The 60,948-nt window shown below is 39.5% G+C and overlaps 4 protein-coding genes across 9 annotated transcripts in view; all 4 read right to left on the reverse strand.

Annotated features, from left to right (window-relative positions):
* LOC121951759 (RNA-binding Raly-like protein) overlaps positions 1-2,211 on the reverse strand; it is a 62,601-nt gene extending 60,390 nt beyond the window's left edge. For 2 of the 5 annotated variants that reach the window (XM_088085717.1, XM_042498216.2), the window contains exon 1: positions 1,892-2,209. The gene's annotated coding sequence lies outside the window, so the exon portion shown is untranslated. Of the gene's footprint in view, positions 1-1,437; positions 1,528-1,891 lie in introns of all 5 variants that reach the window. The other 3 variants (XM_088085716.1, XR_015778199.1, XM_042498218.2) reach the window with 3 other exon arrangements.
* A 30,718-nt stretch (positions 2,212-32,929) lies between these two features.
* On the reverse strand, positions 32,930-48,067 carry and2 (actinodin2). 2 transcript variants are annotated; one of them, XM_088085246.1, is made up of 7 exons: positions 47,504-48,067; positions 40,869-41,140; positions 40,232-40,323; positions 37,734-37,778; positions 36,447-36,601; positions 34,727-35,629; positions 32,930-34,517 (listed from the first exon to the last, which is right to left on the reverse strand). In XM_088085246.1, exons 3-7 carry the CDS (start codon positions 40,314-40,316, stop codon positions 34,122-34,124), a joined length of 1,584 nt encoding a protein of 527 aa, XP_087941372.1. In that variant the 5' UTR covers positions 40,317-40,323; positions 40,869-41,140; positions 47,504-48,067; the 3' UTR covers positions 32,930-34,121. The 2 variants fall into 2 exon arrangements, with proteins under 2 accessions (XP_087941372.1, XP_087941373.1); XM_088085247.1 differs by lacking the exon at positions 47,504-48,067 and having other exon boundaries at positions 40,869-41,910.
* A 163-nt stretch (positions 48,068-48,230) lies between these two features.
* LOC148188121 (COP9 signalosome complex subunit 9) lies at positions 48,231-56,172 on the reverse strand. Its single transcript, XM_088085719.1, has 3 exons — positions 55,962-56,172; positions 54,489-54,561; positions 48,231-48,834 (listed from the first exon to the last, which is right to left on the reverse strand). Exons 1-3 carry the CDS (start codon positions 56,058-56,060, stop codon positions 48,797-48,799), a joined length of 210 nt encoding a protein of 69 aa, XP_087941845.1. The 5' UTR covers positions 56,061-56,172; the 3' UTR covers positions 48,231-48,796.
* A 660-nt stretch (positions 56,173-56,832) lies between these two features.
* Positions 56,833-59,961, reverse strand: apoda.1 (apolipoprotein Da, duplicate 1). The gene is made up of 5 exons (XM_042498308.2): positions 59,844-59,961; positions 59,365-59,503; positions 57,935-58,056; positions 57,734-57,819; positions 56,833-57,560 (listed from the first exon to the last, which is right to left on the reverse strand). Exons 2-5 carry the CDS (start codon positions 59,479-59,481, stop codon positions 57,325-57,327), a joined length of 561 nt encoding a protein of 186 aa, XP_042354242.1. The 5' UTR covers positions 59,482-59,503; positions 59,844-59,961; the 3' UTR covers positions 56,833-57,324.
* Between the last annotated feature and the right edge of the window lie 987 nt (positions 59,962-60,948).

Here is a 60,948-nt window from a genome sequence, read left to right on the forward strand (position 1 = left end):
AAAATGCTACCCAAATTGACACATTCTTCGGATACTAGATATCACATCTTTCAAGTGGTACTGAGATCGCTGATCCCTCAGTGATATTCCGTATCTTTCTTTTTGTTTGTCTGACATCTGTTTTTGTCTTTGGTTTTCTCTCACACGTAGGGATATAAAAAGAGACAGCCCCAAATCTGTTCTTTGACCTATAGTCGGAAAGCCGGAGCAGCTCAAAAATGTTTTTATCTGAAAGAAGATGGGCTCTGTGGTGCATGGCTTTGAGGCAGCCCACATGCTACACCTGCTAAGGGTCAATGATCATCCGGGCCCACGGGTGCAGAAAGACAGGCCTCGACTGGACGGAGACAGATTACTGACCGCTCCAGAAATGCCGGGCAAAACTTTCTTCCTTCCTTCCTCCTCTCTTAGTGATTCAGTGCATGGCTATTCCAGAGCCAGCCTCCCACCTCATCCCTAGTGAGAGATAAGTATTGTTTGCGTAGCAGCACATTTCATGCTTGGCTTCCCCCACCTGTTCCCTGACCTGCAAAGTGTGAAGGCTGGAAAAGCTGTCAAACGCCTTCACCCGTATCTCTCCACAATGATTGAAAGGAGGTTTTGTCTTATGAATTTGTTTGAAAGCATTTCTTTTTTGCACAAAAACAAACTTTGCTCAAGGATTTTTAAAGAGGTGAAAGCAGCGGTCACTTCTCTCTTTTGCCAGTTAATTGCAGGAAAATTTGTGTGTTTTTTAATTTGTCGCCTGCAGGTTTGTGCATGAGTTCTGGCTACATGTCAAGGTCAAATTATTAATCAAATCTATCGGCCCCGATTTGCATAATGAACTGCTGCAAAATTTGAGGACCCCCCTCCAACCCTCTCCTCCTCCTCTCTGCTCTCCATCGGCTCATTCAGACAGTTTAAGTTTCCAGGCTGCTCTGTGTGTTGCCTGATGTGTGTGTTCAGTTATCACTCCCAAATGCTGCACGGTTTGTGTGTGTAGCAAGAGAAACAGGGCGGAGGAGCACAGCTGTGTCTGGTTCAATTGGCAGGAATCTGTTGTTGCTTCTGTTTTGTTTAGCACAGCAGTGATTTGCATTCAGAGTTTGATTTTTGGCAAATTGAGAGGCAACTTTGAAGGGCAAAAATCCTGCAGCCTGTGACAGTTTTTATCACTTCTCATCAGTCATCCAAGAAACATGAATATGGGTTTAAAATTTTAAAAAATGTCTTTAATTATTCATTTGTTTTGCTCATTTTGAAGACACATCTGGTTCATTTTAAAAAAAAATCTAAAACTATTTGATTATTTAACACTATTTAATTATTTTAATACAAATCCAGCTCTGTCCAAGACATCCGTTTTGCAAAACAAAAAAAGTTCCCATTTGCTTGTTAAGGCAGCACCAAAGAAAGAAAACACAAAACAAACTCCAGCAAAGTGAAATTTCTCACCTATTTCAAGAGCAAAATCCTCAAAGATGAAAATCAAAACTGTTATTTTTGCGCCCTCGGAGACGCACAGCCTCCAACACCAGAGAAACACTGCAAGATCACAGGAAAGCAGCAAAACCAAAATCACACCAAAACAAGCCATGATGACAGAAGGGGGTTAAAAAAAGCCTCAAAATAAGAAAAAGGTGTGGATTTATAACAAGTGAGCTCCTAAAGAAGCTGCTGAAGAGGAAGAGAGAGGAAGAGGAGGAAAAAAAAATATCAAGAGCGTCCGCAAAGCACGTAGGGCTATTTCTCAGTGGATGTCGCCGGAGCAACAACACTCAGCATCCAAGATTTAAATCAGTGCATGCAGAAAACGAGAAAACATTTTCTCCCCGGGTCGGAACACCAAGACAAGAAAGCAAGAAAAAGAGGACAAAAATAAGAAAAAGGCAGTGGAAAATGTACTCACCGAGCGGGAGTAAAAGGGTTCAATTAAAAAGAAATAGGGCGGATAGCGGCGGAGGGCTGGCGGTGTGCAGGCTTGTGTACACCGAGGCTCTGCGTCCCTTTTGCGCTCCGTATCGCTGCCGGTGGTGGAGTCATGTGACTCGGGATTGGCCAGAGTTTTTGAATCCGTCCGAGCTTTTTTCTCTTGTAGCTTAACACACAGTGCTGTAACTGAGATGAGCTTTTCTGGTAATTTCATTGATTTTTACGCCTCGTGCTGTTGTGAGTTTCTCAAAATAGGGTCCGGGTGCTACGAGGGGTCAGTGACGGTGTCACAGGAGGGTTCCTAGGGGTTAATATTAGCATGTGATTCATTTTTCCCCTCGTTTTTAAAGTGAATAAATTCAAATGGTCTCGTTATTTTTATGAATTAAGCAACACTCATCTATGACAGTAAACATCTCCATGATGATGTTGGCTAAGGGACTGTTATATTTATGAGAAGGGGGGGGGGGTGCAAAAAGGAAGAGGCGTGTCAAATATTTTTTAAGAACTTTGAAGGGACCTATATATATATTTATTGTTGGCTTAGGGGAGGGGCATACAACTTTAAATTATTTTTTTTAACTGCTGATTATTCTTTTTTAAGAAAATATAAAACTTGATTTTTTAGGTGCATATTTTATCTAAATGTAAAGCACTTTCTGTTTTTTAGAAAGTGCTATATAAATGATAATAATATTATCAGTATTATTATGACATACTGATCCGTATCAGACACAGATGCCAAAAGCCACCCTTTGTGTCAGTATGATACACAGTTAGTCCAAACCTGTCCAGGCAGTGGTTTGAAATGCCACCAGTTGAAGACATAATATAAGGAGCTGGAAAGTCCTTATAGAGTGTGTGGGGCGTTGGATGGGTCCAGCAAACCTCTGACTTTCACCCAGGACCCTGTTGTTCTCACCAGCATGAATGTTATGCCATGTGACAAATAAATCTACCTTGCACCTTGCAAACCGTGATGGTTTTTCCGAGACTTAACCACATGCTTGTGTTGCACAAAGAAATAAGCATAAAAATAAGGTGTTTTACCCACATTGTAAGATTATTTTGAAAAACACTGTATGCATCTAATGAGCAGAAACTGTATATTTCCTTTAAAGATGGAGGTGTATTTTGAAATGCCCCATAAATATAACAAGTGTAAGTTGACACACCTTCGCAAATCCTCAACAACAGATGCAGGAGGCAATAAAATATAGAAATATGATAAAGAATACATATTTACAATAAAAGAGTAAAGCGATAAGATATCAAAGGTAAAATAAATTGCTAAAATATTTTAAAATTTTAAAATAAAAATCATCATTATCATACCATGTGGATATGAATGGCACTGACCAAGTGACAATATTTGACAAGCTGGGATGAAAACGTGTTGAATCATCTTACTGCTTATGTTTCTTTTTAGTCACCACATTTCTGTATCTCAGTTAGCAGTTTACTAGGTGAGATCAATGATATCACAAGTAAATTATGGCCAAATGGCAAAAATTAGACCCAAATTTTACATTTAATAAAGTAGATTTATCTTTTATGCCACATTTACAGCATTAAAGGCAATATCTCTTCGCAATTAAGTCCATCGGCATTCTTCATGTTATCACTCCTTGTAGCTCATTATGTTATTTACATAAATTAATAAACTAATAAACCAATTATCATCATGGCTGAAGGCTGTTATCGTCCACTGAGCGGTCGAAAAAGGTTTCCATACATCATCAGAACTCCGACCTCTCGCTGCTCTCTCATTAAAAACTACTTAATGGATTAATCAACTGAGTTTATATTGAGCCTCATAAGATTATTGATCATCAATGAGGGTGTCAGCACTCAGGGCATTTCTTAACGGAATTTAAAGCTCAGTTAATGTCGGGTAATGAGTTCCCATTCAGCCGAGAGGTGAGGAGAATATTGACTCCTAAAACATTAAGGTAACTCCAGGACATAAAAGATGCAGCGTATTCTGGGAAACTTAAGACTCCAGCTCCGCTTCATCATGTTTCATTTGATCCCTCTATGCACGGTTGACAGCTCCGGGGTTGATACTTACTTTTGACGGAAACACGAGTGGTCATGCCGTCAGGGAGGAACAGAAGTCTTTGTTGCAGTTGCAGCGTCTGCCGGTCATATGAGCAAAGGGTCTGTATGGATCAATGGCTTCTCAAGGGGCTGATGGGCAGAGACAGACAGATGTAAGGGCAGCGCGCTTCCTTCTATGTCTCTTTGCTTTCTTCTTACAGGATGAATTGCTTGATAGATTTTGGCAAACAGTACAGGAGCGCGGCATCTATGACATGTTTTTGTGATTTTGTGAGTTTATGACGTATGATTTAAGATGTCAGTTTAACTATGAAATTAGCAGTTCACCCCAAAATTAAAAATGCATGTTTCTCTTTTTACCTGTAGTGCTATTTATTACTATAAATTGTTTTGGTGTGAGTTGCCGAGTGTTGGAGACATCAGCCATAGAGATGTCTGTCCTCTGGCCAAGCTTGTGGTGCTCGAAGAGCCCAGAGATACATTTGAAAAACTCAACAGTAATGTGTTTTTCCAGAAATCATGATCTGGTTACCCAAGATAATCCACAGACCTTACTGTGAGCAATTTCAAGTTGGAACTATTTTCTCAACTACACCCACCAACTGACTCACTGCGCAGAAGGAAGCGTCAAGCCTACATATTACGCTCCAGGTATCCTTCTCCATCTGCCGTTGATGTTCTGGGATGTCGCTACTGTGATGTCAACAAATGCACATGTGGGATTACATTACAAAAGCACGTGGTTATGTTTGGGCAAAAAAAGCACATGGCAACCAACGCCAGGATGTCAACAAGTGTACATCCTTTGGATTAGGCAGCAAAGGCACAGATGGTAAGGTTTAGGCAAAAGGGCACATGGTAAGGTGTAGGGAAAATATCACATTCAGATGGGAACACCTGACACCTACATTAAAGTCCAGGGTTTGTTGAATCCATCAGCCTGCCCTATAGGGGCCTCTGTGCTCCTTATATTATGTTGAAATCGGCAGCATTTCTACCTGACGAGTCCAGCAGTGTATCATGCGGACATGACATGTTCCGCCTGGCTCCACCGGATGACTAGACTACATTCGATTTTAGAGTTAAGTTAAGTGTGCCACATTTCATCAACACATACTACCCACATTGTTATGATACAAAGCTAGTTAAAAATCAGTGAAGAATCCCTTTAATGGTGCACAAGCTTGAGTAAATCACTCGATTAAAACTGCTTACTACTGATGGATAAACAACAGCTGGAGCAACTCAATCTAGCCAAAAACAAGCCCCAAATAAATGATACTGATTTCAGCTTTGCATGGTGGCATCTTTGGCTCCGTTATGGGAAAATGTTGCCTGCAATTCCTCCAGCAACACATGAGAATATTCTGGGAATTCACTTCAGCAAATATAAAAACTAAAAAAGAGTCACACCACCGCTCGTCTCTTCCCAGTGTCACACACAAGTCTCTGAGCAGCTGGCACTCCAGCACAGTGTGACCGAGGATTTCAGTATCTGTTCATCTCTATCCACCTTCCTCCACCCGAGTACACATGGTGAGATTTCTGGCCGGGATCCCGAGCTCTGTGTGGATAGTCCAACACTATCTGGCGTGTAGCTCATCTTACTCTGACAGACACTCCCCACTCTGATCCATGCAGGCCGTCGCAGACAAGGTGTATGTTTATGAGCGTGAGTTGTAGCCTCTACCTCGTAACACCTGATAGGCTGGATTTGTTTCAAGCCTCATGTGCAGTCAGCTGTAATTATAGTGCAGGACAGGACATGTAATGCAACGTTAATGGCAAAGGGACTGATGCTTCGCCCACAATGTCCCCTTTTCAACCAGGAATAGTGCATTAGCAGCAGGCATTCACTATCCCGACTCAGATTGGAGCTATTAAATACAATTTAGAAAAGAGAAGTGAAAGCGGGTGGCTGAGTGGTGTATATATGTAAACCAAATAAGCTTTGTCTTGGTTTAATGCTGCCAGTGCTACTCAAGGTCCTCTTGGGCAAAAAAACCCCACACTTTAATGGTGTGTAAGTTACAGCTCTGAGGGAATTTTGAGTGCTTGTCCTGTCTTAGCTCTCTTCTGGTTCAGCTCTGCATCATTTTTCAGGCGTTTCTTTGTATATGCTGCCGTTTCTCACAGAAATAACCACACAAAGAAAAGCTTTTTGTCTGTGAGATTCATGAAAACGCCATTTGTGCTGCTTACTTAAAAATAATGATTAGACAAAAGGTCATTTACTGATGCGTTAAGTGTGTGTGTTTTGCTCGAATGTCTGAGAGATTCTGCATGTGAACATCATGTGTCTGTCCGTGTGTTTGCCCGCATGCACGCGACTGATGAAGCATAACCTTTTAATGTGTTTACACATTGACATTTCCTGAGATCTGTTGTATTCCTCTGTGAAACTAAAACCCTTGACATTCTTGAAGCTCACATTTCCCTGAGCTGCTTGTCCTGTCAGCTCTCATATCGTGCAAAGCCGGCATCAACAACATAATTACATCAGCTTCACTACATCATCTTTATCTCAGCTTTAAAACAAAATGTTCCACCGGCTGTTTGCGTGTGTCGTATGTTGGACATTTCGTTCTCTTGCTCTGTGGACATGGCTTGAATATTTAAAAAATGAAATGTGTTACATTTAGGGTAATTTGGTGGTGAATTACAGATTGCAACCAGCTAAAATTTCTCCCTGTTAGAATTCCCTCAGTGTTCATTGTTCAGGAAGTTTTCACCGGGAGCCAATTTATCAGTAGAGGTGTCTTCCTCTTCAAGACAAATAAGTAGCTTAAAATATACGCAAATGTGTAACAATGTTTGTTTACATTTTGATTGTGTGTGTTTCTCTCCCTCCATTTATGCTCACTAGCTGAAATTATGTTTGATTAGAGTTTTAATCCATCCATTAAAAGTCATGGGAAAATTACATTTTGTCCATAAAAAGGGCCAGTTCTAAAGCAAGGAAAACACATTATCAGGTGATTATACACTTACACATATAATATACTATTACATTACATTCAATTTTTGCTAACATATCTCCCTAAATTCTACACGTTAGACCTTTAATGTCTCAGTCATCATGTTAGCTCATTACTACGTAAAGCACTTATGAAGCACTATAGATTTCACAAGACACAGCAGCTATATGTTTATTTGAAGTCGTTCTACACAAACTTTATGCTTCACTTTCTCTGTGTCCATCAAACTTCACCTGCTGCATCTCACCAAAATTAAGAACCAACACTGACTATTTTAAAATCAAACACCCATGTTGATGACGCTGACTCTTAAATGAGCCCTGACACCTAATGACCACGAGGGTTTTTGTCCATCTGTTCATTTGGCTTCCCGATATGGCCACCCATATGTTGTTGGTCTCGGCATCATACTGTGAGTTAACCTGGCAAATGCGGAGTTCACCTCATGATGATTTTGAAGCTGGACTCATGCTTTTATATTAACAATGAATCAGTTATAATCAGAATAAGATATATCACCAAGTAGGTTTTCACTTTCAAGGACTTTGCTTTGGTGTTTGATGTGTACATAAAACATACAATAAACATGAAGAGGAATTATAAAACAGTGCACACAGTGCAGGTGTTCTGAGACGTTAATTAGACATACATTAACAGTCGGTGGTTAACTAACAATACAGTAGATTGCAGCAATATTTGGAGTCCCGTCTGAGCAGTAATATCTCTTGAAAACTGCCTGAGCAGAATTTCGCCTGATGGAAAAGCCCTCGACCTGCAGCCCAGGAGACTATCAGCTGCGACGGACAGCTTTTGGTATGCCGCCGTTCCCTGGGAGCTGGGCTGGATTATTGAATGGGCCTTGTGGGCATGTGCCTGGGGCCCATGGCACTTGGGGGCCGATGCAAACCGCACCAAAAAAAAGCATCTATATTTGTTTTACATTCAGGTCATGATGCAATACAGTAGTAGTCTGTGTCTCTATTTACCCTATTCGCTTCCTCTCCACTGTATCGGTGAGTCATCTTTCCAAAATTGACTGTCAGCAAGTAGCCAGGCGGACTGCCTGCAGCCACAGGAGTTTGGAAAGTGAGTGAAACGTGTTAGGCTTTGGGAATCAGAACTATATTGTATATGCCCTGTATGCTGTATCTAATTTATTAAAGAAAGATTTTTAAAAAACTTGACCACCACGCCAAGTTGGCGAAGGGCCCATTAAACATTTTTGCCCAAGGGCCCTTAATGATCTGATATGGGCCTGCCTGTGAGTAAAACAGCTGTCAACAAAGTGTTTTTGTAATTTGTGGACTGAGATATTTTGTAAAATGAAGGTCGTGAGGACAGTTTTTTTTTTTCATAGAAGGGGAAAATATCTGTAAATGAGCAGAAAGGATCCCTTAGTGTCTTTCAGGTCATTGTTTTGTTTTGCAGCAACCTGGTTTCACACTACAATCATCAACCTCTTTTCCAGATGCAGCAGGCAGCTGTTTTCAGTGAAAAAGCTCTAAATACACCACCTGCTCGCCAAAAACATTACATTTTGAGTTTAAAAGAGAGTATTTTAAAAGAGTATTTTGCCACAATCTTGCCTTCAAAAATCAATTTTTTAATTTAGTTTTTTTGGCTTTTCCCTTCTCAGAGATAGGAAAGCTTAAATGTGAAAGGGGCAGAGAAAGGGGAAGAAACACAGCAAAGTGCTGAGGCCAGAATCAAACCAGCAGCTGCAGTGAGGACATAGACTCTGTACATGGGACGCCTGCTCTACCAACTGAGCTACGGGGCCCAAAAGACAGAAATCAAACTAAAAAAGCGTCCACATGCTGACACACGAGTCTCCTCACTATGGCTTTGGCCTTATCAAAATAAAACACCTTAAATTATCCCTGAAGCACATGACACAGTATATTTAAAGTGACCAAGGAATGAGCCGGAAAAGTAGCCAAGTCAGCCGTCTTCCACGGCGTTCAATCCAAATGTCAGTGTTTACCTTCCCAGCTGTCTGTTTGCCAAGCAACGTGTCCCTTGTGTTTCCAATTTGGAAAACATGCTTACTTTCATTTGGACCCCAGTGCTCCTGTCAATGTAAATCAGGTAGGACTCTGGGGCCGATCGATGCAGACGTGAGAAAGGATTCACTCTGTACACCCCGGGGACTCATCAATGACAGGAGTCTATTACTCCAGAGAGCGAGCAGGCGTGTGGGGGGAGCTGTTATGAATTGCAAATGCGAAACTACAGACTTGCCTGCTATGCAAACTCCATGATGTATTATAGCACGCTTGGGAATACGTGCCTATTGCACAAAGCAAGGTCTTCCTGCAAGATGAGTACTCGTACCCTGAAAATGCCCATTCAGTGAGAACAGACTCAAAACACTGCATGTGCTCTAAAAGCAGACGTGATCTGCAGACCCGGAGGAGTCATCGTGACGCTCGCTCCTGTGGAAATCAGCACCTTTAACCCCACAGCGAGCTCATATCTTTATATCCCACCGAGAATTCAGCCTGAACTTCCACTCTGCTTTGTAAAGGGTAATGGGTACACAGTGTTATTTTTGTCCCCTCGCTCCTTGTTTTTCTGAGGTGTTTAAAGTTCAATTAGGGACACCCCGTGCTCCGACATGGAGTCATTAGACGCGATGCTAGGCCGCTCTGTGAAGAGTACTCTCAGACTCCTGATTAATTCAGCTGATGGAGAAGTTAGATGCTCTCGCTCATTTCCCGGCTCTCTTGGTTTGAGCTCAAGGGGTGATTATTAAGCCTACTGTGGGGATTTAAAATGCTCACAAGTTGTCAAAACCTTTCAGTGCGTCCTTTTGCTCACTGGGAGCACTCATCGTTGCCAGCAAAAGTTCTGACTTTGTGTGTTTGGAGAGTTTCCTCAGCAGTAATTCGAGGATGCTTGACACAACACTCACACACTTAGATCTGTAAATGCAACAACAGCAAGTGAATTAAAGGAATAGTTTGACATTTTGGGAGTGATGCTTCTGTAGTGGTAGGAGAAAAACGTAAACAAACGTGAATCGAGCCCTAGCTATAGTGGCATTTATGTGTCAAAAAAAGTCTGCAGAAGAGGAGGAGGATAATGTGGACATGGTTGCGGCTGGGGAAAAGAGGCCAACTTAGCACGCCAATTTTGCAACTTGAAGTACGTTCACATCTACTAGCATTTAGCATTCACTCGCACTTAACGTTAGTGTCTACTGATCAGTGTGTCCCTTTGTAGTGTATTATGCTCAGTTTCTTAAAGTTCCTAATTTGGTCAGGCAAAGAGGCCTCGAAGTTAGTGGTCTAGGGATGTTTAGGCCTGGAAGACAAATGTGTAGAATACTGGCGCCAGGCTAGAAGTAATATGGAATAAGGCTCCTTCCAAATAAGGAGATACTTGTGGTGTTTTGTGATTGATCACAGCAGGTAAAGAGTTGCTTTACGGACAAATGTATTGATGCCTGTACGTATATAAGAGACTTGCATGAGCTGAAAGAGAGAGATTCATATTGGTCCTGAATCCTCTCCCAGGCAGACCATGGGGCCTGGTGGATGCTGAACTTTGCTGCAATAAATTGATTATTATGCAACCGAGTCGGTGTCCGCGGAGGTTTCTTCATCTTCCACACATCATTGCTACTTAAAGAGAAACAACTACACCTTCATGCTGCATTTCTATTGGCTGGTAAACAGACAGAGGTCATAACAGCAGTCACACAGTGAGACGGTCTTCCCAAATTTTTCACACTGTCAGAATTTCATCCCAGGCTATCTTTGGTCGCATCCTTGAACCTCCCTCACTGTGCGACGTAGGACTGCCGCTTTAGAGCCACAACCAAAGATATCATGTTTCTTTCAAGATAGTCATCTTTTGTCTGAGACAACACATAATCGCACAGTGTACACCAGGCTTTAAAAATGGAACGAACCTACAGAATGTCATCACACTGCACACAGGCTTCCATCGCAAGCTTTACAGCCTTGTTGTGGTGGCGGCATTTAGTCATGGGACCATGGTGTAGTTTGTTAATAGCCAAACCTTAATTTTTTGCTTTTGGCAATTACATTTAGGCTTCAAAAAATCATAAAAATTGTGTTAGTTAATGAATATTATATTGCTGAACAAAATGTGTAAGTGACATAAACATTTGTTTGATTTTTTTTCTGCAACAATCCAAAAGCCAATGGAAAAACTCCATAGGCTTTTTGACGAGGGAAGCTAACGAAGCTAACTTCCAGGTTGGCCTGCAAAAAAGTAATCCGTGCAGCACTCTATTCGCTGCACACACGAGCGGTATCAATCTTCTTGTCTAACTATGTAAGAAAACAAATAAGCATATTTTCCAAATCTGTCCTTTAAATATTGCGGCATTATATAAACGTTAAATAAGTATTAAGGTGCCATCATAACCCTAGATATCTGGTGTACATGTTCCTCAGTTCCACAGCACTTAATTTATCTCTCTCTGCTCCTGTCAGGTCATTTGGGTTCATTACCCGTCGGCAGCTGATGATGAGCTGCGAGTGTCTGGCTGCAGTTTAGTGTCATGTGCTTCCTCATTGTGTGTGACATGTGGGCCCGAGCCCTCGAGTCCACTGCTTGAATTATTGAACAGGTTCTGTTGGACTGACCCGACGGTGACCCAGAGCAGCAGCAGAGTGTGAGAGGTAGACAGAGTGTGACTGAATCTTTTCTCCCTGCAGACTGCATGGTACAGGGCATGTTTGGAAGGTATTAGTGAGAGCATATCAATAAATCATCAGTTACAACCAGTAGCAGAGCAAGGTTGGCTGAGGATAAGAATGGAGAGTGATTTGCGGGCATATTTATTGCATGTATGGTGTGCTCAAGAGGCGCACGTTTCAATGGCTGCAACTCGTTTCCTATTCTGATTGTTACTGCAGCTGATTATCAAGGAAAGCAATTCCCTGTGTGTGTGTGTGTGTGTGTGTGTGTGTGTGTGTGTGTGTGTGTGTGTGTGTGTGTGTGTGTGTGTAGGGGTTTGAGGGTTGCGTGGCAAGCATCAGGTGGGTAATTTCGCAGTATCGTGCACACTCCTGCCTTTCCATAACAAAAGACACAGCCTTGTTAATTTTCAGAAAGTCGGTTTGCTCAATGTCAAGCAACACAACAACAAAAGAAAAAAACAAATAAAAACTACAACAATCCAACCTACAAAAAGACACCATGTGGGAATGTAATGGAGAAATGAGCTCTGAGGACCAGTTTGTGCATGCAAGGATAGCTGGGAGATAATGGTAGTCCTTGCACTAATGGGAGGGCTGTTCTGCTGAGAAGTTGTTACTGTCAAAGATGAAAAAGTAGCTGAAGCCTCCCCTGTGTCTCTATGGTGCCATAAATCTCAAAACGTCACTCACAGCATCCGCCCAAAGAGATAGTTTACACCAAACACATGAAACCGTTTCCATGATTACACTGAGCTCAGACCCCTACCTTTTTCTTTAATAAAAGTGGCACAAATCAGTAATGCATGCAATTATGCTCCATGTGTGTCAAATGTTTTGAAACAGAGCAGCAGGATGAGTAAAACTTCCCTGAAATAAGCCCACATGGTTTCCTCGTACCGCACTGACAGCTACAGACAAGATATCTACCTTTTCTTTATTCCCTGTTGGTGCTTCTTTCCCACATGTTGCCCGTGAAAAGATGAGAGCTGTTTTATTTTTTTTATATACATGTTTTAAAAGGCAGCAGGTCTCCATCTTCAGTTGAATCTTGAAAATGATCATCTTCTTAGCTGGCAGCTGCCTTCAGTCTAAAGCTGAGAGAGCAGTGTCATCTCAATTCATGACGTGTACTTTGTCTCTGCTCTCTTGAGACCTGGGTTTGTCTTTTTCAACCCAGCGTCAAAATGCAAAAGTAAAATGGAGAAATTTGATTGAAAACACTTGCATAGAGTTTTATATGCCTTCCTAAGGCTTAATTACGCTCAGAATTAGATAGAGAGATGGACAGGGCCTTATGTCAGTACTTAAGGTTCATTTTATCCATATTTGTGCATGCTATAGGACTTACATATACTACATTTAAGTACACAAGTTAAAGTCATCACATATCGCTGCTTTATCAGTGGAATTACACATCTACATATTACGCTCTAGGTATCCACCTGTGTCTGCTGATGTTCCAGGATGCTGCCACCAATGGCGAGACGTCAACAAAAGCACATGGCAACCAACTGTGGTTACACAACAAAGGCATGGTGGTCAGGTTTAGAATAAAAACATTATGGTTTGGCTCTGCATTTATACGAGAAGCAGACACTGAGCTACCAGGTGAAAGTTTGGGGTTTGTTGGACCCATCCACCACCTCCTCCACACACCCTGTAATGACCCTCATGCTCCTTATATTAAGTCATTACCGGCAGTGTTTCAACCTGACAGCGTCCAGCAGTGTGTCATACAGCCACGACAGGATCCGTCTGGCCGTGTTATTAGCCAACGTCGCCTGTATGCATATCATACTGTTGCACCAGGTGCCATCTATCTTACCAGCAGCAAATCATGACACCACGAAGGTTTCTGTCCGGCTGCATTTCTAACTGATGCCACCCAGGGTCATATTATACTGCCGTGAAAGGTGGCTTTTGGCGTCTGTATCTTACTACAAAATCACTGACACAGCCGCAGTATTAAACAGCTGAGACAGTGGTGGTCTGTGAGGCCATTAAATACATGGCAACATGTGGATTCGTCCATATCCTTAAGTTTTCATAAAATGTGTACAAATATGAAATAAAATTAATTCAGATTACAGACATAAGGTCCTGTCTGTCTCCTTATACATACCTACTGTTGAGCATAAATGAGCCCTTACAAGATATGACTGACAGACATTTAAAAAATGGTGACATGGAATAATCAGTAATATAGTGAAAAGAATTCTCTGTCCACATGTTGCAATTTATTGAACGGCCTCACAGCGAAACTTTTCACACCGCCATTTAATGCCATCTGTTGGCTGTATCTATGCTATCATGAAGGATGCATAGAAGTGAGAGCAGTGACATTTACAATGTTTGAAACAGACATGTGAGTATAAAAAAAGCCCTCAGGTGTAAATTCATTCCCAAAATCTACCTGGAGATATACACCCCGTCTAAAACACAATTCTTCCACTTCCACAGGCTACAGCTGAAAGGCATGTTCTCAACAAGCCTGTTAAACAGAAAGTGAATTCCTCCAAGCACGTTTTAACCTTGACATCTGCCGAGCATCTGTTTTGTTACGTCCGCCTCCGAGCTGCAGACTGGTCAGCTCCGTTCGCTTCAGAGACAGACGAAATTAAAAGCACATAAACTCCAAGATAAAAAGCCCTACTGCCGTGATAATGATCAGTTCTGCAATTTTCCAGGGTTTCTCACATCGCTGTATACCCCGAGACTCAGCAGTGCATTGATTTTTTAAAAAGTAAATAAGCAACCAAGAAAGAGATAAAAATGAGTGTTTGAGAGAAAAGAAAGTGTACAACAGTGTTCAAGACTACATCACTGTCAAGGTGTTTCTCTGCAGCAGAGTAATGGAGAATTTTCATGTCATCTTCAGTGTTCAGCAGTGGATTATTAAAGGAACCGATCAGAAGAGTGATAGCACTTTGATATCTGTTTGTTCAATATAACCGTTACAGCAGCCACTCTTCTGTTAGCTTAGCTGACCATAAAGACTGAAGAAAACAGCGGTGGTCTAAGTCTGTCCAACAGGAACAAAATACACCTTAACTGATTTGTTGAATTGATCAATTTGCTGTTTTAAAGTGAGCTTTAGAGGTTTTGTTACCTTTTAACAGAGCCGGGCTAATTTTTTCTCTGTTTCCAGTTTTATGCTATATAATGCAAAATGGCTGCTAGCTGATGGATATATTTTAAGGAATAACATTACTTATTTAAGGAATAAGATGCATTGTTGCTGAGAGTTGCTGTACAAGAAGATTATCACTTTCACTTCTGTCTGTTAAAGAAACTACAGTCAGCCAGTTTATTTAGCTTAGCATGAAGACTGCAAACCGTGGGAAACAGCTAGCCCGTCTTTGTCTGAAGGTAACAAAATCTACTTACCCCTAAAGCTCACAGACTAACACTGTAATCTGTCTTTTTTTACCAGTAAGGAAATGAATTGTGAAGCCTCCATTTGTGGTTTAATTTTATTTTGCATGTTCAGACACACTAACGGACAGAGAGCTAGTGGCGATGAAGGCCGATTGTTGGGTCGTTGCCTGTGTCTCGGCCATTAAGTTGCACTTGAACACACAAACGGCCAGCTAGCTCACACTTTCTACGCATGTGTGAGAGGAAATAACTCCTCATAGCAGGAGACAGCGGTAGTCTGTATTTGTCATTGAAAAAGGGAAACTGGAAGACCACCAGGACTAATTTAAGATGTTAGTTTGCCAGTTAGCACATTACCACACAACACAATGTTGAAAGAACAAGGACAGTTACCACAAAGTAGGGAATGACAAAAATTACAAACTGTTTCTGCGACATAGAGCCAATGGCCAAAAAATCTTACCCTTTATAACAACTTTGTATTTATTTCACACGCTTGTGACTTTAGTCGTTTCTTTGCTTTCCTCTTGTTCTCTGACTTCATTCACTGACGCCAATGTTGACTGAGAACCCGGTGGTATGTAACGCTTGGGACACATCAGTTTTAGTTGCAGAAGGCAATAACCAAATACTGCCATGTTCTCAGTGGATGTTGGCGTCAGACACGAACCCATCGAGGTGCTTCTTTGCATCAATGCCCAACGCCGACATCACTGACAAAGCAGCCATATTAAATGAGTTGGAAGTGAGAATGGGCTAAAAAAAATAGGCACCAAGGGCTGACATGAACTAGCTAATGCCAACAGTACACGAAATACTGCAGAAAATAATATGATTGATGCTCACTGACGGCCCAACAATGACCAATGGGTCGAACATCAGCTTGATATGTTGGGGCTCTAACTCTTGCCAAGTAAGCAAATAAACATGTCTCCCAAAAATGTCAAACTATTCTTTAAGGCTCAGACACGCTCACCATTGACAAAAAAGCTATTTAGTAGTTTTGTCTTCTTTCTTGCATCTAAAAAATATTTGATGAGTCCCAAGTGAGAGAAGAAAACACTGTATGTATTATTGATGACTGTATTGACGTAACAGTGAAAAACTTTTATCAGCGAAGAACAAAAAGCAAGATACGTGATGTGGACGTACCTCGGGGACGTCCAGCTGTGAGTGAAACAGAGGGTAAAAAAAAAACAGTCCATTCTCCTAAAAATTCTGACAGAGAAATGAAGATGGCAATACAAGCTGACTGTACGAGTTATCCTCGACTCACTAAGAAGATGTGTTGCTTTCCACAGCGACTATTGAGCACCAGCGAATGTGTTGTGGACTTCAAGGACATCATGAGACGACAGTATGTGAGTCTACACTCGAGCCTCTCCAAGTCACAATCCTACAGAGAGAGCACGCAAGCCCCTTTTCTTTTGCTTTTTTTTTCTCTTCTTACAAAAGCAACATTCAGGGCAAATGTGACTGTCTTTATATGAGGTATGTTGCTTCCAGTTGAAAGCCCTAAAGATGGATTCACTAGACAAATCCATGTTCAGCATAAATGTGCAGCGTGTTTGACAGCAATCTGAGAGTATTTGGGTCAAAGCGATGTAGAGAGTCTGACCTGTGAAGTCTACTTCCATCTGACATCAAGAGCGCGCAAGTAAAAGATGCAGCAACTATAAGAAATTCATACTGACAGGAATATTCTGGGCAGCAGATGCTTCAAAGGAAGTGCTCTGTGTGTGTGTGTGTGTGTGTGTGTGTGTGTGTGTGTGTGTGTGTGTGTGTGTGTGTGTGTGAGTGTGAGAGAGAGAGAGAGAGAGAGAGAGAGAGAGAGAGTACTGCTCTAACATCCATACTATGGTCAAAACCAATGAACTTCACTGGGCTCCTCACATGCTTTCAAAATGCTTCATGCGCAAAAATAAAAATCTTAAAAATATTTCTATTGCATCTATCCATGTTAAGTCTCAATCAGCACCATTTTCTGTTAATCTGTCCACGCATATTCTGTACTAAACATTATCTTTTCTTCAGTCATCTGTCTGTCCTGATTGAAATTTTATTGCAGTTGAACCTTGCTCAGACAATATGTCTTCGTGTGCCACTGAGCAACTCTCACAGTTTCCAACCGGATATTAGGAACTGTAACTTCCTTTGATTCAACCCAACTTGGCTACAACCTGGACAGTGTCGTTCAGCCAGTTAAATCCTTTTCTTTATGTCAGTGTGACAGAGCAGAGGACTCTGGAGAGAAAATGAAAGGAGGCTTGTGCTTTAAAGCTTGAACATACTTTCTGCATCAGACGTTTATGAACAGCCGTCAAGCGGACAAAAACACGGTTTTACTTATGGTACGATTTAGAATAATAATAACAATAACAGTGATGATTAAAAAATAAATAAATAAAAATAAAAGCAATAATGTGGTGAGGTTGCTGCAGCTGTTTCGACAGCAGTGTTCTGGACTAGACTGAAGTGCGGATCAACAGGCTGGAGCATGTCCAGTCCGGGCGACCCAAAAATGGGCTGCACACATATGTGTGCATAAGGGCCGAGTGGACCCCTCCAGATATGGGTGGGGGATGACATTTGTGACACATGGACCAACGAGGACCCATGAGCATACGTGAATGCAGACACTGCGTGGCCTTTACTGTGGGTAAGGACTGGTGTGATGGTGGGAATGTGAGGCGCTGTCCTGTTCCTGCTGTGGATTACTGCTATATGCCTTACAGAGGTCGCTGTAGAGCGGAGTTGCAGCACATATGGCTGTCCATTCGGGGTCGGGACGTGTGGACAGTTAAATCCTTTCATGACTAGAAGCCTTGGATTACCAGAACCATCTGAACACATGGACAATTAAAAAGCAACAAAGTAAGAAGACGCAAAAAACGATAAAATGCAAATTATAGGAGCTGATGGGATCATATTTTAATGGAGTTGTACCTTGTATTATTTCATATGACAAATAAATAATTGATTGATTGCTGCTAAATAGCTGGTCTGCAGAGGGAGAGTTTACAAACTGATGAGTTGACTCTCAGCCACTAAGACTTGCAAAAGGAACATAAGAGCCTAAATTTAGCAAAAACTAACACAAATTTCAGCAAAGCTGACAGAGCAGCAACTGGAAGCATCGAAGCCAATTAAGAGATAATTTGAAGTGGATTGTAGGAAATAAACTATACATTTTTAGATCAGATTTTGGGGTGAATGAGCTTTATAAAGCTTATTTTAAGGCTAGTTCTCCCTTTTTCCTTTTTGTGCCTGACACATTTTGAGAGTATGTGAGATGCCCTGTGAAGTTCAATGGTTTGACAGTTAAAGGCACATTATTAATCAGCAGCCATCAATGTAAGAGGATGCAAATAAACAACTTAATTACAGTGCAGAAGTTAAAGGAGATGTTGAATCACATTTCACTGAAATTGTACCTCGCATAACTTTCATGTGAAAAGTAAATGATTTATTGATGTTTTAAAGAATTCCCTCTATGCGTTTTAAGGTATGTGGCCTCTTTTTCTTTTAAAGTGGCATCAGAATGGTTGTGATGAAACCCAGTCCTGCTCTTTTGTATAGAAAATAAATAAAAATAAAGAGTAGGAAAATTGTAAATTATAAATAAACCCCGAGGCAGAGAAGCACTTTGACAGCATTACTGCCTTTGAACACAGAACACATTTGTATCCAAAGGACAAAAAAAAAAATAAAGGAACATCCACAAACTTGAAAGAAGTGTGTCATATTTCCATTAAATGTTTCAAAGATGCCATCTGATATTTCTCTTTACTTTGTTTTAATTTTTAAAGCACCAGCTTGATGTCTTTGTGCTGCTGAGAGAATATTTCAAACTAATTCTTGACAGCAGCCCTCCTGAGGCTGGAAACACTCCTGACTTCTTCTTTTTGCTTTAAAATACGTGAATTCAGTTGCATACGATAAGAGAAACTTTGTGATTTTAAAAGCTGCGGCACATCTACTTTTTCCAATTCAAAGTCTGCCACAAACAAGCCCTCTGTTATTGACTGTGGCTCACTCGACAAGCGGCACATCAAATGCAACAGTAATACACAGCAGAGTCTGTTTGCTGTCTGTGGTGAACGAATTCATGTTTGCAGATTTTATCTGTTGGGATTCATGTTTAAACAGTGTAAAAATGTCGCCATTTCGCTAAGTTACATAGAGACGATGAATATTTGCAGCAGAGCTCGTACCGACGCTTTTCATTTTAAACTTTTGATGAACAGACTTCAGACGGCCTCCGTGTGCTGAATCCAAAATGTGGCGGGCAGTGTAACAGTGTGGCACAGAGTGTAATGAATGTACAGAGGAGCTAATTTCAGTTAGCTCGTGTTTTTTTTTGTCCTCATTGCCATTCATAGACTGCAGGTTTGATTGGAGGTAATGATATTCGCCCGCTCTCTGGAGGTACGAGCTGTTGAGGCCTCGCTGTCAGCACAAACCTCGCCTCGTGCTGACTCAAGCAGCCAAGAGAAAACTCCCACAGCGCCCGGGTCTCCCTCGCAAGCTCCGAGGCCAAGACATAGCGAGGAGGTGTGTTTGTAGCAAAGTCAGCTAAATCGTTGTCCACAGGACCCAGAGGACTGCCAGCTGAATAACAATAATGGAGTTCAGTGGGGTTTTTTTGATCATCACTATCCACTAACGCCCCGGGGCTGTATGTGACTCCTTCACCCGCCTCACTCCCACAGTTTGTCCGTCTGTACATCTGTCACTTTCCTTTCCACTCCTTTCTCTAAGTCTCCATCTGTCCGTTTGTGTTTGTCTGTCTCCTCTCTCTCTGCCCGCTGTATCTCCATGCAAATATCCAGTTTAAACCACAGCTTTTCCCCTGGTTCTCAATCCGTCTCCTCCTCCGTCCTCGTTCGTCGTGGTGTGAGTCAACGGTGACGATTTACCCGTGGGTCTGACTTCTGCTGGCAGAGCCGGCGAGCTGCGACAGATCGATGACAAAGCCTGTCAGGGCGGCTCACTGTTATTCAAGGCTAGATTGCATCTGAAAGAGCGTGCGCCACGCGGTTAATGAATTAAAGAGATGGCCAGCCAACATTGATTAGATCAGCTGACAACCATCAATATCTTTCTTTTTGATGGAGGTTTATGGGAGGAAGGAGTGATTGTTGAGGGATGTAACCAGTGACTCTGCTGCTCCGCTCACTATTTATTTATTTTATGGCAATCAGCTCCAGAGCTGAGAAACAGTGACAATAACTCAAAGAGAGACAATACAAGGTCCATCTTATTTCTGAATCAACCATATCTCCTTTTTTTAATGTTGCTCAGCTGTCGAGAAAAATGATGACTTCTTCCTTACTTCCGTGTTGACAATTTGTCTGTTGGCCAACTTTGCTGAACAGCAACTTTAGTGGCTATAAGAGGTAGAAGTGCCAGAATGATGGTACCTCTCTTTATTTCCCAGACTGATAATAAAATCCCACACTGAGAACCTCGGTCATCACACGTCACCACCCAGGTTAAAAAAAAGCACAGAAACGGCTCTACTTCCTACTGAAACTTAGAAAGGCTAAATTCCAGAGCAAGATCCTGGTTAACTTCTACAGAGGAGCAATAGAAAGCGTACTGACTGGAAACATCACAAATTGGCGTGGTTCGTGCACGGCCCAGGACAGGAAGGCTCTACAGTGGGTGATTAAAACTGCCCAGAACATCACTGGTACCTGTCTGCAGAGCATCAGTGACCTCGGTGACGTGAGGAGTCTGCACAGAGCTCCAAGGATCCTGAAAGACAGCAGACACACCAGCCAGTCTGTTCACCCTGCTGCCATCTGGAAAAAGATACAGAAGTATCCGCTGCCGAGGCACCAGACTAAGGAGCAGCGTCTTTCCCCAGACTGTGAGACTTGGACTTTGTAAACGGACCAGGAATAATAACAAAATGTAAAACTAATAAAATTTTTTGTGTGTGTGTGAAATTTATACTAATTAACTAACCATGGTGAAGTAAATCAGCATGGAGCTTTCATAGTTAAATTTTTGACACACCAATTTACATCATAGACCTTCAAACATCCACTTTTATGTATTAATGTATGTATTTTATGTATTGAGACATAGTTTGCAGTTGAGACAAGAACTGTGTCCACTTAACAGGCATTGGAAAATACACTGCACTGTTCCTTTTTAAATCAATGCAAGACATCAATCACGTCCTGCAACAAACATTTTGCACAAAACTGTTAGACTGAGGACAATTCAAACAAAGTCTAGCAAATATTGGCAGGGACATGTCCCCACTGTCCATATGCAAACCTGCTCCCTTGGAATTGTGGGGCATTGTGGGTCTGGGCTGAGGGGAGGATAGCATATATAGCTGTTTTAGCCGTCATTATCCATCAGCTAGTTATCTCTCATCTGTCAACTGTTCAGCATCAGAAATGTATTTGTAAGCACCAAGGACAAATTTCCAAAAAGGAGTAAAATATTACAAAAGTTAAGTTAGTTAATGATATTACAGACCTCCACAGTTTGCATACCGTAAAATCATTGATGTCTATCTGATGTTTTGGCTTTAGCGCCTACATATCAGAATCATTTAACCCTTCGAGGCCCATGTCCAATCAACAAACAGGTGGGTACACAACCTTCAGATAAACAAGCCACATGACAACAATAATCTGGACAAGATGAGCAAGCTTGTGCCAAATGAAAAACAAAACGGATTTTCAAACAGCTCTGTGTCATCGCAGCGTGGTCAGATGAACGATGTTTGGCTTCGCTCTGTGTTACAACTGCCCAGAACTCTCTACTCTTTTAATCAGCAGATTTGATGAGTGGTAAGCTCCAAGCACTCCAAGAGACTAACTAAACCTGCATGTCATTTCAAAGAGGACTCAGTAAACTTCTATAAAAGGCTCATCAAAGCTACAGTAGCTCTTCCAGAAAAATACATTTTCATGATATTTGCTAAAACTCACTGCATCCACACAGGAAAAGGAGACAGATAATCTGTAAAAAAAAAAATAAATAGATAAAAAAATTTAAAAATCAGGTTCCTCCTCCCATTCATTGTGCTTCTAATCTACTGCAGCTGAATAAAAACAACCAATCAGAGCTGAGGGGAGTCTTTAAAGCAGCTGTCAATCACTGCTGTGACCTGCTGTCAAACTGTGAAACCAGGCAGAGCTGATAAAATAAGGATCAAGTTTCGGTCACTGCTTTGGCTATTTGTAGCCTCAAATGTTTTCAGAAACATATTTTAGTGTACTGTATAGCTGTAAAATGAAAAAGTTGATCCGGCTGGTGGATGGTGGGCGGTACGTCGCTCTACTGTTTCCAACATGATGGCCAGGTCTGATTTTATAGCAAAACAGTACACTAAAATATGACATTTGACAGTTTGGCAGCAGTTCACAAGATAGACGTGATTGACAGCTGCATCAGCAGCTCCTCTTCTCTGATTGGTTGTTTTTGTTTATGTGCAGTTAACCCATTAAAAGCCCTATGAGGCAATAAAGTAGGCAGAAGAGTACACTTTTTTCACAGATTATCCGTCTTATGTGGACATAGTACCAGTTTAAGTAATTAACACAAAAAGTCTTCTTTTTTTAAATGAAAGCTACCAACTACATCTTTAAGGTGTCATTTAAAAAGAACAAGACATAAAATCCTAATAATGTGCTGATACATAATGAAAACACACCAGAAAAATTCCTTTGTATGTGTTGAACTGAGCAACAGTGCATTTTATTGCTTGTAAATTTAACTTTTCATTTGGCAGAGGGAGATTTTCTTCTTTCATCTTTCACTGGTTATGTATACAGTCTCATTAAAATGGGCCAAACCAGATTTAGGCTAATTAAAGTTCAATTGTAGATGGCAGTCAATAAAAACTCTGTCTAAACATGGTACAGTAGCCGAAAACTTTTCTTTTGTTTACCCCACTGATTCTTCTGATCCCACAAACATGGCAAACCAAAGCAGCAACCGCATGAAGAGCAATAAACTTAAATTACCCTGACGAAACAACAGAATTACTTTATAATATAAAAATAAAACAGGCTCATGCAGCCTTTTGGCAGAGGAAGGATGCTCTTAAAATGTCTTAGTGCAATTACTCCCCTACAAAGCTGCAGGCTTTTTTTCCTGGTTGAAATATAGAAGGCTGGATTTATTAGAGGAACTGTTTGTGCAGGGAAACAGATTTTAGGAACAGAAGCAGCACTGTTCGATCTCTGTGGGGTTTCTCTCCATGTTTGGGGTCTTGCTGTGACTTGCCGCTGACTTGAAACACAATGAATGTTGAGAGGACAACAAGGTGATAATGGAGGTGCAACTAATGGCTTTGTGTTCAATAACAGCGCTGCAGCAAAACACCGTCATTACGACCACATAACAATTATCAATTAAAGTAAGTACGTGTGAATGAAATGTGGTAAATGTTCCTCCATCTGCGGGGTTCCCACACATTTATGGACAAAATTTCAAATACTTTTCCATGACTTTTTAAGGACCTGTAATACATTTTTTGCCCTGCTTGCCTGATGTCTTTCAGACATGTCAGGTTTAACCCATAATCAAACACAACTTCAGCTCATTGTTTTCTCTGGTCATGTAGCACCAGTTACAAAAGTATTTGCATCTTTCTCCTGCACGGACCAGTGAGTCCCAACTAGTCATGCCACTGGGTCCAGATTTCTCCTTAGCCATTAGTTTCAGGTCTACACATTAAATAAATTATCACATATTCAATTTTATCAACAAAATGTAAAAAACACATTGGTTTAAAACACAAAGAAATAAAACATACTGCAAGAATAAACAGAAACAGCACCTCAAAATAAAAGCTCTGTGCTGTAAATTCACCATACACTTAAAATAAAATGTGGTTTTTACAAACATATTTACAAGTCCCTTGCGGTCCATTCAGAATGGAACCGCAACCCACTTTTGGACCACAACCCACCAGTTGGTAACCACTTGCACAAGACAGCCTAGTGTTATTAAAAGACAAGCTTCTCAAAAACTATTATCAGGTCATTTTACCAAAATGTTCAGAAAATTACATAAATTAAGCAAACAAGACAATTTCTAAGACAACTAAGTAAACCCAGAGCCACCTCTGTTCTCAGCCAGTTCCAGCTGAAAACACATTTATATGCAAAAAGTTCATTATATCACTTAATTCAAAAACACACTGAGAGCTTACACAGTGCTGACCTTTTCAAATGACTCACTCTCTCTCTGCCTGTCACACTCATTTTCCTCACACACAACTTTTAGTCTCCCACTCTGCTAATCATTTGCATTTTCCATCATCTCTGTGAAACAGTAAAAATAATAACACAGAGAGCACAGACCGGTCTACAAAACCTAATTATCATTTGTACCACAAGTGCATGGGTCCCTACAGATTGCTAGATACAAGCTTCTGTCAATTTATGGCTATAAGGTACCTTTTCACTGTAATGCCTCGCTCATATAAAAAGCATTACTGAGGACAAGGCAGAGAAAATGAAATCTAATTCTTCATATTGCTACTTTAGACTCTGGTGGAGAGTTTTTGCTCGACTCCAAAGGCCACGGACCTCAACCAGCTGCCAGCAGAGAAAACCACATTCGGGGATCCATTTCTGCAGGACTCAGAAGTGTATTTCTCAGTGAGTTATTAATACTTGTCGTGTCCATTAGTTTTGCCAGCCATGCCTCTATATATAAAAGATGAATTCAGGATATAAATGGTTCGCGCAGAGGACAAACTGTATGCTTGTTTATGACGAGAAAAACCTCTGCTGGAGCTCTTTTTCTATCAAGCTGATGTCCCCCAAAAACGAGAGTTAAGCATGGGCCCTTCATGCATGATACATACATGTAGGTCGGCTGATATAAATGTTCTGATGTGAATAATTCAGGGGAAAGATGACAGGGGAATATAGGTGCATATGGTTAAAGCCATACTGGGATATTTGCATCAGGGTAAAATCTGAAAGTCAGAACTAAAACTCCATCACCCTCATCAGTCTATACTGAACAAAAAATTAAACACAACAGATGTTTTTGCTCCCATTTTACACAATTTTAAGTTAAACATATAAGACTTTTCCATGCTTTCAATAGATAATGTTCCCAGTCAGTGAGCATTTTCCTTTTTCCAAGATAAGTCATCCACCTGACAGGTGTGGCATATCAACATGATAAAACTGATAAAACTGCATTTCGATCACACAACACAAAAACACGGACGTCACAACTTTCGAGGGAGCGTGCCATTAGCCTGCTGACTGCAGGAATGTCCACCTGAGCTGACTCCCGTGAACTGAGTGTTCATTTCTCTACTCGTCCCTCAGAATGTGGTAATACATCCAACCAGCGCCACAATGGTAGACCACATGTAACCACACCAGCTCAGGACCTCCACATCCAACACACCAACTCAAAAATCCCAACAAATTTTGGCACTTGGTCAATAACATTTACATCTACATATAACTTGCTAGGTATCCTTTTGTGTCTGTCTTTGATGTTCTGGGATGGCGTCAGTTTGGTCCTGTCAAATGCATTGTGTCTTTTCAAAATACACTTCTGTTTTCAAAGGACAGGTTCATTTTGCGCTCATTAAATGCATACAGGCTTTTTAAAATTAAACTTACGTCAGCGAAACAACTCATATTTATGTTTTATTTCCATGTGCGAGACAGTGGTTAGGTTTGAAAGGCCTCATGTTTTACCTCAAAAATTATAGGGCAGTGAACAGCAGGTTCTTGGGTGAAAGTCCAGGGTTTGTTGGACATGCCTATCTTGTAGAGACTTTACAACTCCTTATACTATATCAATGCTGCCAGCGTTTCTAAATAAAGCCATCGAGTAACAAATCATACCGCCACGAAAAGTGCTGTATGGCCGTATTATAAACTGACACAGCCCGGTAACGTATCACACTGCTGCAAAAGGTGGCTTTTGGCATTGGTGTCTGATGTGGAAATCACAGCCAAAACAGTAGTATTGGCCAACTCTGGAAAGAGAACCAGCTGCCACATCCAGCGTCTTCACCTGAAAGCCCGGCTAAGAGCAGCCAACTGTGTCACTGATGCAACAGTTGGTTTGCACAACCCAAGAATTTCTGCAAAAACTGTCAGAAACCACCTCAGGGAAGCTCATCTGTGTGCTCATTGTTCTCTCCAGGGTCTAGACCTAAAAGCAGTTCATCAGTGTAACCAACTTCTGTGGTTGAAGGTGGTTGGATGTACTGCCGAATTCAGGGAAACGAAATTGGAGACGCCTTATGGTAAGTTATGACATCTGTGGCATTATGTTTCATGACCAAACTGCATGATTTAGAGTTTCCTTTTATTGGGACCATCTCAAGACACAGCTGTGATGTAATGATGCTGTTTAAATATTATCTTGATATGCTGAGCCTCTCAGGTGGATGGATCATGTTGAAAAAGCAGGAGTGCTCAAAAACACAGATTTTAACAAATGAGTAGCCAAAAATTGAGAAATTAGTATTTTCTGAGTGCATGGAAAAAGTCTTAGATCTTAAATCTGTAAAAAAAAAAATGGGAGCAAAAACAAAAGAGTTGCGTTTAAATGTTTGTTCAGTCTATCTCTCTATCTGTCTCTCTATCTATCTATCTCTCTATCTATCTATCTCAGACAGGATCAGACAGGAAAATCTTTTTTCACGGCAGATAAATTTATCAGTTATTTAGTAATTAACAGAAAACAGGCAGCCGTGATAAAGCCAGTAGACTAAATGCGTTCCACTGAGACAAGCTGAAAGGCGCTTATCTTAATATCATAATGTTTAAAATCCACAGCAATTATTCTTCACGGAGGCGTGAAATTGATTCCAAACATTTTTCTCTTTCTCCTCCTCACACTGTTTGATCTCTGCTCCCCCGAGACGACCTTCAATGAAATTACATTTTTTGACACTTTATGCAGCTTTTACAAAATCTCACTTAAAGATACCAAACATTCATCCTTGTATCGTTTGAATTTTAAAAAAAATGAAGCAGGAGGTAGTCCAACCTGATGCTGAAGGACGGCTTGATTGAGATTAATTAATAAATGTTTTGTGGGTTTTACATGTTAAAATGCTCCATCTATAAGCTGTCTGGCTTTTATTAAAACAGCTCTGACAGTCAGGCTGTGATAGAGATTCATTTACTGAGACAGTTGTGACAGCAGGTACAGACAGCTGGTCGACCTGCATTAACTGCAGCACTGACAGCTTCAGTGTTTGGAGCTCAGGGAGATCAGCGTCACCTGGTGGAGGCTGCATGGATTCATGAAGGTTCACTTTCTAAAATGAAGTGGAAATTTCTCTTCAGAGATGTACTTAATCTTATTGCCAAACTTTTTTTACTTGACTAAAGACATTTTAAAGAATTTCTCCTATTAGATTGAGGGAGAGTGAAGAGAATTCGAAAATGTGGGGCTTGACTGAAAGTTTCCTTTAAAAATGTTTTGAAATTATCTTTTTTAAATTTTTTATTTCAAGGTGAATACGATTTAAGGCTAAAGCATCAGTGAAAGGAGTGAAGTAAAAGAAGTAAAAGAAGCAAAATGTAAAAATGCTTGTGTAAGCATAAGTCCTGCATTCAACATCTTGCCTCAATAAAAGTGCAAAAGAATTGTCTTCAAAATTCACTTAATCCTTTGAAACCTGAGAAAAATTGGCTTTATATATTTCAAAAACGACGAAGGAATGCAATGAACAAGTTACCATGAAGGAGCACAAAATTTAGCATGAAATTTGTAGAAAGAAAACTGATGTACCAAAAGTAAAAGTACTCATAATGCAAAACCATCTATTCATTTCCATTACTGACATATTATTTTTTACATTGCTCTAAAGGTAGAATAGGTAGAATAATATTTTTTAAATAATGTTTTTACATAATTGCTGAAACTGTCACTATATCCTGACAATAGTACACGAGACAGATAATCTGTGAAAAATCAGGTTTCTCTGGTGCCTCTGATGGCATTTGCAATAAATCACCACACCTGAACGAAAACAACCAATCAGAGCCAGGAGGAGTGTGTAACACACACGCTGCACTGCCAGCGTACACAGCAAAGACAAGTAAGCAGAAAAAAGTGACAAATTAGAAAGAAAGATTACACTGAGCTTTCTGAGATGGAGAGAGCTACAGGAACTGAAAGGTTTCAAAACCAAAACTGCATGCTTAAAATATTGAACTTGTCACAGCAAACACAACCATAGGCATCTAATACTATTGTTTAGGGCAAAGGACTTTGCTTCTCGTATATGTATCACCAGAGAGTGAGCATTCAGCTTCCAGGCTGAAGGTAAAGGATAAGGTGGGCCCACCTGTAGCCTCGCTGTCCAGGTTTCGATCGTCACTCGGTCAGCTCTCTCTTTGGGTCGGCCCTCTTTGTCTATTTGTAGACATTAAACACGCAGACAATAACCTGAAACAATAAAACCAGGAAACACAATCCTCAGTTCTTTCTTACAGAATTCAGAAACATCTGACTGCAGTTTCACACCTGCTCCAAATTGTCTCTCTTAATTACTTCAGCACGCCACCTTTCAGACTCACACAGGCTGCATGCTTAAGTAAACCCAATCCACCAATTTCTCCTTAGTCATTAGTTCAAGGTTTAATCATTATAAGTGACCACATGTTCGATTTTATTTAACCAAAGGTAAACATGTTGGCTTAGAATAAAAAGAAACAAAACATTTTGCACGAATATACAGCAAAAAAAAAAAGCTCTGTGCTGGAAATTCACTGCACTTTAAAATAAAGAGTGATTTTTTTTTTAATGCTATCGCTGGTGTTAATGGTTATTATGTGACATTTAGGGAACGGGACAACATGCACTCCATTCTGTAGCCTCTCAGGATACTTTTAAGCAGTGTTGCATTCACCTCATCTACATTGTTTGACCATTTTTTAGTTATAACTGCATAAATTTAAATAAAGCTGCAGGAAAATCTAAATTTCTGATGCTTTTCTATGGAGGTCTATGAGCAGGATGTCGGAGGGCATTGTGTAGCTGCACGAAATGTGATTGGCTAATGACGTTGAGGGCAGGGCTAAGTGATAGGTCAATCGGCTGCAAGGTTAAGGATTTGGGCCTACCTGTAGCCTTGCTGTCCCAGCACTAATTTGCTGGCAGTTATTCGGTCAGCTCGCTTTTTGTGTTCTCCACCTCTTTTTCCTCCACTGACAGTTTATTTGTAGACGTTACACACGTGGACAACAACTTGAACCAAAAGCTTCATGAGGAAAAGGAGGAAACTCCACCCTCCGTCCTCCTCAATGCACTCTGGGTGCTTTTCATTATGCTAACCTGACTCTAAGCTTCCTTCACTCGCCTCCTCTCCTCGTGTCCTACTCCTTCCCACAGGATGCGAGGAGAGAGGAGGTGAAGCTGTGAAATGAGAAATCCTCGGTCCCACAGTGTCAGTCTGAAGAGACGTCAATAACAGATGACGTGCTGCACAGCTGATCAGCTGTGGGACTGTCAGGGAGGGAGCCATGGATGTGTTATAAGGAGGAAGTCCTGTTTGAAGAACAATTTCAAAACCTTACAAGACAGGAAGGAGTAGGTCAATCAAAGTCTCACATTGGTGCACAGGAAGACTTTATTGACTTATATGTGAATTGTTTAACAGCTCATTGTTATTACTGAAGTGGATTTAAACACCATTTAATATTCCTTTAAAATGGAATTCATATAGGGATGAGAGGTCTAATTATTTAGGCCATTTATTTCCTTGCACTATTATTTGTTATACAGCACACAGCCTCTCTGTGTGAGAATGTGTGTTGGTGATGAAATCAAAAACAAGGCAATGTACTTAACAAAAAAATGCTAAAATTAGCAAGAAATTAGAAAAAAGTTACAGGACGATTTCTTAAATTACCACACAAAAAAGAAAAATGGTAAAAACAAACAACATCAACAAGGAAACGGCTTCAAAAAAGTTTAAATCGTAATTGTAAATAACTTTATATATGTAATAATGATTAAATAGTTATTGTTTAGGATTTCTCTTTCTCCCTCTGGTTATCTGTCTTATTTTTTTATTCATTCTAATTTTCAGTTCATTTTCTTGTCAGCTTTTCCTAATTTTATTTATTTATTATTTGTTTTCGTTTTTGCAGTTTTAGGGACATTTCTTGCCAAGTTGCTTTTTGCCTTTTAGCCATGTTTTCAACAGGAGTTAAACCAATTTGCTCAGGTTTTAAAGGTTTAAATGCTTGTGAAAGGTGTCCAAATGTAACTTATGTTGATCCAGGTTTCAGAGGGTTAAAAAATATTGCAGGTTTTGGGCGGGCATAAAGTGACAAAGCAGTATTCTGAGTTATTTATTAGTACTTAAAAAAAACAAAAACAAACATTGTGCCACCACCTCCTCCTCTTCTCTCTCTCCATCTCTAACATCTCTAATCAGAGCTCTAATCAGAGCGTATACCTCACAGTAGCATTTAGGTACAGTACTCAAACAGATACCACCACTACCCTGCTAATTAAAATACTCATAATACAAATAATATTAATATTTCATACAGTGAAGGACCCACAAATGATATGAGCCACCTGTGCTGTGCTTTTTTGCTAAATTTCAGTTTAAAAATACAAGAATCCAGCTGACGATAAACTTGAATGAAACTCAGCAAGTTTGTTTTGCTCCATACAATTTTTTTTTTCTCGGTACGACAGGAGAACGCTGTCACAGTCCAGACTTTACAGGACAGCAGCTACAATTAGGACCATACCTTCATGGAGCTTTCTTGAGTGCATGTTGTGTTCAGGTAGTCATTACGGGGCCCGGCTGTGTGTTACTGCCTTTAAAACTGTCAGAAGCGGCAGCAGCAGCAGCGCCAGTCTCCTTGAGGCGACTGCTGTGTGCCGGAGCTGCTGAAAAGTTATTGAAAAGAAGACTGCAGTCCTTGTAGCCCATGGCTGCAGCTCATTCTGAGAGTACAACATTTCAGCTTCAGCAGAGAAAATACAACGGCTCATCATTCATTTTTACTTGAATAAAGATGGTCTGCATTGTAAAAATATGTTAATTTATCAATCGAAGACTGAATGTATTGTTGCATGTTTGTCATTATCAGCTGCTAAATTAAGAAATAGACCTTCAGGGACAAATACTTCATCCTGCTGCTGCACCAATGTAGCCTACATACTGTCAACTTCTTTATTTTTGTGCATGAATGTGTGTTTGAGATTTTATTGTGGGGACCAACACGGTCACATTATTGGGACTGACTCAATCTGGTGACAAATACTGGGATTAACATCTGTTTTAAGGAGAACATTTGGTTTTAATTAAGGTAAGCAGTTATTTTTTAGCTTCCAGAAAATCAATGTGAGTCAATACAATATACTCACAACTAACAAAAACTACTGAGTGTGTGCGGTATGGGGCGAGGTGGACAGACAGAGAAGTTGCTGTCGGGTTCTTAGCAATGCTAGATTAAAAACTTTGGTCCGGACTGAAATATCTTTAAGTTTTAATTTATTTTATATATTTGTTTATGACCACATACTATAATGTAAATAACTGAAGAAGCTACTGTGTTTTATCATCCTTTGGTTTGTGGACTGCCGTTTTGAAGCCTTGAGTTTGACATTTTGGATCATTTTCTTGTTTTTTTGGATCCAAAAGGTACCATATTTGGGTGAGAGGGTGGAGCTATAGTAAAGTAGCAGAGTCGCAATTATGTGTAACTTTAAGCCTAAATAAACTGTAAACGGATGAGGTATAAAAAATAAATAAAAAAATCACCACTGTATAGTTGTCATGACTGTTAAAATTAGCTATGGAAACCAAAACTATGTTTTCTAAACAGGGTGTGAATTCCTGCTGTAAAGTCGGGCATTATTACATGGGGGTCTATGGGGATTTACTCTGTTTTGGAGCCAGCCTCAAGTGGCCGTTAGAGGGAACTGCAGTTTTTGGCACTTCTGCATTGGCTTTATTTTTCAGCCTCAGCGATTGCTGCTTGTCAAATATCTGCAAAACTAATGACATTCCCATTAACCACAATATTGGGTTTCTTTCAGACCTTATTTTCTGCAGTATTCCAAAATCCAATGGAAAAATCCCACAGGCTTTTTGATGAGGGAACCAGGGCGATGCTAACCACACTGGCCTTCAAATAAACATAATCTCTGGAGCACTCTATTAACTTTGGAATATTTCTCACTGATAATGTGGAAACACCATTAAAAATTGCAGCAAATAATTAAAAATCTAACAGAATTTGTCTGCATGGCTAAATAGCGGTATAGGATTTTTGTTATTTGGGTGTATTGTTTATCCAACAAACAAAAATACTGGTATAGGTAGCCTGCTGGTTAAGACTCATACAATAAAACTGGGGACCCTCATTGCATGCCCCTCTCTATTTCTGTATTTCTTGTCTGTATCTCCACTGGTCTACCAAATTATGGGCAAAAAACGCCATACTTAGCCTGAAAAAGTTGCATTAATGCATCTCCACTTCATTAGAGGTCTTGCAGTGTGATGCACTTTCATGCAAAACACATATTTTGGGTGATTATGTGTGAATGTAAAATATGCAGATGTAGCAACAATGAGCTATTTTTATTATGGTGCCACATAAAATGTTACAGGAGAAATGTGCCAGCTGGCTCAACGATGGGCTGCATATTAGTCACAACATCTGGGGACTGATGTGATGAAATGCTGCGTGCAGAGTCGACTCCCCATAACACGGTTTAACACTTTCAAATCTTTGTTGGATACATAATGATTGCAGCAGAACGGCGGTGGTGTTTTGCTGCTAACATTATGACATTTTTTTTTGCTTTTTTTCTCTGGATGTGACCTTGGTGTGTGGATGGTGAAACCTCTTCAGAGAGACGTTTTTCAAATCTTTTTTTTTATTTAGATCTTTATAAAAACTAAACAGATGGAGCATTATGAGTTTAGAGTTACAGAAAAATGTGTAAAACAACATTAAATAAGGTAACTCCAATGGAAACAGAGAATGTACAACAGAGAGAAATTCTTGCCCACTAACACAAATTCATCTACCCTCTACTCTATCAAACATCTATACATAAGACTCTTTTCTACAAACATACATACGTGAAGTGTTTAATACACAAGTTTCACTTAATCTTCTATGTTGCTCAGCCCTCTTTAGTTGTTCACTTTTTATAAAAACAGACCTAAATTAGGATACCTTCAGATTTTCTGTGAAAATCCAACATGTTCTTATCCCAAATCGTCAAATATTTCCGCTTTGTCAGTGGACCCACGCACATATATTATATATTACGCTCTAGATATCCTCCTGAGTCTGCTGTTGACATTCCAGGATGTTCTGCCAGGATGTCAACAAAAGCACATGGTTCGGTAAGGCAATAAAGGCACAGATGGTTATTGTTTAGGCTGCAATAGCACGTAGATAGGTTTGGAAAAAAACATCATGGTGTGGCTCTACATTCAGACACAAAGTGAACACTAACCCATGGTTTGTTGTATCCATCTGCCGCCCCTCACGCTCAACCGCCCCATAGGGACCTCCTTATATTACGTTGTTACCGGCAGCATTTCAGCCTGACACAGTCCAGCGGAGTATCATACAGCCACGACAGGTTCCACCCGGTCACGTTATCAACTAACACTGCCCGGCGGTGTATCATACCGCGACAAAAGGTGGCATTTGGTGTCGATGTCTTACGCAGAAATCACTGATATGCAGCGATATTTGATGACTTCAGAATGAGAACTGAACTGGAAAATCTGATTTAGAGCTGCAGCATTTTCTAAATGATTTTATAGCGATTAAGCCTGACGCCGTTGAGCGGGGTATTGTACCGCAGCAACAGTTACCGTCCGGCTGTGTTATCAACTGATGCTGCCCGTCAGTATATCACTTGGTGTGAAAAGTGTCTTTTGGTGTCGGTGTCTCAGGCCGAAATCACTGACAGAGCAGCGATATTTGACAACTTCGGAATGAGAACAGACTGGAAAATAAGACTGAAAAGCTGCAATATTTTCTAAATAATTTTCTAGTTTTATATGAACTTGATATTGTGGCGGTTTGTGGTCCATGATGTCCATATTGATTAAGGAGTAGGTGTTGATTCTGTTTTTTTCTGAAATCTACTTGTGCTGGCTTATGACACCCCTGAGGAAGTCCTCAAAGCGTGGGGCAGTGGCCTCTTTGGCGGGCTCATCAGCAGCCTCCTTCTCAGCAGCGGCGGGCTCATCGGCAACAGTGGCGGGCTCTGCGCGACGCAGGCGGCAGTTGTAGTCGTACTCAGGGTCACAGTCGGGGTTGGGCAGGATAATGCCATCCTTGTTGGGCCCCTGGGCCTGGAGGTTGGAGGGTGAAGCAAACTTGCCGCAGTTGGGGTCGTACGGGTGGCAGAAAGGTTTGGCTGGAGCCTTGATGTCGGCCTTGGCCGCAGACTTCACCGGGGTGCAGTCTTTGTCATAGTGCACATAGCAGTCGTAGCCTTCCTTGGTCTTGCCACGGACGCCAAGCTTGTAGCGGACCTGGTTAATTGATTGATTTGTGGTTTTGGTTCAAAACAGATTCAAAGCAGATCATGGATAAAAGTGAAAGCATTATGCAACACGCATTTTATTTAATCATTTAATAAACCAAATGAAAAGGAATAGACAACTAAAAGAACCATTCAACAAGCAAGATTACACTGTAAGTCAAACTATTCTATCCAAGTAGCACGACTTCAAATTCAGACCTGGTGCTCGGGGATCTGCGGGGCGGGCCTGCGAAGGGCAGCGGCGGCTGCCAGTATGCAGAATGGGTCGTAGCGAGGGTCGCAGGTCAGAGGAGCGGCGGGAGGAGCGGGCTGGTCCTTGAGGGGGTACTCCAGCACAGGTTTGGTGAGGCCGGACAGCTTGGTGGCGGTCAGGGGGTTGCAGCCGGCGTCAAATAGAGGGTTGCACTGTTGCTCTTTGGGGGCCTCCTCTGCAGCGAGGGGGGCAGCAACATTGGTGACACACAGAGGGTCAACTGCTGGGTCACAGGTGGGGTACAGCAGGTGATAGAAACCAGTGGGGGCTTTGTGGACCAGTGGTGGCATGCAGTAGGGGTCCTTAGGATCACATTTGAGGGCGGCATAGGATGGGGCTGGCCCGACGGCTGGTCGGTAACCGTAAGCTGCCCTCAGGTGATACTGCAGACACTCCACATCCTCAGGGTTGCAGATTCTCAGCAGTTCGGACCTCTGTGCAGCACTGAGGAAGGGCTCCAGGACGGGGGCGTAGTAGTAGAAGCCAGATGGGCTCTTCATGGGCATGGGCAGCATGGGGGTGAGGATGGGGGCCGGCACCTTGGCAGGAGCTGGAGCTGGCTCAGGCTCAGGCTCAGGGGCGGCGGCTTTGGGGACGAGGGGGTAGAGGCAGTAGGGGTCGAGGTAAGGGTTACACAGTCTGACAGCAGCAGACTTGATGGGGGCGGGCATCACCACGGCAGCCTTTGGTTTGCTGGTGGACTCGGAGATGCACTCTGGATCATCAGAGTCGGCACAAGCCTTGTAGATTTCACTGAGGTGCTTGAGGTAGTGGTTGAAGGTCGGGCCCTCCTCTGACCTGTGCTTGTTCTGCAGGTAGGCCATGTAGAGACGATCCAGATCCTCAACCTAGTTTTGGGTGGAAAAAAGGAACAAAATGAATAAATGTACTCTGATTCCATATGTACAGAGCCGAGGAGGTGCCATGCAGAGTAATAAACACACATAAATAGATGCTACATTTTACTAAATCGAGCGCTCGAGATGCTATTGCATGGCCTCGAGATCTAACCGTCCTCCTACTGCCAACACGGTGTGAAAAAAAGACTAAATTAACCGAAACGAGGGAACAAATTATATCCTAAGCCCATTACTTAACCAAAACAAGGGAATGAATTAACCAATCTCAAGGCCAAGCAATAGAAAAAAGGCCACATTGTTGTAAAACATGGCAAAGTAATAGCATCGTGAGTGGACAATTAAGTGAAACGTGGCCTTGATTTATTTATTTTTTCTCTCCATGGCACCCGTCAGGCTGCGTACATATGACTTACAGAGAGAAACTAAAACTAAAAATAATTTAAAACAGCGCCCTTGATAGATGAACATTTTCACACAAACCCATGAGGAACGTTCTTTTTCCACTCGGTGTCTTGTTTACTCATCCCTACAGCCCGACTCTGAAACCACAGAGCTCTCACCGGGACTAAGAACACATGCTGGAGCACGACTCGCATTCAAGAGTAACATAAAGAGTAATGGCATAATAACACTTTTATGTAATCAGGGCCAAAAGCTGTCTTTTGGGGCATAACATGTTGAGATCATCTATAATAAATAATAATAATTATTAGAGAAAAATTCTGCTTACAAGGAAAAACAAGCACTATTTCATAATCCTCAGAGCGAGAAACTGAATAATTCATGTGAAACAAACTCCACTCACTCCCTCCTGGTTGTGGCTGTCCATGAAGTACTTGTACCATCCCCAGAAGTCCGGCAGACGTTTGAACTGGGGCACAGCGAGGACGGGGACGTTCCTTCTGTTGCGAACCAGCGTCTTCAGGTTCTCCATAGCCTCGGCCTTCACATCATCAGACACTGCAGGCATTGAGGGGGAGGAGAGGGAGAGAGGGAGATAAACAAAGTGTGCTGAAGACAGAATTTACAAATGACGTAGTGAGATTAAACAGCCCTACACACAAGAGTCTATGTCAAAATATTGTCTGGACCAAATGTTTTATTCAATATTATAAAGTTATTTTTTATGTTTGTCTTGATAAACTAGCTAGCTTGCTGTGAGAGGACAACTCTCGAACCCGCAGTGTCTTTGGTGAAAGTGCTTTTGAAGTTTTGCTTCCTCATCTTTGCTACAGAGTCACTTTCAGCTAAAGTCTGTTTTAAACGTGGGAGATTTTAAAAAGACGATCAAGGATTTTTTGACCACTGAATGCACTTGTCTGGCTACTGAATGCTTCTAATTGTATCTGTTTGTTGGCTGGTGGTTTAAATAAGCCTTGTTTGTTGTTGTTTTTGTTTGTAAAAATCTTTATGCTGTTTGTTTTTAACTTTTTGTCTGTTGGTTCTTTCAGGGGAAATTCGCCATGCTCCTGTCTATGCAGGACCCTCTTGAAAAGTTTTTTTTTTTATCTCAATGGGACAATTTTTGGTTAAGTAAAGGTTCAATAAATAAAAAAAGAAATAAAAAGGCTGTGTTATTGTGACCCCTACCTGTAAGTTACTGTCCGAACAAAACAGTAAACTTTATTTATATAGCACTTTCTAAAACATGCAGTCACGAAGCGCTTCAGAAAAACACGTACACACACTCAAAATAAATGAGTGAATTAATTAGTGAATTGAGTTTCAATAAATTAAAATATGAAACATAGTACAATGTTGGACAAAGCAAAACAAACAAATAAAAACATAACACATGGGTTTAATATTGGAAGTTTTTCAGTGTATGTTTAAAACAGTCCAGGACTCAGCAAATCTGATGGACTGGGGAAGATTGTTCCAGAGGGTCGGAGCTAAAACAGCAAATGTGCTATTCCCTTTTGCAGTTAAAGCAGGGAATGGAAAAGAGGCCAAGATTTGAGGATCTGAGTGGCTAGTACAATAAGGAGCAAGGAGATCAGAAATGTAATAAAACAAAGAAAGTCCCCAATTTTTTTTGACCTAAGTGACTAAACAGCCAACGTGTCCCAGATGCCACGTCACAGGTCCTTACCTTCCTCCTCCTTGTGCTGCTCCACTGGAACGGCCCCCAGAAACTCTGTAAAACACAAACAGCAGCCACATTAGCAGCAGCAGGGACGTTTGCTGACGAGGAGCAGATGTTGAGTTTTCCCTCAACATCAGGGAAAACGCTGACCTGCTAATAAGCCCCTGGGTGAAACACGGCAGGTGCTGGGGCTCTGGCGCCCCGACTCAGGCAGCATCCTGCAGATTAAACACCCTGCCTCATGCACGCTCTGTTAGGCTTTAAGCCAGACTGGTGGAGTTTGTGTTACTACTGGGGGCCTCCCAAAAGTTAACTGTAAAACTACAAAGAGCGGGCCTCACACAAACCAATTACTGATACACTGTAAAAGTGGAAGGCAGGAGGGAGGAGACATGTCTGCGTACATCACAGGTGGAGTGTCTTCTGCTCCACCAGGGGTTTCCTTCAGATGTTTACGACTACAAGAAAACAGCCAAGTCAGCTGATTATCCTTCTAATTTATTAATATGGAAAATCTCCCAGAGGAGGAGGGATGCATGTCTTTTTATGACTCCAGAAAGGTTTACAGGCTGCCTTCCACATCAACATGTTATTTAGTATTAAAAAGATATACAGCTAATGGCGTCTCTTTGAATCTGTGCCACAGATTAATGTGCCAGTGCACAGAGACACAGACAGGATTTTAGAAATACTAAGGTCTTTTGCTTAAGTAAAAGAAACAGTACAGTAGTGTTTGGTAAGCCAGAGTCTTGTATTCAAAATCCTACTTACAAAAAACCAAAAAGTATTATTGTCAGAATGTATTTAAAGGAAAAATATGTGTTACGCAGACAAATGAGCCATGTAGTTATTATATTTTTGTGTATTTTTTAACTGATGCATTAATGTGAAAGTAGAATTTCACTTTATTTTTTACTTTAAAAGTAATGTGTTATATTCTATTAACTCATCATACATTTCCTACATTAAATCTCAATCAGCAGATCAACTTCTAGCTAATATGAAATGTATTAGTAACAAAACAGCTTTTTTATGTGGCACTTTTCTTAACAAACTTACTAAGAAAAAACAATAATAAAGCTAAAAAAAAAAACATGTACAAGGAACAAAACAGGATAAACAGTATAAAAAGTAAGAAGAACTACCATCAATTCAGACAAGCCCAAACAATAAAAGTTAGTTTTAAGACGAGTTTTTTAAAAAAGGCCACTGAGTTTTGTTGGTCTGTATGACTTAAAAAGTACAATATGTTCCTCTTTGACTCCTCTGGAAAAGACGTAACATCATATGGAAGTGCAAGGGGACTAAAAGTATCTCACAATACTTGAGTAAATGTACTTGGTTACATCACACCGCTGCCAAACACATATTTAACAAAAGCATCCCCCAAAGGGAGGAAAATTATTAAAAGGATTAGAAGGAAAATAAAACAGATTTATTTTACATAAAATCATGCTTTTGCAAAATGTGGAGTTCTTTTTTTCCCTCCACAGGCCTCTGAAAATCTTTAAAAATGAAACATATCTCAGGAGGAAAACATCACACTTAGGCTATTTAAGTGAAAGAATAACCTGACAACAGAAGCAGCCAGGGGCGTTTCTAGGATTTAAGGACATTAGGGGCTTAGCCCGGATGTCAGTAGGAGGGTCCGGGGGGATTCTTCCCATGGATTTTTTTTTTTTTTTATGAACGAGCTCTATTTTTATTCTTTTTGTAGTCTGGCGCCTTATTTCCATTAAAAACTAAACTAAAATATTAGTAATGCTCTTATCAAAAATGTATCGATGAGCTGGAAAAATAGTTCAGTGTATGTATTTATTTTAACAGGGGTGTGAATATAAATTTACTCAAGTACAAGTATGAACAGAATGATAGATTATTGGTGAGAGGCTGAAGTCTAAGACACACTGAAGAGGTTGGAAACCACTGGTATAAAAGGTCTAAAAGGTCTAAAAGGTGTTCAAAGTTGTCACACTACTACAAATATTATCATTGTGGAGACACTCTGAATGTAACAAACTTCATTGTGATTTTATGGTATTTTCTGCCTAAAAACAGTTAATTTTAAAGATATTTATTTTAAAATTTCAGAATTTAAAAAGCAGTATGGTAGTTAAATCCCCCAAATTTCCCTGAGTATCTTCAGTGGTTTGCATACATCCCTGCAAGTGCAGTCATGCACCGTTAAAATAAACCATTTGTTTTGTTATAACTTAAGGTAGTGTCTGGGCTGCCTTCAATTTTTGAGTTGAGTTGATATTGAAATTACCTAAAGTTGTCTTCTTAAATTCAGTCAACTTAAAATTTTAAGGTAGCCCAGAAACTAACTTAAGTTAACTAAGTTAAAACAAATGGTTTATTTTTACAGCGTAAATGTTCAGAGGAACAACTACTATTACATTAAAGTAAAAACCCATCTGTCTGCCAACTAAATCTTTGTGACAACGATTAGAAAACACCAAAGATACAGTCTGGATTAATCAAATTTGTAAATCAAGTCTCACCTGGTAGTAAAACAATAGCTAACAGGAATCCTGTGTGGATCAGGGAAAGCGATGGTCGTCCAACACGTGCCATTTTCTGTTTCATGTGCTTCCTGAGGTAAAAAGACAAAAAAATAAAAATAAAAAAATAAAAAAGTGATAAAACTGTAACAGAACTGTATCTGAGAATGCTTAATAAAGTATGAACTTCTGGCATTATACTGTACAATCACAATGCAGTAGATAATTTCCTGTGTCTTGTTTGAGTTTTTCAGCAAACTGTTAGATATGGAAATGAGACGACAATGCACTCTGAACAAAAGGGAGAGCTTTTATGTAAGTGGCTCATGCCAAGACAATGGAGAGGATTGGGGACATGCTGTAATAGAGCTTCTTCCAGGGATTATTGAGAAAAATAAGACTTTAGTTATGAATATCAGAGTATGAAAGAAAGCCACTGAAGTGAACAATCAAACAGCCAAAAGCTTCAAATGTTCCTCTGTCTGCTGAAGGAAAGCCACTGGGCTCAAAAAGAGATAGTCTTCTGCAGTTTCACCCTCATATATCTGAGGATTTACTCAATTTTCAGTCAAAGACAAGTAAGTTTGAGGCAGTTTTTGTGGCTCAGTGAACTGCAAATATTCACATCAGTCCTTACCTGCAAAGGTGCTGCAGCTCTGACCTCCTGTGATCACCTCTGGATCCAGCGGCTCTCTGGATCGAGCTTCTTGAGGGGGGCGGGGCGGCTTGCTGCGCTGTTGTTGTCTGAGCTGTCTAAACCCTCTACCTGTGCGACACACAGGCTGGGAAACATTTTAAAGGAGCCCCCTTGATCATTAAAAACAAAAAGGCATGTCATACGGCTCCGGCATGCTGGCAGGCGCTCCGGGATTGGCTCCTGTGCCGCCGTCCGTCCAACCAATAGGGGTCCTGTAATTAGGAGAGGAGAGCAGGTTTCGAGTGGAGACACATTAACAAAGTGCCATTTAGCACCAAGTTTCTTTCCTCAAAGGTTTGGAATTTGGGGTCAATGTGCGAGGTGACATTGTTTCTAAGCCACTAGTTGATTTTTGAGATTTGAAATTTACATAAAGGGCCCAGTGGGCCGAACTTAAAAACTGTAAGCTGTTAAATCCACACAGTTTGAGGCCTCTGTTACAGGAGGGCAGATTTATAAAGAGGTGCCAGAGGCTATCGCAGAGGTGGTGCTGATAAAACTTTCAGTGGAAACAGTAGAGCAGGAGGTAGTGCTGATGAAACACAAGAAAAAAAGAGACTAAAACTGAATCGAGTGCGCTGTAAAATCTGACAAGTTGATCATACTAAAAATAATCTTGAAAAGTTAATATAACTATTAATCTTAATTTATGTTTACTTTATATCTAGTAGTTAAATGTACTTGTATTTATTTTGCTGTATTTACTTAATTTTGTGAGGTTGTTGCGAATTCCTTATTTAGTGTAAACAACTTCAGTTAACTAAGTTATTCTGAGTTAACTTGAAAAAGACGAGTTTTCCAATGATGAAGTTAAAATATCTGTGAGTTCTGATTGAGATTGAACATGTTAGTAAAATACAAAAACGACTGACTAGTTTGCAAACAGAAGAACACAGATAGTTAACTTGGTTTACTGAAGTAACTGTACCCTGCTAAAACTAAGAAAGATTGATTTAATTAAACTTGTCATATTTAAGTTGCAACAACTTCAAGTAAAATAGTTTAATTTCAATCAAACTTAACAATTAAAGATTAGATATAAAGCCTATAGTACATTTTTCCCACTACCTCTCCAAATCTAAACTATTAAATCCTCTACATTTTGCTTTTGTACTTCTTCTTTCGGTATTTTGTATTCTATATCTTGTATTTGTTTTCTTTTTGCAACTCACTTGAACCATCTTTGAATACTTACAAAAGAGCCATAAAGGTCCTATTTATTACTATAATTAATATTATAAAGTAAACATAAATTAAGACTAATGTTTATATTTACTTAGGTTTTTTGGGGTTTTTTTTAGATTTTTTCAAGTAAAATCGACTTGTCATATTTTACAGTGTGGTAAATAATAAACAGTAAATAACATTAACCTCCTCTACTCAGTCAGATAAACCTGTTTTTATTCCAGAGCTTCATCGACTTGCCTGAGTCCAGACCTTTCAATCCACCCACTCCTCCAGGTCTGATATCAGGCAAGAAGTTAACTGTAAAGAATAAAAAATAAAAAAATAAACTATTTCTGAAATAACTCCTGTGTTGCATCAGTATATTGACAAATGTGTGAGCAATATTGTCCAGGATGACAGGTGACTCATCCCATTTCACTGGTGCCGCAATAATACATTCAAGCAGAAGTTGCACCAGCTTTTTTTGATTATGTTTCCAAACTTGATGCCAGTTTATGATGTTAGAAGTCGACAGGCATTTTCTCCTTCTTTGAATACAGTTACTCAGCTATTTTTTATCAGAGTTTCAAGGAGTTATCTAAGAAGTCAGCTGCAGTTGGAGAGAAAAAAGTAGTGTTTTTTTCATTTTTAAACTCTCATTAGCCAGAAAGTGTCGGTGAGAAAACCAGCATTCTTTTTCCTCACTCTCAAAAAAAGTGTTTTTTTCTTGCACGTGCATGTTTTTATTTAACAACATGGAGGAAGCTGGAGTCATTAGGAGAGTCTGGCTACTAATGAAGCTGCTGCTGCTGCTGCTGTAGAAATGCATAGCCATTAGGACCAGCATGCCAACGCTACAGTTTGTTTGGTACAGGCTCCTTATGCTTGGATTGTGCCACGTAGCCTGTGCAGCCTCCAGCCTGTGTCAGTGGAATATATGAGTACTGGAATTTATGGAAACTAGAAAACATTAGTGGAAAAGAGTAAAACAACACAGCAGGGATTCCTTAAATGTATATCTTCCCTAAAACCATACACGTATACAATAAATCTTTCTCTACAATACAGGATCTTCCCCAGTCTCTTTCAGATGTATCACAGAGTTGTCCCAAGTGTTGAAATAATCTATAGACACCAAAATCATTTTTTTACCAGTCGTTAAACATGTTTATGTACAGTTGGGCTTTTTAACATGGGGGTCTATGAGCCCCTTAAATTGACAGTCTTTGACCATACCTCAGGTGACTGCAGAAGCACCTCTGTGATATACGTACCTTGGTTGGAAAACAATGAAGTATGCTGGTAGGTTATATATTTATGTAGCCTTTTTATAGGTAAAAGAGAATATCATATCTCCATTCCCATTGTCTATTTAATTGAAAACAACTAATGTATTGGCTAATTATTCTGCCTATTATTCTCTCCTCAGTTCCTAAATGCTGGTTTTCTACTGTCGTACAGTTTGTCGCCTGCAACTGTACCTCTTGCATGACTGATGATGCCTCAGCCTTGGCTATGATCCCTGCAATTTACACATTTCAAAATAACTGGGGCTGTCACAAAAGGAGACAAATGGTTGTCTTCTTAAGCTTAAAGCAAAACAGCCAGCGGGAGGGATGCCTGTCTCTCTCTGTGCATGGAAAATTCACAATTTTAAAAGATTTTAGGCTAAAGAACCCATGAAGCGTCTCATGCTACTTGTGAAAGAAAAGCTCATTAAAACAGACCCTTATAAAAATGACAATAACTGTCAAATGCTTTTATGTTAGCACTTAAAATGTGTATCGGGTTACATGTCACAAATCAGCAAGGGATCATGTGATGTGTTGTCGACTTAGAAGTAGAAGAAATTATTTTGCTGCGACTTTTAAACATAATTTATTGGTATTTTCAATGCCAGAGGGATGACAAAATGATGCATGTTGTGACAGAAGCCCAGATGTTCAGTTTCATTTTCTGGCTAAAAGCTAGCAGTGCTTACATCCATTAAAGCCTTATGCGCATAGTTTCAAGATGTCAGACATTTCAGACTTTCCATTCATTGTCAATAGAGCAGTGTTTTAATGTAATCACAGACTTCAGTCAATCAATCAATCAATTTTATATCACGTAGCCTAAGAGAGGGAGAAACTTCCACACACTGTCCTTCTTACTGCTGACAAACTTATAAATGAATAAAAAGACATTTCAGTCTAACGGACCTTCATCGGATGGCAGCATAAGAGCACAGAGACTGCCTTAATTTTTTAATCATCCAATCAGAGGACTCTTGAGACTGCTGATCACCTAAAACTGCTTTGCATCATCAGTCACAAATAGAGTTAAAAAAAATCAAAATAAATCACAATAAACTTTAAATAAAGCTACATGTAACCACATACCGCATAGGTCAAAAAATAAGTATCATCCTATATCATCCTGCAATAAATACCTGAAAGTTTAAAATAAAATGGTCACAAGACATAAAAATCTGAATAAAGTGAGCAAACAGAATGAATGCCAAACACAGCAGTCGGCATCCATGCAGTCCAAACAACAAAAACCTAAAATCCTACTCCAGGCTAGAGAACAATAAAGTGACCTAAAATTATGTTGAAAAACTCCAACAGCATAGCCTAAAATCAAATAACGTAGCCTCCATTTCCAGTGAAATGTAATTTGGCCATTTCCCTCAATTTGTGCATTAAAATTAGTTTAATGCAGTTGGTGTAATTTTTACTGCCTCTAGCTGAGTTGAAGTATTCATTTAAATGGGGGACACGCTAACAATAATGATGACCTTCTTACACACTTTTCGGACATGGAGGAACCTAAGCATTTATTTGGAGTCGTGTTTCGATTTCAAACACTTTGGTTATCATCACCTCCTGGGTTGGTTATTTACCTTACTAGATGCTTGACTACACTAACTAGTTAGCTAGTTGCTTTGACTTTTGGTGTGGCAGTACATGCAGTTATTTTCCTGAAATGGCCATCTACAGGGGTTGATATAATCAGCTTATGGCTTTGAGTAAATCATTATGTTTGCATGATGTTAGAAAAAGTTGCAATAAGTCGCAGTAAGTCGAAATTCTCAAATCCTGACACCTAAATAATGCGATTGGGGATCATTTTACTTTTTCATGCATACGTCAATCGCACCTTAACTTGCCTAGGCCTTCTGCACATGCACCATAGGCCCAGCACAAGGCTTTGTCAAACAGCACACATTCATAGAAGAAAGCCGGGAACTGAAATCTGCAGTGCAAAAAGTTATTCATGTTTTTACCGTTTGACATGCAACCTGTTAACCGCTGCTAACTAGTTTCATATGTGACGTAATAGGTCAACAAGGAAATGGTCCAACAGCAACTAGCTGAAAGGTGCAATATCTTATTGTCTTATTGACTGTCAGGATGTTAAATGTTTCCTTGTTGAATGTCATTTTTGTTGACTTATTATTTGTAGCCCCTCTACTTTATGGCAAGTGCTAATTAGCAAATGTTAGCATGCTAGCATGCTAACATGAAGAAAATGGTAAACATTTTGTCGTGTTTTCATTCATTCATGGGCACGCTGGCAAGAAAAGTTAGCATTTAGCTCAAAGCACCACTCTGCTTAAACACAACTTCACAAATCTAGCATGGCTGTCCTGTTAAAGTAATTAATTATATAAATTATAACCTAATCCTGTCTAATCTCTACATTGTCCTGCACACCCAGAATTTGGGATTTTTGATAAATAATCAGCTTAGACCTTTCCACAATTGGTATTTCATTCTGCAGAGAGCATTATTTCTGCTCCTTTACAGTTTGTAAGTTACATTGAGCCGTATCTGCACTGGCCAATCGGGACGTCTTAAAGCTTTTTTAATAAACTCGATTATTTCCTGCTATTACAGACACTTTTGTTAATTGGCTCCGATCCTTGAGCCTGGTTCATTTTGCAAATCCCAATCAGATAGTGTGTGTACCGCTGGTAAGTGCACAATCAAGACTTTTTGGATGTAATTAATACCATTGTCTTGAACATAACTGTTGGAAATTTCGATGCTGACAGCACAGTTCTCTGTTTTGCTGATTCTGTACAGCGAGCTGTTAAAATCCTGCAGTTTGCATTTTGTGCTCTTCAGAAGCCTCTTATCAGTCTCCAACTTGTGCTGAATAGTAATAAAACCCCAATATGCTGTTGCCCAAAACTAGAAATATTATTGACCTTCAGATCAGCATTCTCATTTGAGCTGATCCTGAGGCAGTCTCTCATTATACAGCTCTTGGGTTTCAGAAACAGTCAAATCTTTATGATGTCTTACTGACAAACTGAGAATGAAAAATACCTTATGCTGCAATGCAGGCGGGTCTCTCACATGGTCTGTACACAACTTTTATGAAGCTCTCTTTTATATTGACAGTGGTGATGTACTCTATATGTTGAAAGCTGCAGCAGTGCTCTTGTTTTATTGCAAACACTGGCCTGGCTCTCTCATGTTCGTGGTAAGTGCTGGTTTCTGTTTATAAAGCTCTTTTTCTAAAGTTAATAATTTTGTTTATTGGCTGCAGTGTTGAAGCTAAACACATTCGCTCTGAGAGACAGATCCTTGAGGTTCCTCTGCATTTTATATACCTGGAATAAACTGCATTACATCTTTTTGAGATTTAAAGTGATAATTCAGGATTTTTGAAGTGAGGCTGTGTGAGAAACTCATGTATAGTCAGCATATTAAATACAGTAGCTGGCGGTCGGTGCACTCCCACAGCTCAGCATATGCTGTACAGAGGGGTTGATATCAAAATGTATTTTAGCCATAAAAGGTCTACCTAAAAAATGCAATATCAGTCTTAGTGGGCGATGTATTGAGTGTTTTCAGCATGAAGTTTAATTTCAGATCGCGTAACAGCCGCTTTCCGGCCCAAACAGCTAAACCAGCGGCGGTTGAGAAATAAAGAAAAAGTATGACAGTTTACATTTTATTTATGCTAAAAGTTACACATATTTAAGGGCAGGGTCACCTGAGTGACGTACTGTCTGCAAGGCGTCACTACAGTCTGTGCGTCAGACCTGGCCCTCACTCCTCCACAGCTCCACCCAAGTATGGTCAATTCTGGCAAAAAAAAAAAACAATAACGAGATGGCGATGGCCAAAACGGCGAACTCGAGGCTTCAAAATGTCAGTTCATAAATTAATGGGTGATGTCATGGTAGCTACATCAATTATTTTACAGTCTGTTTGCACTACCCAAAGAATTGTTTCTAATGCAGAGGTAAGAAGCAAATACTCACTTTTGAGAAACAAAGTAATATTTTCTACTTTATGTGACAAAAGTGTGCATAAGATTTAGGGGCATCTATTGGCAGAAATGGAATATTCATAGTTATGTTTTCATTATTTTACAATCATCTGAAAATAATAACTGTGTGTTTTTGTTACCTTGGAATGAGCCGTTTAAATCTGCATTAAGAGCAGGTCCTCGTCCACAGAGTCCACCGTGCGCTGGCTCTCAACAGGGCCAATCACGTTTTTGTGTCAGTCAACGTCGTTCTCCTACATGCTTGGAAAACAAGAGAAATTTCAGTTTTGCAACTTCACCACTTGATGCCACTAAATCCTACACGCGGACCTTTAAGAGCAAAACAAAGTTCAACATTTAAAATTCAAACTCAATCTGGTATTAAACACCATATGATATCATTAAATGCCCCAAATAAGCTTCTAGAGGGACCTTAAGGTGAGAGGCAAAAAATTGAAAGAAACTAATTTTCAGTTCAATAAACTGTGTTCTAGTGTTGTGAATTAGGAAAAACACTCATGACTCATTTGATTAGTTTCTTTTTAGATTAGCTTGAAATCATTTAGTGCTTTTACATGCACAGAAGTATTCCACCTTTCGTATTCAGAGACATTTATGTGAAAAATGAGTAAACTAGCCTAAACACCTATTACATGTAAACACATGTAATAGGTGTCAGCAGATGTTACTGAATTATCACTCTGTCCTTGTACATTTTCGAAATGTTTTATGCAACGAAAAGAGAAAACATTGCATTACCATCTTGAAAATTTTAGATTATGCACAATGTTTTTGAGTACCTCGAAAAGCACTTATATATAATAACTATAATTAAACAGTAAACAAAGAGTCAGACACACTTAGGGCTTCATATATACAAAATTTATTCATTTTTGACCACAAAAATACATGTGTGAAAGCCTTACTACTGTACATGTATGTGCAAATTCATAATGTAACAGGACACACTGCAGGTATACACAACAAAGGTGACTATCACACATTGTGATATAGATAACTTAAGTCATTTTAGCACGCTGTCATTCATCAAATGCCATCTGCAGCATGTTTAAGGGCAACAGCGTATGGAGCCTCTGCCCATCACATGTATAATTACGCTCCTAACAGGTGTTCTCCAGCGCACCGAAACCTGCAATCCAGTTTAGAAACAGTCGAAGACATGAGCACGATACAAGCTCATAATTTCAACAAACCATATATGAAGGAATCCTTGGGATCTAAAGAATTTCACAACATCTGGAGCCGGTGACGACTTTTTAAGGATGTTTTAAAAAAAAGGCTTGGAACTAGGACAACTATGAAAGGAAATTGTATGTCATTAGACAGTAAATGGTTGGTTTGCTTTCCACAAAAAAAGGTGCAGAGAGGTGTGAATATCATCCATCATTACTGTGAGAACATGTTTGTCTCTGTCACTGGATGTCATCATCATCAAACAGATCTTCAAAATCTGTGGAAAAAAAAAAAACATGATTGTTAAAGTTACATAACAGCCAGACAATTAAACGCTGGCCGTATTTCAAATGTTTCTGCAAGATAGACATTTCCTCATAAAGTAACATTATAGGTTGAGAGGGTTGGAGAGGTGAAGGGTGATAAAAGTAAAAGGATCTGGGAATGCACTTGCTGAGGAGACCGCAGAGCAGCCTTCCTGTGCGTCTGACGGTTTGTGAGGTCAGAGGTCAACAGCAGAACTGTATGAACATGCATAGGATTATGTGCCACATCCTCCGTTTCTGCAGGTAGCCTTCATTCAGCACTCACTAGGTTCAGTTTAAGGCCTCTGGGAACCCAAATCACTGAAAACTTTCATAATATGTAACTGAGGGTCTTACATGCATAAAAAAAGCATTAAAAATAATCAAACATTAGCATGAATCCAAGTTTTAAATATTGTCATTTTAGTTTTTTCACAGTTTCCTGAGGCTGGGTTGATTTGGGCGTGGTTATCCCAAATCCATATCACGTATTAATGATAAAGCCAATCAAAAACTCAAAGGCAGCTGTGGGTTGATACTAATACAAATCGAAATGCCTCAATGCTCTTTTCAACAGGGTGCATTCGGAAACACTCACTCTGAGTGCTGGAGCACACAAACTGGACAGTTCGTAAATTCGGAGCGCTGTTGGAATGTACCGTTCGGTTATCCAGAGCGCTGCATTCTGGGAGCAGCAGAACGCCAAATGGAGTGAATGTGTAATGAACTTAACCATTCGTTAATTTATGGAGAACCAGAATGATCTCCTTCGAACAACAGCTCTCTCACTGTAGTGTAGAGCGTTAGATTGGATTTGCGAACGCACCCAGAGTCAGAGGGCTGGAGCAGATAGAGCTGTACCACACTGACTCTGCGTTGCTCCATGGCTGTCGTGGAGACGAGAGTCGGTTGACAAAAGTGGGATCCAAGTGGGGCGTCGGCGGCTCAGTGGATGGAGCGGGCGCCCCACGTATAGAGGCTGAGTCCTCGCCACAACGGTCACGGGTTCAACTCCAGCCTCAGCCCTTTGCTGCATGTCGTCCCCTCTCTCTCCCCCTTTCACACCTACGCTCTCTGTCCTACCAAATAAAGGCGTAAAAAGCCAAAAAATATCTTTTTTTTTTTTTTTTAAAAAGTGGGATCCGAGGAGGTATCAATCAAAATGTGATCTGCCACGCCCACAAACTTGAGAAATACTATTATCCTCAAAATGAGCTGTGCAGCAAACCTTAACATTTTTGCTTAACAGTTATACAATTATAAACAAACTGGTTAACATTCTGTCAATAGACTAATTAATTAATCAAATAATCTTTGCAGAGTGGGATAAACAAAGGAGGGATTTACTTGTCTTTATAGCTTATCTCATGTAATCTAATGTTCAATACAAAGACAAATGTAAAAAGAAACGTATAACTGCACTTGAATGTAAACTTTAAGTAGTGCACAATTGCGCTGTGTAAGTACAGTCTGCAGTCTACATACAGTACATAATGTACAGACTTCACTCAAGAATTTGCACCGAGTTTGTCGCCCACAGGTCCTCAACAGACTGCTGTTTTAAAAGGTGTCATCAAAATACGCAGAACATAGAAATCAGACAGCACATGACGGAAAAACAACATTATGGCTGTAATTAAAGTCTTCACAAAAAAAAACACATTACCTACAAGGAAAGACAGCGACGCTTAGGTGACAAAATTCCTTCTGTCATTTTGTAACTGCTGGGACGGTATTTTGTTCAGATGAACAAAAAAAAAATATGTAGATGCCAAGACGAGCAAAAGGGGCACTGGCACAGCAAATTATGTGTCAGTTATTAAATATACAATCATAGGGTTTCTGCATACTGATTAACCCTTTGAAACCTGGATTGACATCAGTTTTCTTGAGCTGCGTTTAGATGGTTTTCACAAGCTATTTGACACTTTGAAACCTGAGACAATTGGTTTGATTTTTTCAAAAACATGGGAAAAAAAGGCAATGACCAACTTGGCAAGAAATGTCCCACAAATGACAAGAAATTAGTAAAATGTAACAAGAACATATCCTAAATATTTGTTTTAAATAGAGGGGTTGATTTGTAGAAAACAATACAAAACAAACAATCAAAAAAATGTGAAAAAAAATGCTCCAAAAACTATATTTATAATTACACTATTTTTAAATTTAAAAATTGTGTTACAGAAAACATATAATAAAATACATTATATAAACTAATTTATTTATTTACCCCCCCCCCCCCACTTGTATGTAATTTTTGTGTTTCTTTTGGGGATTTTTTTAAACTTTTATTTCTTTTATTTGGTAATTTTTTGAAACTCTTTTAATAATTTTTTGGTAAGTTTTTGGCCATCTCTTTTTTATGGTGCTCATTGCCTTCTCTCCGTGTTCATGAAAGAAAACAAACCAATTTGATCAGGTTTAAAAGGGTTAATTAGATTGTAGAAATGAATAAAATCATAAATAAAGAAATATATCATACAGTTGCATCAATAAATCATCCGCGCATGTGAGCCTGTAGTATTCATACTGTATTTTCAACATGCTTAACACCTGATACCACACAAATGTTTCCAAAGAGGCAGTAGAAGTTATTTTTCCACAGCACTGCTGTAGCCTGAATATTTCACTGTGAAATAATACAAATTAGCACAAACTGTCACTTTTGTGAGTGTGAAAGAACTGAGCCAGCGTGACTCTGATTGTTTAAATGAATTAACATTTAAAATCCCTTTATAAATGTAGGCCAGGGGATTGGGAGCTGCAGTTAAGTGGTACACATCTCCATCAGGAGGGAATAAAGCCTGCCGTTCTAAATGAGCCTCATACAAAGCACATCCTCACAGCGCCGGTCTGAAAAGTCTGCATGGAATCTGTGTCGCATATGGCGAGAAGTCGCGGCCGTTTGATGTAGCTGCGCCTCGGGACAAGAGATCACACTACATTATAAAACACAGTTTGTAAAAGGGGGGCGGGAGCAGAAGGAATGTTTTGGGGCTAGTAAAGTGATTTCCTGCTGTGGGACCAGCAGCGTTTTGACGCCCAGGGGTGAAAAGCATTAAGTGCTAATAGATTCAATATGCCCTGACGGACAGACGTCGTATTTGAAGACGTCCCAGTCCTCCTCAGATCACTTCAGATTACCTGAGCAGAAAAATTAATGTGCATCATTACGTTTATTTGTAAAATCCTGCGAGAGTTTCAGTACAGCCAAAAGATGTTTTGAGGTTCCATCTGTTAATACAGACACTAGGGCTGCAAATCGTAGACACTTTCTTTAATCGATTATTAGTAAAATTAACGACTGATTAATTGATTAAATCGTTATTTATTTATTTTTCTTATTTCAAACAATAACAATTGCATTTTTCCCCAGTCAAAGCTCACAACAACATATTGCACATCCTCTGACAGATTTCATAACCTATTGATTAATTGATTGAATTTCAGATGTTCAATTAAAGTCTTAACAACCAATTAACTAATCATCGATTGTTATCATCCCCAAAAGACACCTTTTAGATAATCAATTGAAAAAAGTCAGATATACAGCAACTGGTTCAAATTTGGTCAGATTTTTTTTTTTATTCAACAAAGTTTGAAATAACTAACTAGTCTGTGTTTTTTTCACATTTGGGGGTTTGTGTATTTCTGTGCGACACACGTCTCTCTTGTTCAGTTCCTCCAATCTCATACCTACTTCAAAACAACCACTCCCTGAAAAAAGCAGAGTTTCCATGGTCATGGAAAACCTGGAAAAATCATGGAATTGCACCATCACATTTACCAGGCCTGGGAAATTCATGGAAATAGTAAGAATTAGTCTATCCTGGTATAACAGTATACCAGGGGATTTAAAAATCCAGAAGGTATGTTTTGCAATACTGTCATAAACACAGGCACTCCCCTTTTTATTAAACTCATTGTATGCAGTGCACAGCACGCACCACCAGAGCTCAGTCTCCGGTCTCTATTGGTGGAGCAGACAGCTGAGCTGAAAGACACTGCGACACATAGTGGTAGAGGGATAAGTTACAGGACTGTAAACAGCCGGCAGCAAGCGACAGCAGAGAGAGTCTGCCGGGAATAACGGCATCTTTTTTACATCTAACTTGATGAATCAAGGATTTAATTTGAAAAGCGGAGTTTGTGATTATTGGAACAGTGAAATTAATGACTAGATTAGTAACCAAGTAACCAGGGTAACCAAGTAGTAACCAAGACGGTTTGGGTGAGTTTTAAGGTGCACAGTTGAATTTCTCTGTTTAAAAAAGAAAATATGTGTGAGAATATTACTTTACTTAACATGTTATGGGTTTCTACTGTGCATTTATTAGCACGAAAAGCTGAAAGTAAGTAGCTCACTTGCCATAGGGGAGTGGGGGGTAGAGTTTACCACCACAGACTTGTACCATCATACACCGTGTACCCCAGAGACATTTTAGGTAGGTATGAAATATTACATAATACCCAGGCCGTGTAAATATAATTAAAAGTTAAAAGTCGTGGAATTGTGTTTTGCATTATAAAATTCTTAACCGTAATCTTTCGTGGATAACCTTCCACACAATGTCATATTTATTTTCCGTAGCTGATGCTCTAACAAGCGTTGATTTGAGACGTTCTGTTTGCCATCACATATGGTTTTTAATTTCCCCGCCACCTTTCGTCTCTCCCTTCACATACTATGCCTGCTGGCTCAAATTATGTTTGAGAAGAATCTGATATACTGGAAAAATGGCAAGTGGAGTAAGAAAAGAAATCTCATGGGTCTTTGAAAAGTCATGGAAAAGTTTTTTAAATTATGGCCATGAAAATGAGTGGGAACCCTGAAAGAAATTTCTACCAAAATAAAAATGTCAGAATCCATTGTATGAGAGGAAGAACACACACCAGAGTCGGAGAGGTATTGAACCATGATGGCAGTGCAGGTGTGCAGTAAGATAAACGCATACTGTAGCCACAGTCATAAAAAAAAAAAATCAGTGGCACCACCAACCAACCATTTGGCCCCAACTCCTCCCACATGAAGGCAATAACTGGAGTAAGGAGCTTTTTCATCTCCAGGCACCTGAAGAATTGTTGAAAGGCTGAAGCATTTCAGCCAAAAATGTATCTTTGGGGACTGATCCAAATGTTGTCCTGTGTATCAGTGCTCACTATTGGTGTGGCCGTTTATTTTTGTCATTTGATTGCAGTAGCTTCATTTCATGTACGAAGGAATATTTGAAATATTTAAAATCTTAGAACTGTGACTGAATCTAAGCTTAAGCCTACTAAAATTAGCTTTGAACTGCTGTGTATCAGATTGTTACACTTTGGTTGTTTTTTTTAAATGAAATTGTACAACATGTGTACAATTTGTGTATTCTAACAAGGACTGAATATATGCATAATACTACTACTATTAAAAAGGGAGCATATTTTCTTCTAAATAGTTTTTTTTATAAGTAAGGCCAGAGGTACAATACCTGTAGATAGCATGGACTAACTCAGTGCACAACAACAAAAAACAATCACAACAACAACAGACCAGATTTCCCTCAATAAGGGGTTCAAGTAGATTATTGGTTTTGCTGTTGAGGATGGCAAGTTGTGTGTATGTTTATGAAGAGTGTTTTACCATTGAAGAAGTCTGAGTGAACCGCCTTTTCATTGGCAGCCAGGTCCATCAGCAGTCCTGTGCTTCCCCCAGCCTGCAGGAGAACAAACATGCAGCTTATATGCACAAATTCAACCCAAGAAACAGCAACTTCCAGGCTATACATCCAGAAAACCAGCCTTGAACTAACAGTCTTTTTGATACATTTGTCATTATAAGTTGGTTTAAAAAAAAAACAAAAAAACAGCAAAGGCAGTATATTGTGTACTCTTATGAGATGGTCTGCAATCTATTTTTGAATCACTGCTTTTTAATATTGCAGTTGCATCTTCCCATTTTAATCCCAAGTATCAAACAACTTATTAAGCATTTGTTTAGTTAATCATTCATTTATCCATTTTTTTATATTGACTCCTCATAAATACTTGACAATTGTTGACTGACACTTTATAAGATAGAATCAGGGTGATACTACAAAATCCTTCAGAATGTGTTTTACTGGCCATGTACATGATGTGTACAAATACAAGGAATAAGACTCCAGTTTTAAGTTGCTCTCAATATACTTACTCTCAATGTCAAAAACTAAAAACTTTACTTGATAATAAACAAACATTAACAATTACTTTCCAAATAATTAGCCTGGACCTCTGTCAGGGATATGGGTGATCCTTCCTTGGTACTTTTTATAATAAATAAGCTCTATTTGACACTTTTTATACACTCTGGCAAAGTACAAAAAACAAACAAACAAAAAATCCCAGTGTGAATCTATTCTTTTTTCTTTAATTTTTTGTGAAATAAAAAAAGGTTGGTGGGTAACCCTCCACTCTATTGCAGGCCATGGGCCATAAGTTGATTATCAATCATTTAAAGGATTTTTAAAAATGGATATACAGCTAAAACAAGGCCAACGGGCTGAATGTAGATAGTTTCTTAGTAGTATAGTAGGTTTCTTTTTACCCATTATGTGCATAAAAGTGGATAAAAGTAGCAACATACAGTACCTACATACAAGTCAAATGTTACATAGCATGTAAACGTGTCTCACAGTAAAGAAAGATTTACAAATGGATAATAAGTACATGTTAAAGCACAGTGAGTATTTTAAAATGTCCGTATATTACTTTAAGTAAATGGATATTTTGGTGTTACAGGCAAATGTAATAATTTATGCTGTAATAAGTGACTGTCTGGGTTACATTACAACATTATACTATCGTGACACAGACAGTCAGACAGTTTGTAGCTTACTGAAATTAACTTTCAGTAAATTAGCTCAAACAAAGCAATAAAAAACTAGCGTTTTACTGACATTAGCGCGTGGGAAATTATTCTTAGTTATTATTTCGAAACTTACGGTTGACGTTAGATAGAAACTTCACTGTAAGGGCACAAGGCTGTTAAAAATAGCAATAACGGAGGCTACAGCTAAAAGTAGTGCTAACAGTTTAGCAAAATAATGAGCTAACCAGCTAACGTTAGCTAACAAACCTCGTCCAGATCAACGTACGGCCCCGCGCCCTCCGGAAACATCTCATCCACCGCTGGTTTCATGGCGACCGTCGAGTTTGATTGATCCTTTAGTGGCATCGATGGACAAAAACAACGACGTCTTATCGACAAATACTCATCAAATTATTAGCTGCAGAATTAGCTACTGCCGAGCTATTACGGTGCAGGGTCAAAATAAATCCGATGAGAAAGTCAAGACACAAAGGTTCCGCTGCAGGTTGTCAGGTAAGATTTCACGGATAATATTGAGTCATTATTTATTTAATCGTTTGTGGAAAAAAAGTGCTCAGATCTTGTACTTAAGTAAAAGTAGTAATGCAACAGTGTAGAAATGCAAAAAAAATGGCTTAAGTTAAAGTACAAAACTATTTGCAGCAAAATATACTTAGTATACTTACTTACTTAAATATACTTACTTACTATACTTATACTTAGTACCAAAAAAAGAGGTCATTATGAAGAATCATCAAATTCAAAGCAATGTAAGTCTATATCATATTATTGAGTTATAATTATTGATTTATAATGTTCATTACTTTATTGTTGCGGCTGGTTAAGGTGGAGCTAGGGTCTGTTATTATTATTTTTTTTTTTTTATTACATTGTATGTATTACTTATTTAATTTGACTTTATAAACTGGTGGGTAGGGTAGCTTGTGAATTTTACCAAGTGATCAATATGGTCCATAATTTATTATATTTTGTATAATGAATCTGAGTATGCAAGGTAACTAGTAAGCAAAGGTATCACATATGTCCAGTACTTGAGTAACCACTGGATTTAATATACAAGTCTATTAATAGTGTAGTCCTATAGCTGCCAAAAGAAAAAAAAACACATAGGCCTACATGTTGTAAAGTGTGCAATTAATGTACTGCACTTTTAATTTTGTTTCTTTCATACACAATTAAAACCATTGCCATTCATGTTTCATACAATACTTCTTGACACATTAAGTACATTTCACAGACTTTTATTGACTAATTGAAAGCTTTATCTTTTCAGTTTTGACACAAACATCAGATTTAATCTACATCATTTGATTCTAATACGATTCAGCAAATATGATGGGTATGACTTCGTTTATGCTGTTATACTTAAAACATCCTCACTTCAGTCTATAATGTGCATGCTGTTATTTTGTGCTGTAAACATTGTTATTGTCTGAAAAGATGAGCTGAATAAATCTGTTCTGCACTTCAACAAACAGAGTAACTGAGTCTAATCTACTCTCCACTACATCCCTGATCATAATCATCTAAATATTAGTCAAAGATTATTCTTAACAGAAGTTAAATCATCCTTCCACAATTAATTCTCTTGTCTGTCATCTTGTGCCCCTCAGACAGTTTTGTCACAGCCCTGCTGCCTGCTGGGAGTCATCCTGCTGACGTCGATGTTGTTATTGGCGAAGATCTGCATGGCTTTCTGGACGGTGGCATCCGGCAGGGTTCGTGTTCGGCTCAGGATCCAGGCAAAGTCCACGTGGAAGAGCCTCAGCACGTCGGTGCAGGAGTAGACCAGGGCTGTGTTCACGTAGTCAGTGGACAGGATCCAGTACGGGGAGTAGGGCAGGACTGTGGTGGTAAGGAGCACAGAACAAGATCAAAAACCAGATCACGTATAATGTCTCCTGATCTGAGACAGGAAAAAATAAGAGGCATGCTCACATACGGAGAAGAAACATTATTAACCGACTCCCCAAACAACACAAAATGGTGACTTTTATACCCAAAAATGTGTCTCTCACCGTAGGAATAACTTATTGCCAGCTTGGCCGGATTCTTCAGATCCTCTATGACTCCAGTCCCTACGATTTTCCTCAGCTCTCCTTTTCTGTTTTATTCCACACAGTCAAATTTCATGTTGGATTAAGGCAAATACCACACACAGTGCAAATATTACCTCTTGACTCCACATTTGCACAAAGAAAATTGCAGATAGGACTCACAGTATTTCAGAGCTGACCACGCGAATGGAGTTGTCTGTGGTCAAAGTGAAATTGGTTTCGATGCACCGGCCCTTCTCAAACTGGGCCGGCAGTTTGGCAATTTCAAACCATCTCCCCATGAACTGTGAGGGCAAAGACACACACGAGTTCAAAGACAATTCAGAGAGCTGCGAGTGGAGAGTATGAATAAATCTGCATGTTTTAGTGGATTCAGTAAATGGACAGTGGGTGTCCTTTCAAACCTAGCGGAGGAATGTACATTTACTCAGGTACTTTCTGGAGTATTTCTGCTTTAAGCTTCTTAACATTTTTTTTTCCATTAAATTGATAAAACATCTTTACTTATGAGCAGGTTTGTTTGTTGTAAATGACCCACTAGTAAAGCACATCAAATTAGCTCCACCTTTACAACAGTAAAATGTTACTGATACATGAATAAATCAGTAAAAATAATGTTTTATGCATGGCCTCGGATCTATATAAATTTGGGCTAAATAAATATATTTCAAAATGAGAAATAGGCCCAATAATAAAGATAATGATGATGATTTAATAATGTGTCATTTTGCTCATGCGTTAAACCCTCAAAAATAATATGATATCACTGATTTAAAAAAATCACAATTTTAACAATTTTTGCAATGCCAGACGATGAGTTTTTATGATAGCAGCTGTAAAGGTTTTTTTCTATTTGTAATACTCATACTACATTTTTAAGAGTGAATAATTTGCCAGAGTAAAGGTTTTTTTCTATTTGTAATACTCATACTACATTTTTAAGAGTGAATAATTTGCCAGAGTGCATTTAAAAAGCATAACAATAAAGATTGTTAACCAAAATAATTCCCAGGGGAGGATCCCCCCAGATTACACGACACAGATCAGGGTTAATTTCTCAATGTCCTTAAATTATAGACACATCCCTGCCTTACACGTCAAACTGCGACGCTCCAGGCTCCCTTCCAGTGTAATAGTCTTTTCAAAATAAACTTCTATTTTCACAATAAATGTATAGTTTCTTTGACGTTGGGCTCCCGGCTGAGTCCAGAGTTTGTTTAATCCATCCATTTCACCTCCCAACCACCATGTACTCACTTCTTTGCCTATTATACTGCAGTTGTTGCTCTGTAATATTTCTCTCAAATATATATATATATATATATATATATATATATATATATATATATATATATATATATATATATATATATATATATATATATATATATATAATATTTATACCATTTATTTTTTACACATTTTAGAGCTCAGAAAGCATTGGTTCATGCTGAAAATACAGTTTTTAGTCTTTTTTACCCCTCTGAAATACACAAGAGAAGAGGGACAGGTCATTCATACACCAACATGGGACACCCCTGGGCATTTGTTCGCCAGTTTATTCATCTTTTTCTAAATCACGTATCTTGTACCTGTCGAAGGTTGAAGGCCTCTTGAACGGCTGGTTCTGGACAAGGTCCCCAGTGGGGCACCTGAGCCCTGATGAGCGGGAGGAAGAAGGCGAACACCACAACAAAAGATAGCTTCATGGTCAAGATGAGCCTTTTTCACCTGCAACAGTTTATCCACCAAAAAATACAATTTAAACTAAATCTACAGTTATAATTGAAACAATAAATAGAAATATGTTGTAAAAAAAAAAAAACATTAAAAGATATAAGTGGAGGTAACTGCTGAAAACCAGGACAGGAAAGTCACAACATTTTTAAAAATTGTTCTTTTATAAAATTTTTCTACATTTTCCTACACAATTCATTTAAAAAACAAGAAAATAAAGCATCAATTTAATTACTAGCAATTTTCCACATTAAAAAAGTTGTAAAAATGCTAACTGGGTGAACTTTTTGTCACTTTTTTGTTTATATTTACATCACCAAATAAATTTTCTTACCTCTGTGGTTCAGATATATGTCCTCTCCCTAGGACAAATCCCAGTATTTGAGAGAGACGTTGTTCTGTGCATGCTTTTGCAGCCCTGCGTCTCTGTCTCATCAATGACGGTCTTTGTTGAGAGCCAGCTTTATTTCAGACATGAAGTAAACTATTAGCAAAGTGGAGTCATGGGGGACATACCAGGGGAAATGTTATAAAACAGGATGTCCTCATCCCTAAGATAGACAGGAATGTAGATTTATTCTGTTTGTTTCAAATGTTTCATTGAAATATCAGAGGATTTCAAGTCTCTACACACAGCAACAAGTATGTTATTTTCAATGTTGATGAATTTATTTTTAAACCTAAAAAATGAAAATGTGTCAGTTTGTCCTGGTTAAACGAGAAACTGACACAACAAATTAAATATACTTATCATTTCAATAACATTTTGTCATGTTCACATCACAGTAGCTGACTGATTTAATGTGTCTGGCTTTTTAACTTTTATCCATGCTAGCAACATGGCTCTGGAGTTGGTAATGTCGGTCTCTCTGTACACTTCTTTGGGTTGCAATGACATTTCCTACAGACGTCCATGGTATCCAGATGATTAATCTTAATAACTTTGGTGATATCGTGACTTTTCATCTACAGTACATGTAGTTCCAGCATAATGTTCACATTTGTGGTTTGAAGTGCAATTTCTTAAATAAATAGACCCTTTATCACTGCCTGTTCAAGGTGAGAATATTGTGCGATTTTTTCCGTCTTGCCACTTAATATGAAAACTAAAATTGCAGATTTAAAGGACAGAGTCATCCTGCCTTTAAGTCAGCATTAGAAGAAGCAACAACGCCTAATCGACATCTCTGTAAAGAGTACAGCCATCAGGACAAAGCAGGTGTGACGTTTTGACAACACGTTATGCGTGCCACCCCCCACCCCCTAACAGGAATATTAAATTCAAGCTGGCAGCAGTTATCAGATAACTTAAACAAAAAGCAATCAACAAATATCTGCAAATTGGGGAGACAATTGTCAGGTTTCCATTAATGATTTGCACAAAAATTAAGGGATATTTTAAAAATGTCGAAACACAATTGTGGGATGACTGCGTTTCC

The sequence above is a fragment of the Plectropomus leopardus genome, chromosome 12 (assembly GCF_026936395.1).
Source record: "Plectropomus leopardus strain MGB_pleo_1.0 chromosome 12, ASM2693639v1, whole genome shotgun sequence".
Taxonomy (NCBI): domain Eukaryota; kingdom Metazoa; phylum Chordata; class Actinopteri; order Perciformes; family Serranidae; genus Plectropomus; species Plectropomus leopardus.

Coding starts and splice junctions, on each gene's coding strand:
- and2 (XM_088085246.1), bottom strand. CDS start 40,316: ATGAAACAGAAAATGGCACGTGTTGGACGACCATCGCTTTCCCTGATC. Junction 35,630..36,446: donor ACAGCCACAACCAGGAGGGA/GTGAGTGGAGTT, acceptor ACCCAAAACTAG/GTTGAGGATCTGGATCGTCT. Junction 34,518..34,726: donor CGCAGATCCCCGAGCACCAG/GTCTGAATTTGA, acceptor TCAATTAACCAG/GTCCGCTACAAGCTTGGCGT.
- apoda.1 (XM_042498308.2), bottom strand. CDS start 59,481: ATGAAGCTATCTTTTGTTGTGGTGTTCGCCTTCTTCCTCCCGCTCATC. Junction 58,057..59,364: donor AGGCCTTCAACCTTCGACAG/GTACAAGATACG, acceptor TTGCCCTCACAG/TTCATGGGGAGATGGTTTGA. Junction 57,820..57,934: donor GTGGTCAGCTCTGAAATACT/GTGAGTCCTATC, acceptor GGAATAAAACAG/AAAAGGAGAGCTGAGGAAAA.
- LOC148188121 (XM_088085719.1), bottom strand. CDS start 56,060: ATGCCACTAAAGGATCAATCAAACTCGACGGTCGCCATGAAACCAGCG. Junction 54,562..55,961: donor CGTACGTTGATCTGGACGAG/GTTTGTTAGCTA, acceptor GTTCTCCTGCAG/GCTGGGGGAAGCACAGGACT. Junction 48,835..54,488: donor TCACTCAGACTTCTTCAATG/GTAAAACACTCT, acceptor TTTTTTCCACAG/ATTTTGAAGATCTGTTTGAT.